At 39.1% G+C, this 72,089-nt stretch overlaps 3 protein-coding genes and 1 pseudogene across 12 annotated transcripts in view; 3 read left to right on the top strand and 1 right to left on the bottom strand.

The window, feature by feature from the left end:
- Positions 1-11,713: 11,713 nt before the first annotated feature.
- Positions 11,714-17,239, top strand: LOC110699917. 2 transcript variants are annotated; one of them, XR_002507020.1, is made up of 5 exons: positions 11,714-12,023; positions 12,386-16,253; positions 16,405-16,498; positions 16,607-16,663; positions 16,985-17,239. XR_002507020.1 is itself a non-coding variant. In XM_021877414.1 (5 exons), the coding sequence occupies exons 2-5, from the start codon at positions 16,160-16,162 to the stop codon at positions 17,123-17,125; spliced, it is 390 nt and encodes a 129-aa protein (XP_021733106.1). In that variant the 5' UTR covers positions 11,730-12,023; positions 12,386-16,159; the 3' UTR covers positions 17,126-17,239. The 2 variants fall into 2 exon arrangements, 1 of the variants encoding a protein (XP_021733106.1); XM_021877414.1 differs by having other exon boundaries at positions 11,730-12,023; positions 16,401-16,498.
- Positions 17,240-24,682: 7,443 nt separating this feature from the next.
- On the top strand, positions 24,683-30,351 carry LOC110699916 (protein trichome birefringence-like 41). The gene is made up of 5 exons (XM_021877413.1): positions 24,683-25,161; positions 27,935-28,106; positions 28,986-29,161; positions 29,274-29,432; positions 29,906-30,351. Exons 1-5 carry the CDS (start codon positions 24,896-24,898, stop codon positions 30,192-30,194), a joined length of 1,062 nt encoding a protein of 353 aa, XP_021733105.1. The 5' UTR covers positions 24,683-24,895; the 3' UTR covers positions 30,195-30,351.
- An 18,109-nt stretch (positions 30,352-48,460) lies between these two features.
- Positions 48,461-53,415, top strand: LOC110699970 (annotated as a pseudogene).
- Positions 53,416-69,657: 16,242 nt separating this feature from the next.
- The window catches only part of LOC110699915 (syntaxin-32-like), a 7,015-nt gene continuing 4,583 nt past the window's right edge, over positions 69,658-72,089 (bottom strand). For 4 of the 9 annotated variants that reach the window (XR_002507013.1, XR_002507018.1, XR_002507012.1 and 1 more), the window contains one exon: positions 69,658-71,932. Coding sequence is in view for 1 of the 9 variants with exons in the window: in XM_021877411.1 (XP_021733103.1) it covers positions 71,141-71,174; positions 71,361-71,381; positions 71,735-71,932 (253 nt within the window). In the remaining 8 variants the exon portion in view is untranslated. The remainder of the gene's footprint in view (positions 71,933-72,089) is intronic. The other 5 variants (XM_021877411.1, XR_002507016.1, XR_002507015.1 and 2 more) reach the window with 5 other exon arrangements.

The following is a 72,089-nucleotide window of genomic DNA, read 5'->3' as shown; positions in this document are numbered from 1 at the left end:
AAGGCCTTACACCTCACTGTGGTGTGTAGGCAGATGAATGTCCCTATGAGCCTGGTTGATAATGGCTCTGCAATCAATTGTGCCCACTCCGTACTGCAAAGAAGTTGGGCATAAAGAATGAAGAACTAACTCCCTCCACTCAAGAGATTCACGCTTATGATAATACTCGTCGTCAAGCCGTGGGTACTATCATACTGAACATAACTACTGGGGCCATTGAACGTCGCACTAAGTTTCAGGTAATAGACATTAAGGCCTCCTTCAATTTGTTGTTAGGACGCCCTTGGCTTCATGAGCTAAAGGCGATTCCATCATCGCTGCACCAAAAAGTGAAAGCCATAGTTGGAGGGGTTCTAATTACCACTGATGCCTCTCCTATGCGCATTCAAGTTATCGACACTCCTATCGTCCATGTTGAACATGACGAAGAAGACGAAGATCTTTGGGGGTTTTCACTCGATGATGTTCTCGTGATTGAAGAAGAGGAAAAGTGTCATCTCGGCTTCGATCTCTATTCAAGCACCAATATTAATGCCATTCTGAAGAAGCAAGGGCATTTCCCTGGAATGACCCTCGGACTCAAAAAGAAAATGGCCGAACCTTGGGGTCATCCTGGTGCACTCAAGAAGGATACTTTTGGCTTGGGATTCAAGCCAACAAAAGAAGATGTGAAACAATCTCTCTTGAAGATGAAGGCTCGCAATAACGCTCGAATCACAAAGATGGAAATGGCCATGGATCCATATCCATTCACCCTCAATGGCTTGTATATCAAAGAAGGGGAAGACTTCCCATGCTATGAATTCCCTGAGCCATTCGTCCACAATGGGAAGCGTGAACCAGGATTCGAGATGTTCCTCGATTGTGACTTTGTTGAAGAAGACGAAGAGCTCTTCACAACTGAGAAACCAGCTAGACCGAAATCCGATGATCTAGGCATCAACCTGCTTTTTGGAATGGAGAAGAATGAGTCTAAGCCAGTTTGCATTGATAATTCCGAGCTCGTTCAAGCTGTTGTAGCAAACAAGGATTTTGACCCCTCCGAGTTAATCGTCCAAGCTGATAATGATTCAAGGGGATGGCGCAAGACATTGAGGATCACTACACCAAGCGGAGAGAAGTTGGAAATAACCGCTGGCGAAGGCCCTATGTTTGATGAGTCGGAGTCGTCTAGGTCCGAGTCCGAGTCTAAGTCTGTAGACGAGTCCTTAGAGTTTGAGGCCGACCCTCTTTCTGCTATAGAGTCCAATCCTGAGTCTCTTGTTGAGTCATCTCTTTCTAGTCCCGATGAGGTCGCAGCTGACCTTGCCCCACTTGATGTATTAGCCAATGAATTCAATAAATTGAGTACCTTTGCTTACGATGAGTGTCATTCCCCTAACCCTGATCGATATTGCTTTGCTAATGATAAAAATGACAAAGAAATAATAAAAGAAATGGAAGAACACGAAAATAAAACAGTAGTTATTGAAGATACAGAAACAATTAACATTTCCAATGATACGACTGTTAAACAAGTAAAAATTTGATTAACACTAAGTCAAGATGAACGCAAAGAGCTAATTAACTTGCTTAGTAAATTTGTTGATGTATTTGCTTGGTCATACCAAGATATTCCGGAATTGACAGGGATATAGCTCAGCATACGATACCACTCATTCCAGGTATAAAGCCTGTCAAACAAAAGCTGCGCCGTATGAAACCGGATGTGGCTCTCAAAATCAAAGAAGAAATCAGAAAGCAGTTGGCCGCAGGTTTCATCAGAGTATCCAAGTATCCAGAATGGATAGCAAATGTGGTTCCAGTTCCAAAGAAGGATGGAAGGGTCAGAATGTGTGTTGATTACAGGGATCTCAATAAAGCAAGCCCAAAAGATGGGTTCCCTCTACCTCACATTAACATTCTGGTCGATAACACAGCAAACCATGCACTCCTATCATTCATGGACGGTTACGCTGGATATAATCAAGTATTGATGGCTGAAGAAGATATGGAGAAAACCACATTCATCACACAATGGGGTATATATTGCTATACGGTAATGTCATTCGGGTTAAAAAACGCGGGTGCCACCTACTAAAGAGCAGCTACAGCATTGTTACACGACATGATGCACAAAGAGTGGAGGTCTATGTCGATGATATGATCGTTAAGTCATATCATTGCACTTCGCAAGTTCTTTGAAAGACTCCGCAAGTACAACATGAGATTAAATCCAGCAAAGTGTGCATTCGGAGTCACGTCAGGAAAATTACTTGGATATGTGATCAGTTCTCGAGGGATTGAAATAGATCCCACAAAAGTAAAGGCGATCATGGCCATGCCACCGCCCAAGAATGAGAAGGAGATTCGAGGTTTCATTGGAAGGTTGCAATATATAAGTAGGTTCATATCAAAGCTCACAGCGATATGTGAACCTATATTCAAGAAGCTTAAGAAAAATGTCCCAGTCACATGGGATGACGATTGCCAAAAAGCTTTCGACAAAATCAAAGAGTACCTGGCAAACCCACCCGTGCTAGCGCCAGCAATACCTGACTTTCCTCTTCGACTCTACCTTACGGTCACAAGAGAAATGATGGGGGAAATGCTAGCACAAGAGATTGAAATCAAGGAGAATGTAATCTACTACTTGAGTAAGAAGCTTCAAGGATATGAGACACGATACACACCACTTGAAAAATTGTGTCTCGCACTTGTATGGGCCGTACAAAAACTAAGACATTACATGCTCACTCATACAGTGCATGTCGTGTCCAAGATGGATCCTCTCAAATACTTGTTCAAAAAAGCAACACTCAATGGAAGATTATCAAGTTGGATAGTCAATCTTGCTCAGTTTGACTTGAAATTTGTACCACAAAAATCCATCAAAGGTTCTACAGTTTCTGACTTCTTAGCAGACTTTCCGCTAGAAGAAGTTGAGAAATAAGAAGATGAGTACGATTTCCCTGACAAAGATTTACTCATGACCGAAGATGATAGTTGGACGCTCTATTTCAATGGAGCTTCAAACCAAAAAGGATGTGGTGTAGGAGTCTTGCTTGTATCACCCAATGAAGAGCACATCCCAATTTCCATGAAGCTCGACTTTGATGTCACCAACAATGCCGCAGAATATGAAGCATGTATTTTGGGATTAGAAACAGCTGTCGCCTTGGGAATTAAGAAACTCAGAATCTACGGTGATTCTTCACTAATCATTAACCAAATCTCCAAGAGATGGAAAGTGAGAAGTGAAAGTCTCGCTATGTATCAAGCTCATTTAGAAACTCTCACGGAGCAACTAGATGAAGTGGAACATACGTATTTGCCGAGAGAAGAAAACCAATTCGCCGACGCACTAGCTAAATTAGCATCAATGGTGCGAATTCCAACGGATACAACCAGAATGTCGTTGACCATAGAAAGAAGATATGAGCTGGCTTATGTTCACGCACTCGACGATGAACAAGAACCACAAGAAGAAGATGGAGAGCCATGGTATACAGATATCCTTAACTATGTGACAAGAGGAGAATATCCTCCCAATACTGATAAAATGGCACGCCGTGCTTTGAGACTCCTGGCCTCACAGTATGTGCTCATCAGGGGAGAACTCCACAAGAGGACTGCAATGGGGAGAAATCTCTTATGCATAGCCAAGAAAGAAGCACACATAACCATGGAAAACCTCCATGCCGGTATACGTGGAACGCACATGAATGCAAAGATGTTAGTCCAAAAGATTCAACGACAAGGTTATTATTGGACTACTATGGAGAGACATTGTCACGAATACGTCAAGAAATGTATGAAGTGTCAAGTCTATGCAAATTTACAGCATGTTCCACCTTCGCTTCTCTACACATTTACTTCTCCATGGCCTTTCTCCACATGGGGCATCGACATCATTGGAAAAATAACACCACCAGGACAAGGGGGCACGAATTCATCCTCGTAGCGATCGACTATTTCACCAAATGGGTCGAAGCTGCCTCATATGCTAAGCTGACGGCGAAACACGTAGCTCAATTCATTGAGAAAAATATCATATGCCGCTATGGGGTACCACATGAGATGATCAGCGATAATGGAACGCATTTCCAAGCCGAATGCGCAGAATTATTACAGAAATATCATATCAAATATCACAGATCATCACCTTACAGACCACAAACAAATGGTGCGGTCGAATCGGCCAGCAAAAATGTGAAAACTATCATCGAAAAGATGACAAAAAATTACAAGGATTGGCCAAGTAAGCTACATTTCGCCCTTTGGGGATATCGAACCTCTGTTCGTACATCAACGGGGGCTACCCCTTTCTCTTTGGTCTATGGAGTTGAAGCTGTACAACCAATTAAACTCAAAATCCCTTCTCTTCGAATCGCATTGGAAAGCTAACTAGATGAAGTCGACTGGATTAGAGCAAGATATGATGAACTGATCTTATTTGATGAAAAACATTTGGCAGCTTTGCATCATGTCCAAACCTACCAACAACGTATGGCGCGAAATTTTAATAAAAAAAGTCAAGACTAGGAACATCAAAGAGGGTGACCTGGTGCTTAAGGCACTTCGCAAAAATGTGTTAGATCCAAGAGGAAAATTCAGACCAAATTAGTCAGGCCCGTACATTGTTAAAGCCATCTTCTCTGGCGGAGCGGCGCAATTGGTAGACATGGACGGTAACGGTTTCCACAATTTAACCATCTTGGATCAACTCAAGAAATTCTATGCCTAGTCGCATGGGTTCATGACCCAATAGAGCTACGTTTGGCTTGATTCCTTTTTAAGGATACGTAGGCAACCCCTCAAGGGGGCCCGACCACTTCAAAAAATAAAATCCTCCCTCTGTCGATCAAGTATACGCATCAGTTCAGCATTGCGTCACGACTAAAAAAAAAGGGGGGGGATCTCTGCCGCGACACGGGACATTCCACCGTGTCACGGTACAGTCCACTGTGGCACGGTGGACCTGGAAAAAAAATTGTCGTGACGCGGGAATTTGCAATGTGACACGGTGGAATTTCAGGTTTTTCGATTTTTTTAGTGACGCATTCTTTGCGAATTCATTATTTGTTCGAGGTTTTTATTTTCATTCTTCCATTACCGTGACCTATTTTTTTTTTAAGGCTAAAATAAATATGCTATTATTATTGAAATAAATGTGATAATACAATTATTGGCATCATACGCCTTATTTTAAATAAAAAATTATAAATCATAAAAGCAAAGCAATACTGATCTAATCCCTCTTCACTTTAGGAACCTCATTCTCTTTGTCAATTAGGTCGGCCTTCACCATTAATGTGTCTTTTGTAGCCCAAACCGTCACACCCCTAGTCGAACTTTCACCCCTTTCACCTTTCTTATTATTCTTCGGTTGTTTCTCTCTATAGACCATCTTCTCTTTACCCTTCCCTTTCACATAATTTTTCCTTTTCGGCATTATAGGAGTCTTAAACTCAATCCCTTGTGTTCTTGGACCTAGACAATCTTTAGGAGGTGCTTTCTTATTTCCAAGACGACCCTTCACATCAGACTTGCGTGATCCGAATCGTTCTCTCCTACTTCTAGGGTTCAACCATGCCTTGTATGCACTTGATAAAGGAGGAGGAGCTTGGTCACTTGCAGAAACGATCCACAAAGGTCTTCCAATCCAGTAAGTCTCGTACTTGTGAACGTTACTTTCATGCAACGATACTTCACAAGGACTATCGTTATAGCGTGGAACTACTTGTTCAAGTCCATACTGCCGCATCAGTCGAGAAGGACAATAAAAAGTCAGTTTTGAGATACTAGGAACACGGCAATATGGAGTATCATTCGTACCAACCATCCTAGTAAGCCTCCACCAAGGCACCACCCAACGAATAGAAAATTCCCTCTTTGCAAAGAAATTTTTCCAGTCTTCATACGACATGTTCGCAGAGTAATTCTTTTTCCTGCGGACTAGGTCGTTAGGGCCATATTTTTCAACATCATCGGGGACTTCGAATAGTTCTAAACGCTCCATCAACCAAATCTGCAAAAAAAAAAAAAAAAAAAAAAAAAGTGCAGATTCCCGTGTCACGGCAGACACCCACCGTGAAACAGTGCCTGTTTTGTGTCATGGGGGCTAATCGGAACGTATTTTTACCTGCAGCAGTACTAGAGAGCCCTTCCTGATGGCTTTCCGGTCAGATTTTGCTTCGTCAAGGCCACGAAATGTTTCTCCAAGGCACGTAGGCATAGGAGATCTCCCAGATTCGACATGTTCAAGCTCAGGCGCTAGACAAGCATGTCCTACCCTACCGTTTGCGAATAAAAACTTGCTAAACATGCAAAAAATATATGCCCTTCAACGATACACATGATACGACTCAGAGATAGGGCGATTAAAATATAAATTTGCAAGTTTTTCTAAGTCTACCTCATTACCATACACAATTCTATTTAAATCTGGATCTGTTAGATTCAGATGGCGTTCAAAATCTTGGTAATAATATTCACGTAGGGTAGGCATGGCAATAAGATTTCTAGCAGGAAATCCAAAGATTGCACCAAATTCCTCCGGCAGGGGACAGACTTCATCGTAATCAAATTTGAAACAATGTGTTTCTGGACTCCAATAGTCTAATGCTGCCCTAAGAAAATCATGTTCAATCGCCACATGCCTCAGGGCTAGTAAACCCCTGACATGAAACAACTCTAACTCTCTTTTGTCAGCATTGGTCAAAGCATAAGACAAGTCGCGCAATGTATTATCAAAATTCTGAGACATTATTATTGAAATATGAAATTCTAATTATTTTGTGTTTCGTAATTATGCATATCATGAATATAATGGTCCTATTTTATAGCAAAAGCGCTCGGAACTACTCAGAAATTATCTTTTCGTACGCGTAAACCGCACGTTGTAGAATACGCGCACCGTGACACGGGGAATCCCACCGTGTCACGGGAATTTTTGCCGCGACACGGCAGTTTTTGCCGTGACACGGTGTGCAGTGCCGTGTCGCGGCACCCCATGCGTTTTCTTTTTTATCTTTTCCCTTACCTATCCGGATTTTTTTAGTATTTTATCTTCACCGTTTATTTTTCAGTTTTCTGGGAGTTTCATTCCTAATAAAATTCTCAACTTTTTTTTTATTTATTTATTTTTATTTATTTTTATCATTTCTTTTTTTCATTATTTATTTTGATTCATTACTTTAGTATTTCATCCTTTTTATTTCTATCTTCTCTTTTTTCATTTATATATTTACTTGTTTATTCTATTTATTTTTTTCTTGTTTTTTTATTTCTCTTTCTTTTGGGGAAGGTCGGTACCCTCCACTTACTCCACTTACGTTTTTGTCGCGTCATTAATAAATACATGATCACACGCAATAAGTCTTAAGCACACACTAACACACATTAATAAATGCATAAACTGCGAATAATATACAAAATGAGTCATAGTAAATAAACAACGTCAAGTGTCATCACAATATGTACGAATAAAGACCCTCGGTCAAAAGTCTACAGAACTAGAAGAGTTAGGGTCAGTATCATCTCCACCCTGTGAATACGGGAACGGTGAGCCAAAGAGTCCCGCCATCATCCGAGTACGGGGAGTAGTGTCCCTACTAGTTCCTGTGACTCCAGCAGCAGTCAAACTCAAGGCAGGACCCGTCCAACTAGAAAACGGTGTAGACTGACTCAAAGACACGGGAATCGTCGGTGGAGGCATCGTCCCATACATCGGAACTGAGAACAAGCCCGACACCGGTGGAGGAATCCCAGACGATGGAGCTGAAAATAAACCAGGATCCACGGGAGTCAAAACAGGCCTAAACTCGGGCTGTGAAGGCTGTGAAAACGACTGCCGCTGCCCCTGACTCTGACCCTGGAAGCGCTGGGAAGACTGAGGCTGCCACTGAGCCTCCTGAAATGGCTGAGTAATCTGAGGCTCTCGCTGAGACTGAGAATGCCGATGAACCGCAGGAGATCGTCTACCACAACCAAGCTCCTCCTCGTCCGAGCCTCTATGCCTCGAGCGCGAGCGGGACCTCCGTTGCTCCTGAAAGATACAAAATCAAAAGGGGTCAACAAATGAAAAATAAAATAAATGGTAGAAGTGGAAAAAATGAGCATACCTCAAGAACATTGCTAGAACTACTCCGACAACTCGCACCACGCCGAAGCTTGATGATGCAGTACTTTAGAGCGTTATCCAGCTTCATGAATCCCATCATCTCCGGGCGGTTAGGCTGACAACAAAACAAGGAAAAATCAGTAACAAGCGGTGTTAAAAGGATGAATAATTCATTAAAAACTTACCGGCTCAAAAACCTCGGGCAGAGACTCCTACGCCTGTATGTAACCCTCTGGCGCGTTAGCAATGTGGTCCTCGGTAATACCAATCGGCCCTGGGTAGCGAACAGACTGAGGCAAAATCTCGATCCTCCCCACAGGGCGAACAGTCGTCTGAAAATATGATTGAATAATTAAGTTATTCGACTATTTAAACAGAGACTAGTAGAAAAATCCTCAAAAGAAATCATACCTCAAGAAGGCGGGGTGGAGGAGCCAGAGAGGGAAGCAAGTCCTGCGCGTAATCACCCTCCATGTGCACAAGCTCATGCCAGGGAAAAGTGTAGCGCTCTCCCCTGTTTATCAACTCCCTAAGCAAGCGCGAGTCCAGCATCGACTCCGGTGGAGATGAGGGCACCACAAAGCGATCACCGCTATGCTGATGAACGGCACGCTCCCCCAGATACCAGACAAAGCGTCTGGTACCAACCAAAATGGTGCGGTGCGCTGAAAGACACAAGGCCTCAGGAAGATCAGTCATCCCGGCCCAAGGACGATACTGAACATCAATGGCAACCTGAAAACCATAAAAAGTTGGCATGAAACACCGGAAATAACGTCAAAGAGAAAATAACAGGTAACAAAACTAATTCTTACCCCAACAGAAGAGGTGCCTCGGCTTAGCAGCCCACGCAGCGCAGGAACAGACTCCACCCGTGACTCTCCTCGGTCACGCCAGCTGGCCCCGACAGGGAAATCATGAACCGCTCAACGACGCCTTCTAGGAGCCAAGCCTGGGAAGTACTCGTAGAACCATAGCTGCAATGAAAATTAATCTTTGAGCACATGAGTCGAACAAATTAAAATAAAACAAGAAGAGGAAAAGATCATCACCTCTACGACTCTCCACAGACCGTAGACAGTGATGGGAGACTCGTCGTTCAGCTGCCGACAGCCATAACGTAACGACAAGAGAAGGTCGGCGTATCCGAGGCTGGCCTAGCTATAGGATCCTATCTCACTGATCCCGACTAAAGAGGGGAGGTAGCAAAGGAGTGCGCGTGAACTCCTATCAGGAGAAAGAGTCATGGAGATCAGAATCAGAATAAAGATCCGCACTCGCTGCTCAACCGATGTCTCCTCCATGTCGAAACACGAGCTAGAACTAAAGCCAACTCCGATCGCCCGCTCCTAGGACCACCTCGAGACACTGGCCGGGTCCTGATATGCTGAACAATCGGACCTAACAAATCGGCTGCCTCAGCTGCTCCCCAAGAAAGATCAGACATCTGAGCTACAGCCCGGTCAGTGAAGCGCAGCCCGCTAATCATGCTGAAGTCTAGAGGGGTCACTGTCATCTCCCCCCAAGCAAAATGAAAGGTGTTGGTAGTATCCCAGAAATACTCCAACAATGCGCGAACAACCGTCGCACCGCAACCCCGGGGGCTGCGAAACCCTCGACCGCCGAATAAAAATCCACTAAACCAGCCGATTCCCATAAGGCGTTCGTAGCAGGATCTCTCGTGGTAATCTGGTGGAGTTGAGGAATCAAATCTCCGGCTCCAGAATCGTAGTGGCGAAGCGTGCCGTCAACTATGCCGGCAAGTGGGCGATGAGAAACGTGGTTCTCATGACAGAAAATCAACTGGTCTGGAGTCCACGTAGGTGGAACCCACCTACCTCTACTCGTAGAAGCCCGAGGCTCGGAATCTAAGACATCGTCGTCCATACCCTCGGGAATAGTGGGAGTGTCCTCCCGAAAAGCCTGACACCGGCCATGGGTGGAAATATCACGATCCTGTCGCCTAGGCATGCTATTATAAAAATAAAGGTCTAAATGCTTAGCATCATTACCTAAGACATTTAATTCGAGTTGTATTTTAATAAAAAATCTAAATGCTTAGCATCACTTCCTAAGTTATTTAGTTGTTTATCGCATTATTCGCTAAATTTTTACCTCATGGCTAAAAATTGGCAAAATAATGGAATTATTTATAGTATTTAGTTTCTCCATGACAAACTAATACTATAGTTCTCCTAGTCGCATGATACTATGTTCTCCATGACGATATAGTACATACATGAAATATGTTTCGAAATCAATGAATCAACACATCATGACATATTTTACAAGATCTACCACCAATATTTCACCATTTCAAGTGCAAAGAAGTAACATGAACAACAAGAACATTATTTCACAACAAGTAGTACCAAAAATGGTGATTTTGCTCAATTCTTCACCAAATCATGCAATTTTTGTCTCAAATCGCTCACAAACACGCATGCATACATATAAAAGTAAATTCATAGCAAGAATTTCAACATAAACCACAAAATCAAAAAAATCCCCAAATTGATTTTTAAGGGTTTTTTCATGAAATTACTCATTTGAAGCAAATTCGAGGCAAAATCGAGGGAAACTTACATAGATCCTTGTAGAGAATCGAAAATGAGGAAAGTAGCAAAAAATTAGAGCAAAATTGGTGAAGATTTGAGCTCCAAAAGCTCGAAAAACCGCGAAGATTAGTGCAGCCGCCGTGACACGGTCAAGCTACGCCGCGGCTCGGTGGAAGGGTAACGTGTCACGGGGATTAAGTCAAGGCGTGAAAGGTAGAACTCTTTGAGGGTTTGGCCCCAAATCAACTCTACTTCATTTAATTTAATTTAATTGTTGTTTTATTATTTCCTTGAAGTTACTAACTCGTTTATTATTTTGTAGTTGCAAACAAACAGAATCAAAGTAAGAATTATGTTCCTCTTATTTCTATTACTTTTCTAACGATTTTATATTGTTGGAATTATTGCTAAATTGTTTCCAATATTAATGTTTATTCTATTATTATTTTGATCACCATATTGCATGTTAAAGGGAATATGTAATTGAAAATCACGCCTAATAAGATAATTTGGGCAACCGGTTTAGGTTCCTTTTTAATCTTATTGTTTAATCAAGTGGTCACAAATATTTTAGAATTATATGTTGCATTAATATTAAACCAATTTAGCTTAATAATAGTTTGGAGCGAATTGAATATTTTGTTTGTATGCCTTTGAGATCACAGGAATGTTTTTCACTATAAGAATCGAGTAGAGGCCAATACGGGCGAATGTGACTCCATGACTCATTTCGTACCATCATCCCCGATCCTCTTTTCGTGGTTCCGAACTATATGGAGTTAGTAATCTCATGGATTATGAATGGGGTGTAACCTTCACGGGTCAATCGTTGTTGCCTTCGTTGTCCCTTTATCGTGGTTGCCTTTTATGATCCGTGAACGGTTTACAAGTTCCTTAAAAACTTGTTGGCGGCTCCCTACTTTCCTTGTCCCTAATCGTAATGTTTATTCCCACTTTCTATGAGTATCAAGCATATTCACACATGCTTTTAACGTATGCACACTTCAAACGACGCCTACAACTACATTTCATCCATCCCAATTTTTTTTATCCTAAACAAACACCCTCTAAAAGTGAATCAAAACTCTAAAACAACCTCAGAACTCTGTTTGCCTAACACCCCTTTGGTTTTCTTGTTTTTCCTCCCGTGCTATATACTTGTATATTGAGATAGAAAAGCTTAGCTTGTGCCATTCAAGAGGCCGCCCTATCATCTTGGCGCTGCGACCAGCTTAGCTTGCGCTTTAGCACCCCTACACTGCCTTCGTGTCACCATTGCAATCGCATCATAATTAGGTTTTATTTTCCTAAAAACCAGCAATCGAGATTGTCAACGCCAACGCCCTTTTCCTCCTTTGTCGGTATTGTTCTCCTTCTCCTCTGTGCATAGCATTTTTAACCGATTGGCTATTAATTTAATCCCTAATACATTGATTGTTAGTTATGTTTCTTTTATTTGGTATTACTTCTTCAATTTGATGTTTTAATTAAATTTGAATAAAAAAAATAGAGTATCCAATTCAATTTGCAGGTTTTGTGCTCATTAATCTATCAAAAGTGATGTATTAACTAATGGTGATCTTTATCGACGTTTCTTCTTTTATCTTTGATTTCGTATTATCTGAATTTTTCTTTTTTTTTTTCTTTTTTTTTTTTTTTTTTGGTTATTGTTTTGTTCCTCATATTTCTGATTATCCTTTATTTCTATTATGTACTTGTGCAGCTCTACTAATTGAAATCCAAATGGCCTCGGAAGAAGTAACCGGTGGTGATGCTGATGTTAGTGGTGTCAGTGTCAAGTTTGAGCATCTTAAGTTGGAGGGAGAGGGAGCTACACTCTACGATGAGGTGCAGACTTTTGATCACAAAGCTATGTTAGAAAAGTTACAAGGTCTCCTGCAAAGTATGGAAGAAAATTGGTTCGCTCATCTCCCATTTAGAGGCAAAATGAATTCTGAATTTAATGAGGTGAATAAGTATTATGCTTATTGTGAATTCAAAGAGGATAGAAACCTTCGTACTTCAAGTGTCACTTTTTTGAAAAGTCTAACCGACCTTCCTATTTCGAAACTTAAAGCAATAGTACAGGGAAAACCTACCTCGTTAACCCCCATTCGTTCCCTCTATTATAATTTGTCAAACAGCCATAGTTTTAAAAAGAAAAAAGGGGAAGTAACCATGGCTAAAGTTTCGTCTTATATTGATGATTTATGCTGTCATTTTCTTTGCACCCGACAATCATTAGGTGTTAAAGCGTCAGACTCTGCGTCAGACTCAAATTCAATTTTTGTTGGAAATATTGTTGTCATTAGAAGTGATATTGATTCAAATGGAGATATTGAGGACGATGCTAGTATATTGAATCAACCGTATAGAATCAATTTCTCCAATATCAAATCTATTAAAATCGCCAGAGAACATCCAAAATTTATTCTTATTGTAGAAAAGATGACTGTTTTTGAAGATTTACTCTCACAAAGGTTCCACCGCCAGTTTCCATGTGTCGTCATAACCGGTGAGGGTGAACCAAGCTTAGATTGCAGGATGTTTGTTAGAATGGTGTGGGAAACCTAACAAGTGCCTGTTTTAGCTCTCGTTGATTGTAATCCTGCTGGTTTTGAGATCTTTAAGACATATAAATATGGATCATTTAACATGGCATTCATGAGTCAGAACTTGGTAGTCCCTACGGTTAAGCTGATTGGATTACTTAGGTCAGATTTAAATGAGTGTAACATATCTGATTCTGACATGATATCAACAAATGACAAAGATATATCTAAAGCAGTGCAACTATCAAAGGAATCTTGGATAAACCATGAGCCTGCCATTTCACAAGATGTGCAGTCTATCTTGAATGATAAGAAGAAGGCTGATATTGAAATATTATCCTCGAAAAATGGTCCAGATTTTTTGGTAGATACTTACCTTAAACAGAAGATACAGAAGATACTAGATTTGAAGACCGACTAAGAAGGACCTATGAGTGTCGAAGTGGGACTGGGCGTGGTTAAGTGTTGCTTCCCTACCCGTGTGACTATTTGTCAATGTTCCTGTTTTTCCAAGCAAGAGGTCAAACGTGAGGGATTTGGGCGCTCAATCAGAAGAAGTTGCTTTGTGAGATTTCTATGCACTTGCTGCATCTCTTTTCTTCTATGTTACTACTTTAACCTTGTTTTTGGGTCGAGAGCCTGATCTTCAAGGAATTCTTTGCTCCAGTTCGCAAATCCTCATACAACAGAATAAGTGTATTCTAGAAGGAAACAATTATGTACCCAGCGATAAACTAAATGCTCCCACTGAGAGAGCTATTGGTTTTTACAATCAAGAGGTGGCTTCCGCTAATTTGGGAGTGCTGAGATCGTCTGCTCATAATTTCTTGTTAGTTTTATTCAATGCTTTCCTGGTCTCCACAAATGATCCTGGTGGAAGCTTGCTGATACAATTCGATGTTCTTTTTCATGCTATCATAAGTTTCTATCTGTTATATAGTGTTAGCCGTGTCTGCTTGCTGATTCGGGTAGAGTGACTTCATTTTTGTTTGTCATAGTTCATGTCGGTTGTTTTTCTTTATTACATAATTATTCAATATCAACCCTGTTGAATGTTGCAGGTATATGTTTATGATTTTTTTTTCTTGCTCCAGTTTATTTGTTTTTTTTTTTTTTTTTTTTTTTTTTTTTTTTTTTTTTTTTTTTTTTTTTGCATTGTCAGGCTATTTAGACAAAACGTTCTGTACTGTCAAGTTGTTGGTCTACATAGATTGATTGATTTTGTTTCAGTTATAATTCAATGCTCAGCCATAATTAGGTATGATGGGCTTTGTGAGCACAGGAAGCCCCAGCCTTAATACCTTTGTATCTTTCCCAAAATGAGTGTATAATTTCCCATCTTTTCCTCCACCATCAATCACCATCTCTTATTTTAGATTCCACCACCCCTAGTCAATACCCTTGATTTCCTTAACAATCTATATAATTAACTCAAATGTGCACTAAGGCAATAGGGATCATGTTGTGCCTTTTTGTACCCCATTGCGTTGAAGCGCACTTGATAGAAATAAAACATTCGTTGGCAAAAAAAAGTTGTGCTCCTCATTGCGCCTAGGTGAGCTTCACTGAAATCACCTCGCCTAGAGAAAAAAGGTGTTTGACTCCTAGCGCCTAGGGGCGTGCCTATTTATATATTGTCCACTAAAAAATGTAGCAAGATTTGTTATGCTTTGGAACTGTATTAAGAGGGTGTCCTGCCTCACGTACTAGTGAATTTGTGTTTCTGTGATGTTCAGTAAAAGCGTTGTTGGACCTTTATGTATATGAAGCATCTATTAGAATTTCATTTGATCCCTTTATCTTGTGGATTTGGGATGCTTGAAGACATTTTCTGTCTCCCTTAGGGTTTATATATGTCTCTCTCCTCTCCATTCCCCTTCCCTGCTTGAAATATTCATTCTGCCTCAATGACTGACTACATGACAATGTTATAGGGGATCAAACTTTAAGGAGGATATCTGAGTGAATGTGTATGTTTCTGAGAATTTCTTAGTTTTACAATGTTTGGTTGTGAGAAGGTATGGAGGTGTAAATCTAAGCCAATGTGGGAAAATCTTTTAGTTGCCCTTTTTTTTTTTTGAATGGTTTTTCCTTCAAAAGTGTTGGAATAACTATGGAAAACTAAGCAAATCAATACCATAGCTGAAGGATACTCAATTTTCCACAGTTTTCCATGATAACAAACCAAACAAGTTAACATTGAAGATTTCCATGTATTCCTCTGGTTTTACTGTTGCACAGATTTCCATAGGTTTACTTCTCTATTTTTCCATTAAATTGGGTCCCGAACACATTGTTATTATTGAGGTATACTGAGTTGCATTTCAGTATTGTGTTAAAACAGTGATAATTTAATTTTGTAGGCAAACTTAGAATACAGATCCTAGATGTTTTCATCAGTATGGGGATAAATCTAATAAAAGTTGGTATAAATGTTGGGAAGTGGGAAATTTTGGTATTGGATTAATTTTTCCTGGCTGTCCTTGTCAAATTAACTGTCTGCTATGGCCCTATGGGTTGCTGGCTGCTTCACTTAACTCTGCCGGTGGCTAAACTGATGAGTGATAGTTCACTTATTATATTTTTAACTTGTTTAGAAAAACATATTAATCTGCTATATACTGCTGCTATTCTCCCCATGGGTTCATATGTTTTCTAAGGATAGTGATGCCTTCTTTTGATGTAATTGGAACCTAGAATCCTCTTCTTCAAGTTAGAATTTCTTTCTTGGGCCAATAATAATTGATTTGTGGTACAAACTATAGTCCAGTCTTGGTATACCAAATTATATATGCAAGTATCCGTTGCTCTTTAATTTGTTTGCTGATAATTTTTTTAAATGCTTCTCCGAACTTACATCAGCTCTAGTTTGATTCTAGTCTACAATAGGTGAATTTGCATCAATAGCGGGTGAAGATACTGTCTCAAATTTACTTAGGAAAGAAATGAAACAACTTTTGAAGTTCACTGACGATGGCAATAAAAGAGATGAAATGGAGATCGACTTTTATCCGGTGATAATTCATTTTCTTTCAAGAGGTGTGTTACTTGTCTTTTCTGTTAGTAGTATGTCTTTTGTGTTAAAGCCAAAAGGTGAATTTTCCATGTTTGCTCCTACCAATGTGTTAGGTTTACGGTTTCTTCTATGTTTATAATGATAATTCCTCATTTTTTCTTTTTACATAGGCAGAGCTCAGCATTTTGATCTGGCTGTTTCACTTTTGCCTGGTTTGGGTCCTCAGGATACTGATATCTTGTTTTCTTCCATAATTCCAGCACTGGAGGTTTTTGATTCACCAATATATATGATCATCTCATTATATTCACTGTAGTTTTCTTTGAGCTATGGTTGTGAGGTATGTCTGATGCATCTTTGATATAATGAGCTGCAGGATGTCGATGGCTTGATCCAAAAGAAGGCGTACAAGGTTCTTTCAATGATTCTCAAGGTGAATTTAACCTCTTTACAGATTTAATTTATTCAATCCGCCACAACAATATTATGGATTTTATGCTTCAAAAATGAAAAGTGCCCATTAATTAGCGTTTTGAAATGGGTCTATCATTGGCTAAGAGGTATATGATGGTTTTTAGCATTTGTTTCTGATTAGTAGGGAGATAATTTATTTCTTCTTCTATTTACTATGGTTACGGTTGAAGTAAGCAGAGTTTGTAATGGTTTAGAACGAAAGTTCAGTTCTTTGCGCAATATAATGATCTTTTTCTAGTCATTTTTGTTAACTATTCATTTGACTTGGGTTTGCTGGTAGAATTCGGATGGGTTTATTTCAAGGAAGATTGAAGAAGTTCTCAAGTTGATGAGTGAAGTGCGGTCTAAATGTCATTTCTCAGCCAAACGTCATAGGCTTGACTGTTTGTATTTTGTTATTGTCCATGTGATCAAGGTTTGATTTGTTTTACTTAAACTCTACATGCTAGCTATATGTATTCCCTCCATCCTCGAAATACTTCACATTTTCCTTGATCAGTTGTCCAAATTTTATAATACTACAATTTGGGTTGAAGATGACAATCCCATAATACTTAATAATTAATATGTATTCTTTCCATCACATAAATCCTTTTTCTCTTTCCTAAGAAACTTTGGAGTTGGATGGAGTAAATTGGCAGAAAATGTGCAAAAACGTTCTTCCTTATGGTACTCGCATATAGCCAGATATTGGCCTCTGTACATCAGTACATGATTGCATAATTCTTTTGAAATTATAGTACTATTAAATAGTACTATTTTTATTGTTCATTCATAGGAGTATTATATTCTTTGTATAAGAAATGGAGATGGGGCACAAATAATAAGTGCATGAAAAACTAAGAATTATCTTTTTTCAAAAATAAAATGTTTTTTCTTCCTGTAAAAAAAAATATGTATACAAAAAAAAAAAAGTGCAAAAAAAATGCACATGAATGGGGCATAAATATTTATAGAAAATATGGGGTCTTTAAGGAAAGGAAAATCGGAGCAACACCTTCCTTGCGTTGCTGAATTGCCCGAGTCACGTTCACTGCATCACATTCAAGCTTCACCTTTGAATAACCCCATCTGTGCGCTAATTCAAGCCCATAGGCTGCACCAGCTGCTTCAGCTATTTCAGGAGCCCATCTGCAGCAGATTTTCTTCACACCAGCTAGCAGAACTGTCTCAGCATCGTCTCTGATCACCACACCCATACTTACCCCCTCCTCACCTATAACATTAATTTTTACCTGGACATTTGGTGGACGGACCCACGTTGCTACTGTTGGTGCAATGTTACCCCGAGAGCTGCCCCCAACCTTTGTGAAAGTGGGGTTCGTGGGAGAGAGAAATTATAAATTAATGGTGGGTCCTTTCCAAATATAGTAGCGTTGTAACTAATATGAAACGGCCGAAAATGAAAAGTGTTGTAACTAATGTGAAACGGCTAAAAATGAAAAGTGTTGTAACTAATGTGAAACGGAAGGAGTAATTCACTAAACTTAGCTTGGATAAAGAACTTGTTTTATCCATTTTCATTTCAGTAAAAAAAAAAGTTCAGTTTAGCAAAATAAGTTCAGTTCAATCAGTAAAAATAATTTCAGCTCATAAAAATCAGTAAACTTAAAGAAGAAATATAAAAGATATTAGGTAAAAATAATTTTAGTTCAGTAAAATTAATTTTTGTTCAGTAAATTAATTTCAGTTCAATAAAAATAATTTCAGTTCAGCAAATATAATTTTTGTTCAGTAAAAATAATTTCAATTCAATAAAAAAAGGTGAAGTGAACAGGGCCTAAATCACTAGATTAGACTCGTGCGTTGCACGATTTAATTAATTTTCATTATTATGCAAGAAATAAATTTTTATCGTTTGTGTAAAAAAGACAGGTAATTTTTTTTATTAGAAAAATGTATAGTGTAGGTTTACAAAAATAAAATAAATGATGACGTCAAACATAGATAAAATGGAGGGAAAATTTGTAATGTTAGAATGACACGTAGAATAATTTGAGAGTTGATGATGTCAGCAATGTTTTGTTTTAGTAATAGATTGCCTGCCAAAATAAAAACACTTTGGGGGAAAACATCCATAAAATCATGTTCAGAACTACCCCGAGTAACCCATCTCGAGTAATACTTTATTTTATTTATATACAAATAAAACAAGCGTTCAATTAAAATTTTACTTGCCTTCATTCATTGTTTCTTTTTCAATTTCATGCATATTATCAACTAAAGTAAAAAAATAAAGATATTGTAGGTATTCATATGATTTAAACATACAATTGATACAACCTCAAATACTATGGATATAAAGTGACCACGAGCATTACTCAGGCCCAAATACTGTGGATTTCTAAAACTTCATGCAATCAAAAATTGAATCAAGTTGCTTGCTTATGATAACTACTTATTATCTTTATGAAATGAAATGAGAACAACTTACGTATTGGTGGGTGGGGAATATGGAGATAAGGGGACTAATTCCATGTGAACCAATTAACTTAGGATTTGGACAACCTATGTGATTTAGCTACTATCCAAATCAATCAATGTTTATTTGACAATTGATAAACATGAACTTACGCATTAACTGAATTGCTTAATTAATTAGTCTCTTTTGATATGTCTATTATTATTATTATTATTATTATTATTATTATTATTATTATTATTATTATTATTATTATTATTATTATTATTATTATTATTTATTATTTATTTATTTCTATATATATTTATTTTTTTTATTTTTTTAATGAAACAAGTCTTTTTATTGATTTGAATGTTTAGAACCAAGTGAAAATGAAAGATTTGTGTAATTATGAATGAAAATTTCGTTTACCCTCATTCATTGGTGCAAGGCTTCAAGCTATGTTTTTGGCTTTCAGTGCAGACACAAAAGTTCTTAATAGTTCCTTTATACTACCTCCAGTCCAAATTACTCGCAACTTTGGGGTATTATTTGTGAGATATAAAATATTCCAAAGTTGCAAGTAATTTGGACCGGAGGTAGTATAATAGAGATAATGACCATAAACCGTTAGGAAAAAATGTTGGATTAATAGCTTTAAAAGCCTTCATAAGTACATATAGCCTATATTTCCAACAGAAAATATATGAATTTTTTTGTTAATAATTATTTGTGACTTTTTTTTTCACAAAGTATTGCTCCCTCCATTATTCTTATTTTATTTCCCTATCCAACTCCAAAGACTATTCGATATACATCTTAAAACATGTATAATTCTAATTTTAAATACGTAAAAATTATAGTAATATAACATAAAATTTTTATAGTAGATTTTGAAACGAATCTAACAAGATTTCATAAAATCAAATCAATTTTATTTATTTATTTTTTTTTTATGAAATTTACATTGTCAAGATTTGAAAATTCTATATGGTTATTTATTTATTTATTTTATTTAACCATAGTTTCTACTTTCTAGTGATATATTAGTAAAGGAAAGGAAAGGAGATGATTTGGTATGATATTAGTAGAAAGAGAAAGCTAATTCTAAGCTTGACAAGTATTTAATTTCTTTCTTTCTCTCAAATTGACCCAATACATTTTTTAAGATGAGGATTTCAATCCCATAACTCAATGTTAAGCTACTTTGTGTTTAGTTTGTTTATTTTCAATTCTGTGGAGTTAGGTTCGTGTTTTAGTACGGTTTGTGGTTTCCTTACCTTATTGGTTCTCTGTCAAAAGTTTAATAAGTTGGTTGTTCTTCGATGCTCTTGTCGTTGTTTTATTTGTGGCTGGTTGGGTTTTATTGTAGGAATTTATAGGTACTACGCAGCGGAAATAACATGAATCATATTCAATCAAGTACCAATCCCAAGATCACATGCATAACACACAAGACACATAATCATACCTTTGACGCGTGAATTCCACGAAGCTATTCGACAGGCAAATCAGGGAGAGAATAGATCCCCAAGCTTTGCTCCTCTGCATAGTCCACGAGATTCGAACGAGCCGTCCACCAATACTAGATTGGTCGAGTGATTGAGGAAAACCGCGATCACCACCTTTATGGACAACCAACCACCGCACGAACCACGAACCACCATCGGCGTGAGGAGGAGGAGAGAGCCGTGAGAGAGAGGACTTTGAGAGGGGTTGGGTTTCGTGTTTGCTAATTAGGGTTTGATCAATCTGATTAGTTAATTGCTTACATGCAAACCTAGGCACCTAGTCTATTTATAATCTCATCATAATTAGACTAGGGCACGAAGCCCAAAACCACTTCTAATCCTCCATATGGCCGGCCACCTAGAGTGATGAGGCCCATGATGGGCCTCGTCCTCTAATGTTTGATCTAGCCCTTTTGTGTGACCTTATAGGATCCGTCCAATTGGGCTTTGACCAAAGATCGTTAGTACCTCTAGCTATGGAAAAATGACGACCCAAATGTATGAACTTATTATCTCCGTAATTTGATCCATTTATATATCTAGTAATTGCACACGACGAAGACATAACTCCTTCATTTATCATGTGGTGTAACATGGTTTTAGGAGAGCTAGGAATATGTGTTAACCTCCTCTTACAGTGTCTTGGTGCTCGGGTTCAGGTATTTGTGGGAACTACTATTTTTTGTGGTTTGTATAGGTTCTTAGGATTGGTCTTGGCTTGTTGTCTGTATGTTGTTAACTCTTTTGATCTCTACGGTCAAGAGAGTATTCAAAGGTTATCCTTTGGTAACCTCTATTTCAGCTTAGCAATGGATTTTCAATTTATTACTTTGAAAAACCTATACCTTAACCATGCTCTTCAATATGGGAGCTCCCTTAAGTTTCTTTTGGGGGTTTTTAATATGGTAATGGTCTTTTTCTTAGAGAAGAGGCCAAATGTACTACGGTTAAGGCTGAGTACCAAGTCACCTTTTAAAGTGTTTTCAAGCCTGGGTCCTCCCCCTACCCCTGTTGCCTAATGTTAAGAACTATTGGTGTCTTTTTGAGCCCATGTTATTGTTAACAACCAACAACTATGTGTTCTATGCTCTTTCGTCCATTCTCCAACATCAACGGTATATGGTATTAAAAAATAACAATGATAACATTGGGTATCTCCTAAAGCATATGCGAAGGCAAACACTTGGTTTTTCAAGGAGCAAGCCCCAGTTTATAAACAAATATGTTTGTCGAATGATATTTTTGTAAATAAATGCATTGAAAATTGTATTTTCTTATTAAAAAATATATAATTTAACTGTTCTTGGGCCACAATGACAAGTTGGACAGATTTTTAGAAATAACGATGTTAATTCACCGTTTGTTACTTTTCATCTTCTTACTCCCACCTTTTCTCAAATCTTCCACTGGAAGACTCACCATAACCATCATATGGTCCATCACCATCACACCAACCACCATTGGAAACCCATCAAAGCCACCACCATATGTCCGCCTTGCGCCGATCAAACCTACAAAAGTCTTCCTCTCCGTCCTCTTCATCCCGTCTTCTTCATCCCGTAGTCCTCCTCTTCTTCATCAACAATGGCTGCTTTGCGACAAAACAAAAAGACACCTTACTACAAAAAAGTGTAATTTAGGTTCATATAAACCCCTTAGGGAAAACCTTTCATTTGCAGCGCATTTTAAACTACCGTAGGTGGTGGTGCCATGGAGGAAGAAGTGGTTTCTGGGTTTGGGACTTTAGGCTTCACATTTGCACCATTGAAATTGAAAGTTGAAGGAGGAGAGAGAAAACAACAAAAGGTTGAAGGAGGAGAGAGAAAATAACAGTTAGCAAAAAGTTAGATATAATTTACCTATACACCCCTTGATAAACAATTTTTTGTTTATCAAGGTATATATATATATATATATATATATATATATATATATATATATATATATATATATCCTCTTCAAACATAATGTTTTGTTTTCAAATTTTTAAACACAAAGTCTTATATGTGGCTAGCCACATGGTGTGACCACTTCACATAATCACATATAATGCAATTAAATAAATAATAGGAGGTTACGGTGATGAGCAAATGAGGTTAGTTACCTTAACGTATGTAGGCTATTTAAATGGGAAAAGGGGTTACTCTCTTAAATTAGTGGAAATATTCTTTCATTTTTTAAAACGAAACAATATGGATTACTCGAATAAACAAATGGGGCATTACTTATTTTTAAATTATTTGATTTCACTCGTATAATGAATTAAAGTTACTTTTATGGATAATATGAAGTTACTCTTATAAAAAAAAAAGTAAGGTTAACTATACATACAAATGAAGATTACTCTTATAAATCAATGTGACCACACCGTGTGGCTAACCACATGCAAGACTTAATACTTTGAATTTATGAGAATCATATTCCACCTAACATAGTATTATCTAACCTTTTTTTTTTGGTGAAAATATTATCTAACCTTATAATAAGATTTGGAATGTATTATTATTATTTTTATCTTTAAAATAATATATGTGCATATATATAAACAATCTTTTCATTCCAATTCAATAAATTAAAAATGATTCTCCATCTAATAAATTATATTATCTCCGTTTCTAATAATTCAACTCACTTTGCATTTGTGCGATCTCAAATGACCATCTTTTACCATGAATATCTTCAGCTATGTATAAGTGAAAATTATAATGAGTTATTTTATTTTGACTCCATGAATAGTAAGTGAGTCAAACTTTCGGAAAGGGAGGTAGTACATTAATTTATTTTATTTAAAATTGTTAAAACTTAGGTTTTATAAGATAAAAAAGAAAAAAAAAAAAATTATAATATTGCCTTCCCTTTGAAGCTAAGTTTACAAAAATTGTAAACCTTGAGCGCACCATTTACTTCTTATTCTGTAAACACAAACTTTTTAACGAACTTGCATGATTGCATGTACCAAATTATTATGGGACCTAGAATATGAATCTAGCTTGTCACTCCATAAAATTATTAAAGTTTCAACTTTCAATTAATCCAAGAATCTTAGCTATTATCAATCACCCCATTATTGTTGTTAACGAAAACATGAAAAGGATCTCATAGAAAAAAAGAATCTGTTACTTTTACCACTACATTATTATTGCTTACAAGACTGGTATATATATACTTTTTTTTTTATTATTATTATTAACTTGATACTTTTTCTATTTTCACACTTGTCAATGCATGTTTTTTTTTTAGGAAATCAATGCATGTTTTTGACACTTACTAACTTCAATTTTCAACATTGTAAAATTATAAAAAGTGGATATTAATAAAATATACATATAGACGATTCAAACAAGATCGCACATGATTTAATTTTATTATATCTATAAATCACAAAAGCGAGTCAAAGTTTAGTTTGTTAATAGTATAAAAGCCAAACGGTGTCAACTAAAAAATATGAGGAAGTAAAATAGTATAATAATGACAATCAAAACAAAATTAATACGAAGTAATTCTTAATAAAATGACATTTATATGTATAAATGATATTATTAATTCTAGCCTGTTCACAAGATTTCTTAAAAAAAATAGGCTTTTGTGTGCGACTGATCATATCATGCGACCGCTTATAAAAAGAGTCATATAACACTTATCAAGTAACCTCTATATTTTTGACAAACTAACACATGTAACATTGACGACTAAGTAACCCATATAACACTAACGAAGTAACACCTAGTGGCCCACATCGTGTCAACCACATATAAGAATTTGGGATAAAAAAAAATTAGCAATATAATATCACATTTTATAACGATAGATATATATATCACAATATCACATCTCCATCAATATCTTTGCTTTGATACGTTAATCTTTCAAAAAAGGAAGGAAATCAAATGAAATCATGATGTGAAAGCAAAACAAATCTCTTACATCAAACTAATTAGCTATATATATATATATATATATATATATATATATATATATATATATATATATATATATATATATATATATATATATATATATATATATATATATATATATATATATATATATATATGCATGCATGTATTTTTCATTTTATAAGCTAATTATCTAACCTCACAAAAAGGTAACAAAAATAATACTCCTTCATTTTTATAGCTCTTATCTAACATATAGATGTTACGCATATATTTATATATACAAGTAGCATAAATTTTGTTTTAGCAAACCATATTATCTATCACACATTATTTTTCGTCTCGACTCTCTCGAGTTGTGAGACAATCATTGTTCAAACAAAATGGTACGTCGGAGGTGTACTTGGATTGTTATTCTTCCCGTTATTGTGTTGCTTACGGTTCTATCAGTCACGATTACAGAATCGATGGCGGCTGATGATGGTTGCAACAGATTTGAGGGGAGTTGGGTGTCGGATCCGAGTTACCCGTTATACGATTCGTCGGTATGTCCATTTTTGCGTAAACAATTTGATTGCCAAAAGAATGGAAGGCCAGATAAGTCTTACCTTGGCTATAGATGGCAGCCTACTGGATGTAATCTTACCAGGTAACGAACTCTATCTCAATATTATTGAATGTGTTACAAGATAATTATTTTTAAATATTACTCCGTATTGAATGTGTTACTACAAGATTCTTTGTGTTAGAGAAATTTATGAGAATATACACACAACATTCTCTTAATACTTGTATGTTCTTATGTTCCATAAATACTTTGCTTGTTTTTCACAAATTTATTGTTAGACATATCTTTCATAATAATATAATTAAAGTAATAATTAAAAATGTAATCATTAATAATACTATCTTTGTTTCTTACTATTCCGATATTTTTAATAAAGAGTATTTTTCCCTTATTGCAAATAATAAGAAGGAAAATTTATAAATAATAATCCCAACTTTGCTCCATTTTCTTTTAATAATCTCAATTTCGGATTATTTTGGAATAATCCCAACTTTGGGGGCTGTTTATTTTCTTCAATCCCAATTACCGTTTACCTGTTGAACAAGTTAAATTCTTTTTTTTTTTAAATGCCACATGTCAAGAGCCAATTAGCCAAAAAAAAAAAAACTAAAACAAAAAAAAAATTATAAACAAATCAGAAACCCATCCCAGCTCAGCCCCACCCCTTCCCTGACCACCCCAGCCCCAGCCCCACCCCTTCCCTGACCACCCCAGCCCCACCGCCACCGGAACCCTAGCCACCCTAACAATCCTCTCCCGCACCGGAAAACACACTCCCCTCCTCCTGCTGGCCAGCCGCCACTCCTCCTATCCCGTAGCCCCTCCCCCTTCCCCGTTGAACCACCTCCACCAATTCCCGTAACCCCCTTCCCTCAAAACACCAATGTTTTTTAAAAAAATTTAAAATTTGTTTGGATTATTCTGAAATGGGCTAAAGTTGGGACTTTTGCGGGCTGCTGTGATGTTGTTAACGGTAAGGAAGAGATGGAGTAGTTGTTGGTGATGTTCGACTTTGGGGGTGTTGTTGTAGTATGGTGATGGCGGTGACGGTTTACTTGGTGTTTGTGTGGGGAATGGGAGGGGGTTTCGGGGAGGCAGAATAGTGGTTTAGAGGGAATGGGGAGGGGCGGTGCCAGGGGTGGGGGAGGGGTGTCAGGCCGACGAGGTAGGGGGTTGGGATGGGCCGTAGAGATGTGGGTTATGGTGGTCATTTGGAGGAAAGGGGATGAGCTGGGATTTTTTTTATTTTTATAAATAATTTTTATTTTTTATTTTTTGGACCAATCAGGGTCAAGTTACCTCATATAATAAGTCATTGACTTTTGTTGACCGGTTTGGGATTGAAGAAAATAAATAACCCCCAAAGTTGGGATTATTCCAGAATAATCCAAAATTGGGATTATTATTTACAAATTTTCCTAATAAGAAATGAGATACTATTTTACAGGTTATACATACTCTATTAGTTTTTACTGATTACGATTTGACTAATTTTCTCTCACGCAAAATTTTAAACTTAAACAACAAATAAAAACAGAGAAAATACTATATTTCGATAATTTTTAAGAGCAGATAATTTGAAAATAATTTACACCACTCAATTAACTAACATGAATCACATGATATTGTTTACCCGTGAGCCGTGACCCTTGAACATATTATTGACCTCATGTTAATCATGAATAATACTACGTATATAGAATAATAAATATCTAGCAATATTCCTCGACAATTTGATTATACAAAGTATATGTTAATATTCGCTCTTAGACAAATAAATTATGAAATACTCATAGACAATTAAATTATACAAATTATTATATTCCTATATCCTTAAAACTCAATAATAAATAAATATCAATCTCTAATATATATCATGTGAGATTTAATTAACATGAATTACTATTGACTCTAACATCGGATAGACATAGCATATTTGTTGTAAGATTACCGTAGGATAATAACCAAATTAAACAAGAATGCGCACAAAAAACCATTGTGTATTAATTACTAATTAGAACATTATTATTTGAGATTATCATAAATAATTTAATTCAGACGATTAAAAATTAAAGGTTTACATATTTTGTATTTCATTACATCCCTGGTTAAATAAGAAAACTTTGTCATTTATCCTATTTTTCAAATTGGATAAGAAAGTGTATGTAATCTCATTGTAGTTGGATACATTTTTCACTCAACTAGCTGAAGCTAATGTCGTTTGGTACTCATATACCATTAGTTGGCACTCTAGCTTGGACACTTGGTAGGTAAGCTATAGACAACATATAAGAAAAATATATCACGCTTTATTTAATTTTTTTTGCTTTAATTTCCGTTTTTATATATAGTAATTGGAGCCGTATAAGAATATAACAACAATAATAATAATGCTCATGAGTGTGAGGGATTACTCAAATGGTAAAAGCTTCTCTAGGAGATTCTGAAATCGATTGTCACCCCTATCTTTGTGGCTATCTAAACACCAAAAAAAAAAGAACGAGCTACCTAAACTTGAGGAAGATGATCTAAGCTCTACTAGTTTTTCTTTCAAAACAATTGGTTGGTGACTCAGTGATAAAAATAAAATATATCATTTTGTACTTTTTTCCCACTTTTTCTTTAAGATAAATAGTTTAGTTATAGTGATTTTTATACAAACATGGGTACAAGTTACTCTCGTAGGTATATTTCGATTGTTCAAATAATTATTGCTCATTTATTCATCAAATGATTAATAATTAAAATTAATTGCATTCAGGTGAATATAATAATTTTCAAGCTACTTGCAAAGTATGAAATTGATTTATTAGTTCAATTTAATTGTCCCCCTTTTTCTTAACTTAAAATACAGGTATGATGTAAATGATTTTTTCACAAAATTTAGTGGAAAGAAAATATTGTTTGTGGGGGATTCACTAAGCCTAAATCAATGGCAATCTCTTACTTGCATGCTTCATGCGGGCAATCCAAACGCTACATACAACTTGACGCAACAACAACCCATGTATTCCTTTCAATTTCCTGTAAGTCACTTGATTAGCTTTTTTATTAACCATTCAATCTATTGCACTATCAAATGTTAACTAATTTATGGTGACTAAATTACAATAATTTTTATAACCAAATATTAATTGATCTTGGGATCGATTCTCATCATCTGCCCTTGTGGCTCTCTAACACCCCCAAAAAAATAGGCAATTTTATAAACTTGGTTGCTCGTTACGTTGGGTGAATGAGACAAGGGTGGTATCTAGAGCCCCCAATGATAAGGCACTATTGGGTTTATTGGCTAAGTGTTGAATGTAGACATGTGGTTGTAATGGGGACGATAGTGACGGGGTTGCTAATGACTTGACATGTTGGGTAGAATAAAATGTTGGATTTGGTTGTAATTGGTGGTTAATTTACTTAAACAAATTAGGAGGGAAAGAGACCTATGTTCCTATTGAGTATTGATCTAGAAAGAAAAAAAAAAGTTTCATAACATACAAAGTGTACGTGTCATGAGACATCTTCACATTCACTAAATTTTATAGTGTTTAAACACATGACCAGTGGTAATTAAGTTAGAAGTTTTAACCATCTAAGCCAATTTACTTATGTTTTTACATTTAACTAAAATTAATTACATCTAATTTTCATTAGAGGTGCTTATTTTGGTTTATTTTTTCTTCCTATATTGTTTACTAATGTTTATTATGCACTTTATGTATTTAGAAACTTATACATTATAATATGAAAATTTAAAGTAATAACCCGGGACATTACTTGGACCACACACTAGTTGATTGAGTTAAATATGTGTAAGTTTAAGTATTTAATTTTAAAAATTTAGGAAAAATAAAAAGACAATTTTCTCTTCTAGATATGACTAAATTTAAATAAATTTTTTGGAATTGCAGGAGTATAATCTCACAATTAATATGCAATGGCATCAATTCCTAGTGGACATAGATGTGGAACCAACAGGCAAAATTTTAAAGCTTGAGTCTATCAAGGGTGGTGATGCATGGACTGATTTTGACTTGCTCATCTTTGATAGTTGGCATTGGTGGTTTTATGTTCCACCCCAGCAACCGTATTTCTCAATCTATTTATATATTTTTTTGTATATTTCAAGTATCTATTACTACTTTTAATTTCTCAAAAAAAAAAAAAAGTTGTTAATATATATTGGAATACATTTGTAGATGGGATTTGATACAATTAGGAAATGAAACAAAGAAGGATATGAATCGAATAGAGGCATTCAAGATTGCGCTAGGAACTTGGGCAAAATGGGTTGATTCTGCGCTTGATCATAGTAGAACCAAAGTTTTTTATCAAGGCATCTCAGTGTCGCACTATCAGTAAGATAATACTTTATCCTTCACCGTTATAACTATATTATGCTTCAATTAGAAACTGTACTACATGCATATTGTTTGCAACGATTAGACATTTTTCCTCTCCACTTTATGTCAAATCGTTGCAAATAATATGTAACGGATGTAGTAAATAGGTAGAATAGTAGATTTAGAAAAACAAAGTACTCGTAGCTATACATACAAAATTGTACTACGTAATCATAGATGACATAAACTGAATTTGTATTCTTCTTATCATCTTATCTGACCACTTAACTAATTACTTTAATCATATAGTTCGTCAAATTACAAACGATATGTTATTACTCCATGTGTATGTTACATGTACCAATACAATAACCTCTTTTTTTTTTTTTAACTAAAACAACATACAAAAGACAATTACTAAATATTTTCCAACTTTGATTTTATATTCTAACACATCCTAAATGACATAATTCCCATGAAATTGGCAGTGGCATTGATTTTGGGAAACCAACGGCACAAGGTTGTTATAAGGAGACACAACCAATACTTGGATCAAAAAGCCCAGCACCACCAAGCCCAGGAATCGGTATAGTGAATAACATATTGGGCCAAATGAATAACCCAGCTTTCTTTTTGGACGTCTCACTGTTGACCCAATTAAGGCCCGATGCACATCCACAGAAATATGGTGCCTCAAAAACTAGCGGAGATTGCACACATTGGTGTCTTGCTGGTGTTCCTGATACTTGGAATTTACTCCTTTATGCTTCTTTATAGTTTTTTAGGCCTTTATTTTTCATTTTTTATGATTAATTAAGGTATACACAATTAAAGTCTCATTCTTGATAGACTAAGTTGTTCAAATACACATTTATTTTTAATGAAATGTTTAAGAAATAAAAAGTTTAAATTGTCCTCCTTCCTTATGATACTCGCAGATAGCCAAATATAGGTCTTTGTACATTATAATTGCATTATTCCTTTGACTTTATAGATTTATATTACTGTTATTATTGTTTATAATGTTTTATAAACAATAAAAACAGTAATATAAATCAATATTAATCGGGGCTTCCTCTATTGTACTATTTTCTATGTACTCCCTCCGCCCACGATTATCTGCACCAAATGTATTTTTTGCGGATTCCTAAGCAAAACTTTTAGTGTAGTTTAATTAAGTTTGAGTGGGTTTAATTAAATAGTAAAAAATGAGAGAAATAGGAGACACAAAGTGGTCCCATACTCCCATATGTTTAAGTATGATAGTGGGTTAAAGTAAGTGGGAAAGAGGAGAGAGAAAGTGGTCCCACATGTTTAATTAAAAAATGTTAAACAAAATTAAAACAAAAAAGTAAGGGTAAGATGGGCTTTTTACACTTTAAATTTTACTAAAAGAGGAAAGAAAAAAATTAGTTGCACATAATAGAGAGCACCCATTTATGACAAATGTTGCAGATAATTGTGGGCGGAGGGAGTATAAGAAATGTGCGAAAATTCTACAGTAAGTGACGCGTACCGCTATGTACCACTAAAGCAACGTACCGCAATGTACCACTAATAAATTTTGATTTGGGTATTTTATACCCGTCCAGGTGGCCCAATCAGAAAGCGCCACGTGTCCTCCATATAGGTGCCATTTGGACCCATGGAATGATGACACGTGGAGGGCGGATTCTTCTCTGTCCTACACGGATTGAAGATCCAGCAGGGACCATTCAGGTGGAGACACGTGTCACTCGAAAGGTGCCTTAGAATCCTTTTGGGCTCAATGACACGTGTCACTCAGGCATTGGCCCTGGGATGGCGGCCTTCAAAGGCCCAAATCCCGAGGCGCCGCAAAACGGCGTGACCTAATTCCTAGGTCACCAGGTCCTAGGAGGGGCACACTTTTCAAAAGGACCCTATAAATAGGGATATTCTGGCATTTATGACAAGAGAAAGAATTTTGACACGCAATACGAGACAATACGTCACTTATCACACTTTACCTGAGCTTGGAATCCGAGCAGATAACTTTATTTTCGCACGTTTTATTACCGAACGCTTGCTAACTTAATCTTCGGAGGCGGACCCCCGACAATCCGGCGGTCCGTTTGCTTTGCAGGTACAGGCGTCCTTAGTTGAATCCAGTTTCAGTGTTGTAACTCTCCCTAGGGACAAAAACCCCCGAAACATTTGGCACCGTCTGTGGGGAGAGTACCTCTGAAATGGCTTCACAAGTACCTGTACCGAACCCAGAGGCCGAACGGCCTCCAGAAGACATATTGGTGCAAACGGATCATGACTCAGGTGACGACGCTGACGTCAAAACCTATGTGGATCCAAATGGATCCCTCATCTCTAAACGCATCCGCAGTAAGGAGAGGCGGGAGCGTCACAATGACTAGGCAGGGCCAAGCAAAACTGCTGGTCAGCCAAAGAAGCCCTCGGGGCGGCCGGTTGATCCTTCCCAGGCGGCAGGATCAACTCCCGTCACTCGGGATGAACTAATGACACTCCTGAGAAGCCTTAGGGGGGAAATCAAGCAACTCGCCTCAAAGAAGTCGCCTGCTCCTAGAAAGGAGCAGTCGGCCAAGAAGCCAGCCCAAGCTGGCAAACAGAAGTCGGTCAGGGACCGTCAGCCAACTCCTCATCCTGCCCCTAAGGAGAAGGCCCGGCCCCAATTTGACCTTACTCGGCTCCGTTTCCCAGAAACGAGCGCAAGAAAACCCATCCGGCACATACAGCCGGACGGTAGCAAGAAAACGTTCTCTGACGCTCGGCAATACATTGAGGAGAGGAGAACCCAGCAATCAGAGTCGGCTTCAACGTCGACTTATCATGATAGCTTTTGGAATACCTTTGTGAGGTGTTCCCAGTCGGTACATGAGACCCCAGCAAGCAGCCAACGAGTTCAGTCTGGGCCTCATGTGATTCAGTCCGCCCAGTACATGGCACAGCCACTGTAGCAGGCGCCAGTTGTACCTTACATGCAACCTGCCCTCTTTGGAGGACAGGCGGCATACGGCTATCAGCCGATGGACTGACAGCTTAGGCTGCAACACCTTGGAGATAAACCCTCTGCTTTCTCCAGGGAAATAACTGAAGCCGTACAGCCGGCTAAAGTTAAAAACGTTCTGGTTGGAGCCTATGACGGGACCTCCAACCCAGAAGACCACTTGCTAGCGTACACCCACCTCATGTATTTACAGGGGTTGGATGATGCCGCATGGTGTCGTTGCTTTCCAGCAACCCTGAAGGGCATAGCCCAGCAGTGGTTTGGCAATCTGCCGGCTGGTTGCATAAATAGCTTCAAGACGCTTGAGTTCTTGTTTGCTTCAAACTTCTCTATGAACATCCCTGCCAAAAAGACAAGTCTTGACTTGGGCAATGTACAACAGGGGGATAGAGAAGGCTTGCGTTCCTACGTCAGGCGGTTCAATCTGGTCCGAATCCAGATTCATGGGCTGTCTGATGAGGTCGCTTTCACAGACTTTTTTAAGGGTCTGAAGGACGGGTCTACTTTTAAGTACGAACTCGTCCACAAACAAATGTTTACTCTGCAAGGAGCCTTGCGAGAGGCGGAAGCCTACATACAGGCGACCGAACTCTGCTCCTCCAATAAGCAGTCGGACCATAAGAAGTCCGACCGACAGAAAGAGAGTCGGCCTGCTCAGCCGGCTCCTAAGCCAGAAGAGAGCAAAAAGAAAAAGCAAGTCTGGGCCATTGATAACTCTGATCAACCGGCCAAGAAGAAGAAAAAGGAGTGGAAACCGTACGTCCCAAGGTACGAATTCCACAAGGACTGATGCTCCATCCTCTTAGAAATTAAGGATCGGCTGACTCTTGAAAAGCCGACTCCTATGAAAGGTTCCGCTGAAAATCGGAACAAAAACAAGCATTGCCATTTCCATGAGGATGTTGGCCATGACACGAACGACTGCTTTGGTCTCAAGCGGGAGCTCGACCGTCTGGCCGACAAAGGACAGCTGAAGTCCTATGTGAAGTCCAAAGTGACTTCAAAAGCAAATCTGGGGCAGTCCAAGAAAAAGACTCCCCAGCCTGCTGTGAGTGCCGAAACTGATGAAGAACCAGTGTACACCATAGCAGGCGGATTTGCCGGTGGTGGCCCGACCATTCGGGGTACCAACGACCATCTGAGAAAGATGGTCAACTCTGTTGAGGAGGGGGATGCAGCAAGCGCATCCACCTTCCCTAAAGTTGTCATCACCGAGCAGGACAGAGGCAAAGTCCGTCAGCCGCATGATGACCCTGTTGTCATTGAGTGCAAGGTCACCAACCAGCTGGTTGGCCGAATTCTGATTGACACAGGTAGCTCCTCTGACCTCATCAGCCTCAAATGCTTATCCAATCTCAAGTACAAACCAGATAGCATGATGGAGGTCACCCGCACCCTTGTTGGGTTTGGGGGAGGACTTGTGCACCCAATCGGACGAATTGACCTACTTGTCCGCCTGGGAAGCAGGGGAGACGGTCGGCACATGACCATCCGTTTCCTAGTGGTTGAAGAGCTCACGGCTTACAACCTCATCTTTGGCCGTCCCACTCTTAATGAGTGTAAGGCTGCCATCATCCCTGCTCTCATGCTACTCAAGTATGAGAAGGATGATGGAACAGTTGGCTCCCTTAATGGGGACCAAAAGACGGCTCGAGAGTGTTACCTCTCGGACGTCAAGCCTGCGGCCGCAGCATCCGGCCGGGGCAAGCAAATGATCGACCTCGACGATGTCGAGGAAGAACAGTCGGCCCACCAGCCGGAAAGAAAAGAAAGACTGATCAGCTGGTGGTGGTCAAAAAAGAAAAGCAATAGCAATCATTGACCGGGGAACGGTCGGATGATCTTCGTCCCTAGCCTGCTGGTGAACACATTGATATCCCTCTGGATGACAGCCATCCAGAGCGGACTGTTAAGGTGGGGACGATTGCCTTTGCAAAGCTAGGTGAAAGCCTTCACCAGCTGCTGAGGGAATTCAAAGACATCTTTTCCTTTGAAGTGGAGGAGATGCCAGGCATCAGCTCGAATCTCGCTGTCCACAAACTCGCCGTGGATCCTAAAAAGAAGCCCATCCGGCAAAAGAAAAGAAACCACGACGAAGAAAGAAGTCAGGCGGCAGCTGCCGAAGTAAAAAAGCTGTTAGATGCCAAGTTCATTCGGCCGTGCAATTTCCCTAAGTGGGTAGCTAACGTTGTGTTAGTAAAAAAGCCGAATGGAACTTGGCGGATGTGTGTTGACTACACAGACCTCAACAAGGCATGTCCAAAGGATAGCTATCCATTTCCTAAGATCGACAGTCTGGTCGACTCAACAGCCGGACATGCCCTGATGAGTTTCATGGACGCCTATTCAGGTTTCCATCAGATCCCCCTGTGGAAAAAAGATCAAGAAAAGACGGCATTCGTCACTGATCAGGGGTTGTTCTGTTATACGGTGATGCCGTTTGGTTTGAAGAATGCGTCTGCTACCTTCCAACGAATGATTAATACGGTCTTCATTAATCAAATCAGAAGGAATGTAGAGGCGTACATTGATGACATGATAGTCAAATCCAAACAACAGGCGGATCACCTTGCTGATCTCCGAGAAACATTCGCCACACTCAGGCGGCACAAGGTCATGCTTAACCCAAAAAAGTGTGTCTTTGGTGTTGAGTCTGGGAAGTTTCTCGGATTTTTGATTGACCAAAGGGGAATAGAGGCCAACCCTGAGAAAATACAGGCGGTGATCGACATGCAGTCGCCCCGTACTGTGAAGGAAGTGCAAAAACTAACAGGTTGGGGAGATTCCTCAGTCGGTCAGGCGACAAGTGCCTCTACTTTTTCCAAGCAATCAAAAAGAAGACAAACTTTGAATGGGGAGATGATGCAGAGGCGGCCTTTCAAAAGTTGAAAACTCATTTGCACTCTTTGCCGAGGCTTGTCAACCCTTTGCCCAAAGAGAAGCTCTTCATGTACTTAGCCGTCTCTGATCATGCCCTCAGTGCCGTTCTCTTAGCTGAAAGAGACGGCATCCAGCTCCCGATGTATTTCATTAGCCATGTTCTGAGAAACGCAGAGCTTCGGTACCCCATGGTTGAGAAATTCGGCCTTGCCCTTTACATGGCCATCTAGAAGCGTAAACCCTACTTCTTGGCGCATGCGGTAGAGGTCTATACTGATCAACCGATCAAACGGCCACTCACAACCTTGGAGTCTTCTGGACGAATGCTCAAATGGGAGATTGAAATGCAAGGACTAGAAATCACTAACGAACCAAGGAAGGCAATAAAGGGACAAGCATTCGCTGACTTTATTGTCGAAATGACAAGGCCGGTTGTTCCGGACAATACAGACCAGGTTTGGAAAGTGTATGTGGATGGGAGCTCCACTGTGAACGGATGTGGTGCAGAGATTATCTGTCAGTCTCCTGAAGGGGATAAGTACGAATACGCACTACGGTTCAAGTTCCAGGTCTCTAACAATGAGGCCGAGTATGAGGCCCTGCTGGCCGGCATCCGGTACTGCAAGGCGGCAGGGGCAAAGAAGATAGCCACCTGCTCTGATTCTCAACTGGTCGTACTCCAGGTTAATGGAACGTACGAGGCCACTCATCCGGCCATGATAAAATATTTGCAGGCGGTCAAGAATGAAGTTGGGTCACTTGAAGAATTTCATCTAACTCAAGTGCCCAGGTCTTCAAACAATCAGGCGGATGCTCTGTCCAAACTGGCATCATCCGCCTCCTGTGAAACGCCTCGGTCAGTTTTCTGGGAGGTCATGGAAAAAAGAAGTATATCTGAGGAAGACCCCATTGGAATTCTTGACCGAAGCTCAACCTGGATGGACAGCATCCGGGCCTATCTTGCAGACGGCACGCTCCCTGACTCACCACAGGAGGCGACTGTTCTGAAAAAACGAGCAGCTAACTTCGAGTTGCGACAAGGAGAACTCTTCAGGGCTGGCTTTTTAAAACCCCTGTTGAAGTGTGTTACCCCTGAGAAGGGTAAGGAAGTCCTCGAAGAGTTTCATTCTGGATTCTGCGCCTCCCGTATAGGCAGAAGATCCCTCGCGGCCAAGGCCAGGCGGCTTTACTCCTGGCCAACTCTGGAGTCGGATGCCATGGAAATGGTGAAAAAATGTGACAAGTGCCAAAAATTTGGCAAGCTCATCCATCGCCCGGCTACAGACCTGACGGCCATCCACAGTCCAATACCTTTTGCCAAATGGGGCATGGATATTCTGGGGCCATATACAACTGCACCAGGCGCCAAGCGCTATATATTGGTGGCTGTGGATTACTTTACCAAGTGGGTAGAGGCGGAGGCAGTCAAAAACATCAAGACTAAAGACGTCATTTCCTTCATCTGGAGGAACATAATCACTCGTTTCGGGGTGCCCATGTCTATGGTTTTTGACAATGGTCCTCAATTTGAGACGCCTCAACTCAAGACTTGGCTGGGAGACCAGGGGGTCTCAAGCTTCTTTGCATCAGTCGGCCGGCCGCAAGCAAACGGCCAGGTCGAAGCCTTCAATAAGTTAATCTCAGACGGGATTAAAAAGAAAATTGAGCGGGCTGGTGGCCTTTGGGCGGATGAATTACCACACGTCCTCTGGTCCATCAGAACGACTGCTAAAGGGGCAACTGGAGAAACCCCATTCCTTATGGTGTATGGAGCAGAAGTTGTTCTGCCCATTGAGCACTATGAGCTGACTCTTCGAATCATGCTGTATGATGAAGAGGCGAACTGGGAGGCCATGCGCCTAGCATTGGACTCACTTCCAGAGCGCAAGGGCAATGCTGCCTTGCGACATGAGATATATCGTCTGAGAATGACTCGGGCTTACAACAAAAGAGTACACAAGAGTCCTCTCAAAGTGGGGGACATTGTGCTATGGAAAATGGAGGCAGTCGGTAGGGCGAATGAGCAGGGAAAGCTAACCCCAAATTGGGAAGGCCCCTACCGAATCTATGAGGAAGTAAGAGACGACACCTACCGCCTGAAAGACCCAGACGGCAGGCAACTGCCTAGAACTTGAAATGTAGAAAACTTGAAAAAGTACTACTTCTAGGTACGAATGTAAAGACCTCAATTTTGTAATCTCAAGTTTTATTAATGAGAATATGCCTTCATTTCCCAACTTGTCTTTTTATTTAAGTTTCTTAGTGTCGCCTGTACAAAATACAGACGGCCAATGCGTTTGGAAAGCGTCTGTACCAACAGCAGACGCCCCAATCCTTCTAAAGGAGCCGATTTCTTTAGAACAATTGTTCCTACAAATTCACTAAGTTAATATTGACACTTAACAAATATTTACTCAACCATTTAAGAGGCCTAAGGCCAGATAAAATAATGATGAGGCCGATTGCCGGATATTAATAAACAAAAAGAGACCGAATGGTCACAATCTGCTCCAACATGAGTATGACCATCTGCTCCAACATGAGTTAGATAACCGGCGACGTCCATTCGGGCGAATTCGTCGAGGAGAAGCATCTCCTATTTGGGTGGCACATTGCTCTACAAATATAACAAGCGGCCCTACCGAATGCTAAGACAGCATTCGTAGTCATTTGTTTTAATCGATAGTGAAATCTAAAAGGCCTGAATTTTCTAACTGTTCTAGCACAGCTCGAAAATGGTCACTGTTTCATAAGTAGAGGCTAATGAGGCATTAAGCCGGATGCGCCTGTTTTTGCCCAGGGGCAAAGCAGGCAGAACATTCTTGTTAATATACGAGTTAAGTTAACTACTTAAGCACCTAATGAGGCTTTTGGCCGGATGACGCCTGTTCTTTGCTTTTGGGGCAAGACAGGCGGATAATTCTTTTTAAAGAACATTTGCTAAGTTATAAACTTATCTTATCTCAAAGAGGCCTATGGCCGGATGCGCATGTTTTTAGCTCACGGGGAAAAACAGGAGGAAGTTTTCCTCTAGCAAAATTTGCTAAGTTGAAAATTTGAGTTTTGTTCGAGCCAATGGCCGAATGAAATTTAAGTTGCCTATTCTAGATGGACGTCTGCCGAGTGGTTTGGGGCAATCACCATAGTGATTGATTGACTTAGAAACCATGCATACTCCTCTAAGTATCAATAATTTCTAAGTCAATCAAATCCAATAAACCGAAACCACTCGACATCCGTCCAGGGGAAAGAACATTCGCATGGTATACAGGCTATAATACTTAGCCAAAAACATGCAATGGAAAATTCAAAAATACAAAGGACAACAATATGAATAACTTCAGCCAAAAACCGAATGATTTAAATTTAAAAGACCAATCGCCATCAGACGACTGGTTAAGATTTTTTTCAGGCAAAGCCAGAGAAATTGTTAGAATACTCGACCCCTTGGTCGGTAAAGATACATCCATACTCGGCACGCAGGCCGGACAAGTAAAGTACATGGCCATTCGGCCGCAGAAAATATAAAAAAGCTTAAGTGATCAGGGGAGAGCCTCTTCATTGGCAGCCGGCCTGTTGTCCTTCGGCTGCTCTTCATCATTTTTCTCTTGCTCCTCCTCCTGATCCTCCTCCTCGCCACCAGAGGACGACTCCCCAGAAGAGTCGGACCCAGAGCTTTCCTCGCCCGCAGCAGCATTCTCAGCCTCTTCAATAAGGCGAGCGTCGAATGCTTTGCTGGCTTCATCAAACTTGGATTTCCAAGTCTGATAGTCCGAGTGCGGCTGCAAAGCCGCCCAAGTGTCCCGCATGATGGCATCATAGTCGCTCATCATTTGCTTAACTAGAGCCTCTTTCTCTTGTTCAGCCACGGACTCAAACTTGGTCTTCAGCTGATGCTCCTAGTTGCTGAGGCGCTGCTCCAGGCGGCCCACCTTCTACTTGGCTCTCTCGGCCTCTTCTTTGGCATCCTGAAGAGACTCGAGCTTCTCCTTAAGATTTGTAATTTCTTTCTTAAGGGAAGTGATGTGCAGGCGGGTCGAGTCCAGGTCCTTCTTCACCTGCATGTTGGCTTCCGCCTGCGAATACATCATATCAAGCGTCAGAAACTCAATTTGAGCAATATCAAATTGAGCTCGATCCAAGGCGGACTCGGCCCGAGCTTTAGCAGCTGTTACCTCTTTGGACTTCTCCTTGAGGGGTTGCCTGAGCCCTTGGACGCGCAGCATGGCCTGCAAAAAGAGTCGAATGGTTAAAACCAGGCGGATAAAGACTTGAGCAAAAAAAAAAAAAAAAAAAAAAAAAGAATTGAGTTGCTTAAGTCAAGACTCATACCTCGCAGAGGTTCCCCAAGATGCCATCCAAGTCTAGGGTGCCGACTCCTCTAACAGACGCCTTGTCGTCAGGATCAACCGCCCTCGGCATGGACTTGGCCATCTGGATTACAGTCGGCCTCTGCACAGGAACTAAGAAGGAAAGAAAGTTAGAAAAATAACACAAGTATATCAAAATGGAAGAACAATAAAGATGAATGGTTTTTACCGTCGTCCTTCGGTTCCTCCTCTTTCCCCAGACTCCTCCTCTCTCCTGCTGAGCCGACAGCAGCGGTGGGTTGCTTGAAGCCACCCTTTGATGCCCTCTGGGCATCCGGTTCGCTGATCTCCTTTTCAGCTTCGAGAGAAGAGGCGTCTGGGCCCTTCTTGGGCTTGTAAGCAATGTGCTTCCGGCCGCCCCTGCCGGATGCGCTCACATCACCCGCCCTTGTCTTTTGGACCTTAGGGTCGGATGATTTTGAAGGAGATTTGGAAGGTGCACCCTACATCAACACAAGATAAAAACAAGTTAGAAATCATTCGGACAAATCTAACATTGGTCAGAAATGGCAAGTATAACGAGTTCTCACCTTGGGGGTGCCGCCTGTCTTCTGTTCATCCACCTTGGTATGGGTGGTTGCCTCTGCCTTATTTAGGACATTCGATCTGTATCGAGCAGCATATACAGCCGGCTTCCTTGTGGCCGAGAGCTTCTCCATTGCCTTGTCTGCAAAAAAGAACAAGTGTTAGCACCATCAAACAAGTACTGGAAAGCAAAAGTAAATTGCATATAAAACAGATGGCCGACTACCTCTCGGCATTTCAGAACTTAGCCCACAGGCGGCTAAGAATGTTCCTTCTTCAAACCATTTGTACAAAGGGAGATATCATTGAGGGGTGACCTCCTTGTCCCCCTCATCATTCGTCCACACAGACACGGTAAACAACCCCGCGTCCATGATCTCCTCCTTTGCCCGCCTGGGAATAGGCGGCAATGCACTCCTGCCTGCTAGGAGAGGTGGATTCTTATTCCACCTGTTATACTTTTGGTTCAGGCGGCAGTCGGCAGACTTGACTATGTAAAACTTAGTCCTCTAGTCTTTCCACTTGTTCTCTTTGCCAACAGCCATCATGTACCCCTTGCAAGTGGTCAAGGTGTACCAGCCCTTACCGTCCCTAGCAGGCGCCCTGCTCAGATAGTGCATGTGGGCGAACGCTTCAAAGCTCGCCTTCACCTGCAACATCTCATAGGCGGCAACGTACCCCAGAATATTAATCCAGGAGTTGGGTACAAGTTGCCAGATACCCAGTTGGTATTCGTCCAAGATCCTCTCCACGACCGGATGGAGAGGGAAGCGGAGGCCAGCTTGGAAGGCCGCTTCATAGCAGCTGAATGCTCTGTCCTGATAGCTGGCCAGGCTCGGCCAGGTTATGGTGTCGCCCTCGTTAGGGACCGACAAAGTGTAGCCATAGCCTAGGACGACCTTGCGCCTAAAATTGGCAAGGCCGGATGCCATGGAGCTCCGCCTGCCGGACGGAACATGATGATAATAGGGGGCTCTCTCCAAGCGCCTGGAAGCGCTCGGCTCGGCCCAGCTTTCCCCCTTATCCACTGCCAGGGACTCTCTGGCAGAATCCATTTTTGATCTAGCCTCCTCTGAAATTATGGAGGCGTTCTGTGAAGAAGATGACGAGGCCAACTCGTCATCAGAGCTAGGGGACCGCCGACTGGTGCCAGCGGGGTCCTCCCCTAGACTCTCTTCCGGCGCCTGTCCAGAAGGCCCGGGTTGATATTCTTCATCCGCCTCCCCCAGGATTCCATCACTGGGAGTTCCACTAGATGTGGGCGAATGGTAATAGGTGGGGGTAGGAGGAAGATAAGAAGGGTTGTCAGGATGTTCCGACAGCTCACTCCGAGGCACTCTTATTAAGCCGTCTGAATAAACAGTCGACCCATCCGAATGATAGAAAACTCCATCGGAGCTACACTGCCTTGTTGTTCTTTTGGTTTTGGCCATAGTGTCCTGCACAGACACGGAAACGGCCGGATTCGGAGAAGTTCGCAAAGCAGGGTCTTTGGCCAAGCATTCGGCACTGCTAGTTCTAGATTCAGCCGTCCCCGATGACCGGCTGATCACTATCCTACGCCGTGCCGCATGCAATTGGGGAGCCATTTTTTCGAAAACAAAGAAAAAATGAAGAGTAAAAGAAAAAAAAAAAAAACAGGCGTTACCTTTAGAAGAAGGGAGAAAGACGCTTGGTTGACTAAAGAACGGTCGGACTGTTGGCGAGTGTCGGATGCTTGAAAAACGCTTAGGGAATTTTGAGATTTTTTAAGTCAAAAAGTCTAAGATTCTCCAAAGATTCGCAAAGGTGTGAATCCAAGGGGGGGTCAAACCTCATTATTTATAGGGGGTAAAACCCTAATTTTTTCCCTCAAGTAGTTTTTGAATCTGACCACTCAGATGCTGATACCTGTCACAGGAGTCACGTGCAATGCACGTGACCCCTGTGAGGGGCAAATGATTTGGGTATTTTATACCCGGCTAGGTGGCCCAATCAGAAAGCGCCACGTGTCCTCCATATATGTGCCATTTGGACCCATGGAATGATGACACGTGGAGGGCGGATTCTTCTCTGTCCTACACGGACTGAAGATCCAGCAGGGACCATTCAGGGTGAGACGTGTCACTCGAAAGGTGCCTTAGAATCCTTTTGGGCTCAATGACACGTGTCACTCAGGCATTGGCCCTGGGATGGCGGCCTTCAAAGGCCCAAATCCCGAGGTGCCGCAAAACGGCGTGACCTAATTCCTAGGTCACCAGATCCTAGGAGGGGCACACTTTTCAAAAGGACCCTATAAATAGGGATATTCTGGCATTTATGACAAGAGAGAGAATTTTACACGCAATACGAGACAATACGTCACTTATCACACTTTACCTGAGCTTGGAATCCGAGCAGATAACTTTATTTCCGCACGTTTTATTACCGAACGCTTGCTTACTTAATCTTCGGAGGCGGACCCCCGACCATCCGGCGGTCCGTTTGCTTTGCAGGTACATGCGTCCTCAGTTGAATCCAGTTTCAGTGTTGTAACTCTCCCAAGGGACAAAAACCCCCGAAACAAATTTAATAAAATATATTATTTATTTTTTGCATTTTTTAAACACAAGTTGACTTTAGCTAAGATGGTGATGAATTGCATTATCACTTTGATTAGCAGTTCAAGGATCAAATCTTTGTGATCACCATCTTTTTTTTCTTTCTCATATTTTTAAATTTTTATTTATTTATTTCACATCATACAACCTCTATAGATTACTCGTAGGACTACTTTATATATAAAAAACACTTATCAATTTTGGATCCTTCTCAATTTATTAGTTTTATTTTTTTTCCCTCTAGACTACATTCAAAAAGAAATATCAAATACTTGTTTGATTTATTTGACATCATACACTCTATTTAGATTATTTGTAGAACTACTTTATATACAAAAATACATATCAATTTTGAATCTTTATCAATTTATTAGATCCACCAAAGTTATAATTACTCATTCTTGTAAACTTAATTTTATTAATTCTACTAGATTAGGTCCCGTGTCATACACGGTTATCTTAATTACTTCATATATTAATTCTACAAAACAAACTGAGCTAGATACAAATAAGATGTTTATGGACAGCACTAGAAGCTAGGCTATTCTACGCATACAGTAGCAATTTCTTGACAAATAAACTGATTTCGAAACATAAATAATACGAAGTTTAAATCTTTGTTTTCAAATTATATAAATCTATCTCAAATTTCATTATAATTATCAATTTATCATAGAACTAGAAATAAACACTAAAACATAAAATTTTAACTTTGATGTCAGGTCAATCATCATAAACTAAAATTAATAAAAAAAAAAATACGATGTACTGTGCAAAATGTAGTCGATCATTTAGCAAGATTTCTACCTCTTGCTACACAAAATATAAGATGCTAGGTATAATAAAGTGGCAGTTGTGTTTTTAACATCATCTCCTTCACCATTAATTATATACACTACTGTAATTAATTAAATCAGGGTTTGCAGAAATTGAATTAACATTAACAATACAAAAAAAAAAGAAAAAAAAAGAGGAGAATCACGAGGGAGAAGAAGAAGATAACCTAACAAATGCGTGTTGATCGAGAATTCGAGATTAAGGTTACGTTTTTCTTTTTAAAATAAAATTAGGGTTACATTTCAGGTTAATAAAAAGACAGATTGATATTGAAAAAAACTAATAAATTACATCAATTGAATCTTTAAATTATAGATGTGGAATAAAGTTGTCCCCAAATTACAATTTACTTCAAGCTTTAATTGTGATGAATGAAAATAAGCGAAGGAGAAAAAAATTGAAGAACGTGAAAATAAAATAATCAGAGTTAAGTGTTTTTTAATTATAATTTACCTATATATATAATTTAGCAATGCATAGCAATGCATAACGTTTATAGTACATAGCGGTATTTGTCATGTACTGTAGACTCTCCCAAGAAATGTGAGTGGGACACAAATCCTAAGTGCATGAAAAAAATGTACATGCACATGAGTTGAGGCGTAAACATTTAAAGAAATATGGGCTATTTTTGGTAGTTGAGTGAATAAAAAAAAAATACGAAGACAATTTGGTCTTTTCATAGTGTCCAAAAAATGGAAACAATAAATTGGGACACCTAAAATGAAAAATGGGAAAAATGATATGGGGCACCCAAAATGAAAAAATGAGAAAAACACTATGAGACGAGTGGAGTAACATATTTGTGCAAGTAAGGTTATATTGGAAGAAAGAAATAACACAATATAAATAGATCCTTAGCGGCCAAACAAGAAAGTGTTGCAACCAATTATTATAACGTGGACGTAAAAGAAAAGTATTACGGAAGGAGTTTAGAAATTAACTAGGTTAGAGCTTGTGCCATACAAGCTGTCAATTTGGGTATTCAAGTCGGGTTCGGGCCGCGTCGAGTCAAATTAGGTTTTTAAGTTGAATTAGGATCAGGTTATATCGGGTTAATTTAGCCTCAGATCAAGTTAATTCAGGTTCAGGTCGGGTCAATTTTAGTTTAGATTATCCGGGTCGTTTACCTTTTTGGGTGTAGGTCGGGTTTGATTTGAGTCAAATTCAGATCGGGTTCAATTTCAGGTTCAGGTTGTGTTGAGTCGCAAAGTCGGGTTTGGGTTAATAGATGGTACATTTAGGATCGGGCTAGGGTTGGGTCAATAATAATGGTTTGATCAGATAATCTTAAAGTTAGATCATTCTTGGTTTTGGTTCAAATTCAATTCGAATATATCATGTGGTGAAGCTGAACAAAGGTATATAAGCTGAACAAATTGTACCAATATTTTGTTAAGGATTGAGGATTTGAAGAATTGTACAAGCTGAAAGAATGGTGTGTAAAATTTTATTAAACCTTTCATGACTCGAGTCAATAACAGGTTGTATGTGTTGGGTTATAACCGTTTTCAGGCTCTAACTAGTTCGGGTTCAGATTGTTATCAGGTCGGATTAAAATCGGTTGACGGTTACTGTTAGATTGGGTGCAGGTTCGGGTTTAAGACATTAAGTTTTGGATTAAATCGGTAATCGATTAACATCAGGTCGGGTTGCAAGTCACTAGTTTCACCCCATTGTTCGGGTACTGATCAAGTTCAGATCATTGCCGGTTCAGGTTGGGTTCTCGGGTCGGGTCAGCTTTTGACAGCTATACGTGCCATATATGCACGGTGATCATTATAGATTATTAATAGATAATTATTATAATCATAAATTAGTCGAGGAATAATAAAAGTATGTGATATGTTAAATTTTAATTGTAGCTTCTTATACACAATCAAAAATTAAAGTACGCAAAAAAATCCGAGCAATATTTTTTTATTGTAAAACAAATCACGAAATATTTTTAAGAATATAATTTTTGGTTTATAGTTGTCCGATTTTCTGTTTTAGAAAAATTATTTGTGAAATCTTTTTATTTTAAATATACTACATTAATATGGAATATATACAACAAATAATATTATTTTTGAAATTGATTTGTTTCCTTAATTAATAATTTTTTTATATTAAAAAATAATAATAGTTAAGGACACACTAGAAGATGATACGTGTCATTGCCGGTGTGTCTTTTAATATATATGATTGAATTGATTGATTTTTTAGACAATGCAGCGAGAGTAATATACTACCTCCGGTTCAATTTAGTTGCAACAATTTCCATTTTGGGGTGGTTCAAATTACTTGCAACAATTTTTTTTTTCTTCTTATTTGGTAATTTTTGGCCTGTAAAATGACATATATGCCCTTACTTTTTCTCTTAAACACTCTTATTAAATTACAAGTTTGATTTCATTAAATTAAACCCCAAGCTTAATTAATTAAACTCTCACCCCTTTAATTTTCTCTCTCCTCCTCCAACCCCCTTTTCATGGTGGCTTTGTGGTGTTAAGAGCGGTGGGGGTGGTAGATCAGCGGCGTGGGTTTGGTTTTGTGGGTGGGTTTCGTGGTGTCTGATCGTCGGGTTTCGTGGGTAGGTTTCGTTGGTTTGGTGGGTTGGTGGTGCTAGGTTTCATGGTTGAAGATCGGCGACGTGTGGGTTTCGTGGTTGAAGATCGGCGACGTGTGGGTTTCGTGGGTGTTGGATTCGTGGGTTACTGGGTGCATGAGGGGCGGTGGTGGTGGGTGGCTGGGTTCGTGGGTTGCTGAGTGCGTGAGGTGGTGGTGGGCTGGCGGGTTCCTGGGTTCGTGTGGTGGTTGGGTTCAGGGGTTGCTGAGTACGTGAGGTGGTGGTGGGCTGACGGCTTGATGGGTGCGTGGGGTGGTGGTGGTGCGTCGACGGTGCTGGGTATGGTACTGGGTGGTGGTGGTTGGTTTGGGTGATGATTGATTGGTGGTGTTGGTGGTGGTGGGTTTCTTAATTTAATTAAGGTTAAATTTGTTTTTTTTTGTTGAATTAATAGTTAAGCATATACCCTAATTTGCACATAATCAAGTTTTCAATCTTTTGTCTTGGTTTCCGCAAACATGTCCTTTGTTGCGACTAAAATGAACCGGAGGTAGTATTTATAGATGAATTAATTTTGATAATTTAAAAATCAATAAAATAAAATTTATTTATTTTATAAACTAAATAAAATCCGAACAAATATTTGGTCATTTAATTTAAATAATATTGAATATATAAAAGATCTTTTTTAAAATAGGTTTTTATATATTACAAACAAAAACTCTTACTATATAAGTATATATCAATCATTCCCGTCAAAAAAAATAAGTATATATCAATCATTGCATATCATTGATATACACAAAATCATACATCTACAATATAAATCAAAACTAGCATATATCATATAAATTGGATCAAATAATATTCAAATGGGATAAAATCATGATCGTTGTAGATGATTTTTGATATTATGGATGAATACTCTCTTTCACATTCATGTTTGTGACAGTGGAGTCTTTTGATTTATTGTAGTTTTGAAATCAAATAATATTTGATGCAATTGATTTTTGAAATATCAATAATATCAAAACTCTATATAAGTATATATCATCATTCCCGTAAAAAAAAGTATATATCAATCATTGCATATCATTGATATACACAAAATCATACATCTACAATATAAATCAAAACTAGCATATATCATATAAATTGGATAAAATAATATTCAAATTGGATAAAATCATGATCGTTGTAGATGATTTTTGATATTATGGATGAATACTCTCTTCCACATTCATGTTTAAGATATTGGAGTCTTTTGATTTATTGTAGTTTTGAAATCAAATACGGAGTAATATTTGATGCAATTGATTGATTTGTAGCTGTAAAATAAAATAAAATAAATAAATAAATAAGCAAATTTATTGCTTAAGTATTGGATATAGATTAAGGAAAACAATATACATAACTAGCTCTTAGGGAAACATGTAGATTGTAAAGAGCTAAACATAGAAAATACAAATTAATATAATATATATAACGACAATGATTTGCATGTGATTTTGACATTCATTTTTAAATTAATACCAAATTAATAATGATAATGATTATTTGGAACCCTTATTATTGCTACATATGAGTATATCATTAGTACCCATAAATTAATTAAAAATTGTGCATAGCCAATTTTAATAAGACTATAGAAATGTCTAGAAAATACTAAACAACTTGAATTACTCCTCGTAAGATCCTGTTCACTTTACCTTAAATAATTTTAGTTCTGTAAAAATAAATTCAATTCAATAAAAATAATTTCAATCCAACCCGTCAAAAAAAAAATTATAATAATAATTTCAATCTAGTAAAATTCAGTGACTTTAAAGAAGAATTATAATAATAAAAAAAAATCAGTAAAAATAATTTCAATTCAGCAAAAATGATTTCAATTCGGTAAAATTAATTTCAATTTCGTAAAAATATTTTCAGCTTAACAAAAATAAGGTGAAGTGAATGAGACCTTATTCATGAACATTAACAAATGCAATCGAGTGCATGTATCTTAACATACATGAAGAATCTCATAATTTGAACCAATATTTCAAGCACATCTTAATCAATCTTTGATTTCAAATACTAATCTCCTAGAAAAGAAGCAAATTAAACGAAAAATTATGCATGATAATACTTTTGGTAACAAAATATTCTTTCAATTTTTTAAAATGGAAGTAATATATCAGCTTTTGCAAAATTTGCATATATATATATATATATATATACATATCAAACATTATGTAGTGACAAATATAATTGTTCAAATTTTTCTGAAAAAAAATAATATAATTGTTCAAATTGATACAATGGTGTTTAGGAGGCGTCTTTCGATTGTTTCCATGGTTGTGGTGTTGCTATTATCAATTTCGATTTATGAATCAATGGCAGATGATAGTTGTAACAGATTCGAAGGGAGTTGGGTTTACGATCCTAGTTACCCTCTATACGATTCTTCGTTATGTCCATTCTTGAGCAAGCAATTTGATTGCCAGAAGAATGGTAGTCCTGATAAATTCTATCTTGGTTATAAATGGCAGCCTACTGGATGTAATCTTAATCGGTGGGTCCTAAGACCCCTAACTGTATGTCTGTATGTACTAATAAGTACGTTCTTTCCGTTTGTATTGTGTTATTCTATTCTCTTTTCTTTTCTTTTTTGAAAAAAAAATTAACAATATTTTTAGAGATTACTTTGAACGGTATTATTTTCAATTACTTAGGCTTCTTTCACTTTACCTTATTTTTCCTGAACTGAAATTATTTTTGCTAAATTTAAATTATTTTTAATGAATTGAAATTTTTAATAAACAGAAATTATTTTTGCTGAACTGAAATTATTTTTACTAAAGTAAATTTAATTTTTACTGAGCATAAATTGTTTTGGAAAAATGGAAAAGAAAAATCCAACCTTTGCAGTTTTTCCTCCTAAAAATCCAACCTTTATTTTATTCCTCAAAAATCCAACCTTTATACCCCACCTTCTCCTATAGATCCATTTGACCTCTAACCTGTTAAAATGGTTAAAAAGTTTTTTTTTTTTTATTTTATTTTTTATTTTTAATCCTTTCACTCCTTTTTCTCTCTCCTATCTCCTACAAACTGAAACAACAAAACCACCACGCACATCCGTCGCCACCACCACCTTTGCCACCACTTACCCCACCCTACCCAAACCCAGAACCGAAACCCTTCTCCCACTCCTACTTCTGCTCGAAACCACAAGCCCAGACTCAATTAAACCTTCGATTTGCTTTGATTGTGGGGCTGCCACCACCGATTTGCTTCGATTAAACCACAGCAGCCGTTAATTGTTGTTGTTGTTGGCGAGTTGATGTTGTTGGTGAAGAGAAATTGGTGGGCTGAAGTTTGTGGTTGTGTTGCTGGTGTCGTGTGGTGGCGAGCAAGGTGGATGTGGATTGGTGATTGGTGGGAACTTTGCAGCGTGAGGTTGGAGTTGGAGGGTGGTGCGGTTGTGATTGCGGGATTGCTAAAACGGAGATTGGAAATGGAGGTAGGGGCGGCTTGGTGGTGGGAGGAGTGTAGTGGGTTTTCCGGTGGAGAGGAGATTGGGGTTGATGGGTTCTGGTGGCAGGTGGCTGGTGGGCGGTGGGGATGTGGTGGTCAGGGAAGAGGGTGGGCGGGTTTCTGATTTTTTTTTGTTTTGTTTTTTTTTTTAAATTTTTTTGTTTAATTTATTTTTTTAATAATTAAAAAATGTTTTGCCCTATTAATAGTTGACACGTGGCATATAACTTATAAAAACAGGTCATCAACAAGTAATGAATCTATAGGAGAATGTGGGGTATAAAGGTTGGATTTTTAAGGAATAAAATGAAGGTTGGATTTTTAGGAGGAAAAAGTGCAAAGGTTGGATTTTTCTTTTCCATTTTTCCTTCTTCTTTTAAGGTAAAGTGAACAGGGCCATTTTTTAATGCATAAATATTGGAGAAAATAAGTTTCATACAGAATGAAATAAAATATCCTATGATTTGAATGTGATCAAAATTTGATCATATGTAATGAATGTGGGAAAAAAATTGGATCAGAGAGGTGTATTAGAGATATAGGTATATTAATTAACCTAATAAACAATAGAAATGACCTAAAACAAATGTAGAGAAATTTTTTTTTCAATAAATTTTATATGTGGATGGCCACATCGTATGATCAAGTTATATAGGTTATTGAGTTAGTATTACAATGGTTACTTGATCATTGTTATAAGCGTTACTTGGTGACTATTACAAGAGTTACTCGGTCATTGTTGTATGTAGGAGTTATTCTGTTATTTTACAAGCGGTCATATGGTATGATAGAAAATCTTACGTCGACCTAGTCCACAATAACATTATTGTGGACCTAAGGTTTATACACACGTAACTAGCAGTCTGACATTATATTCAACATAGTGACCCCTAATTTTAATATAGTAACCTTATTTTTTAACATAGTAATCTTTTTTAAAACTTGTGTGACCTTTAATGTTATTATGAATTTAAAGTACGACATTTATTGAATAGTGACCTAATTTTAACATAGTGATTATTATTATTCATATTGAACATTATATTAAAATTTTCATTAAAAAAATTAACCTCTTATAACTTTTATAATGTCACACTAACTTTTATTTCAAACCTGGCTAATAACTTTTTTTTTTTTTTGAAACAAATCAATTCATTAATAAAAAGTCATCCGCCATCTACAAATGAAATCTAAATTAACAAATACATAAAATTGAATCAAATTAGGTTTTCCTTCATCAGAGCTACGATCGTTGAAAAGATCTTGCACTGTGGTACATCTCTCGCACACATCGCTGGAATATACAACCTTTTCGGAGAGACGGTCTAACGATTTGTTGTAGCCGTAAGGATGATTCTCATCTGATTCGCCTGAACACATTTGAAAATTTGACAACCGTTGCGATCCTGAACAAATCTTTACCAAAGAACTGACAATAGGGCAAAAGATGATTACTTTTTTGATGAACCCTAACACACAAACAAACCCTAAACAAAAACAAACAACTAAACTAACGAAAACAATCACGCACAAAACAATCATATTATATTTATTTTAATATAACAGTCTTTTGTTTTTTTTTTTATTAAAACAATCATATTGTCTATGGTCCACAATAAATTATTGTGAACTAGGTTCATTTAAGAATTTGTAATGGTATGATCAGCCGCGCACAAAACACGATAAAAAGACATGCGACATTTACAAATGAAATTTAATAAGTACAATAATTATTGTGTATACCCTTATTTTAAAGTTGGTGTAAACAAATGACCAATTAATCACGCACTTTTTTCTGAATTGATTATTACTTACAAATTGCAGGTTAGATGTAAATGAATTTTTTACTACCTCCATTATATATTAGTTGCAACTTTGGGTATTATTTGTGAGAGATAAAATATTCCAAAGTTGCAACTAATATGTAACGGAGATAGTACAAGATTTCAAGGAAAGAAAATATTGTTTGTGGGAGATTCACTAAGCGTGAATCAATGGCAATCCCTAACCTGCATGCTTTATGCGGGCAGTCGTAAACCTATTCCTAATCACGACTTGGCGGAGCAAAGCCAGCAATCTCCCTTGTACACTTTTCAATTTCCTGTAAGTCACTTTCCATGCAATATATCCATTACTCCGTATTAAAATCGTTCTTAAATTAATAAAAAAAAAAAAAAAAAAAAAAAACCAAAATTACATCAATGAAATAGTACTCCATATGGATTTTTAAATTTTTTTTATTTTTAAATATCTTTAGATTTGTATTTTACGCAATTTTCAATGTACAATTTAAAGTTTTTCACCATTAGCAAAATAAATTTAATATTTTATAACATACTCCGTATATATTTGTAAAACTTAAAAAAATGTCGATATTATAAAACTATGTATGTAGACAATATAGACGAATTTATATACAATGAGAATTTAACTTTTTTTTATATATGAATTAAAAAAAGCGGTAAATTTTTTTTAAGTTTTACTAAATTAATAGTAAATGAAAAGATTAAAAAAAATGTAGAGAGTAACAAGATTATATGACTATTAAGAAAGACTTATTTAGTCATTTACACTTGAACATTTTCCTGACTTATTTACAAATTATACTTGTATATGCAATTGTAGGAGCATAATCTCACAATTGATATGCAATGGCATCAATATTTAGTCGACATAGATGTTGAAACAATAGGCAGGGTTTTGATGCTTGAATCCATCAAGAGCAGTAGTCATGTATGGAAGGATTATGACTTGCTTGTCTTTGATAGTTGGCATTGGTGGTTTCACGACAGTCCCAATCAACCGTATGTCTCACTCAACTTATATACTTTCGGAATAAATACTCCTACCACCTTAATTTAAGGTGTTTGACGTTTTTTATTTTTCAATTCGCTTCTCGTTGGCAGCCTCTTATTTAAAAGTTAAGAGGTATACACACTCTCAAATTCAATACAAAAATACCACATATTCTCCCATCCATGCATATACTTTCTTTATTAAAATAACAATTGATAATCACACTCCAAAACTCCGCCAATATGCCCTAATTAATCGAGTACACACTAAATTAAGGCGGATGGAGTACTAATTAATGCCTTATAATTTTATTTATTTAATGTTGTTCGTCTATGTATGAGTGAATTTATAGATGGGATTTCATCCAGTTGGGAAATGAAACAAAGAAGGATATGAATCGTACATATGCATTCGAGATTGCTCTTAAAACTTGGGCTAATTGGGTTGATTCCGAGGTTGATCATACCAGAACCAAAGTTTTTTATCAAGGCATCTCACCAAATCACTTACGGTAAGATAATTTAATTACTACTCGTATTTTTCTTATCCTTCAGGAACACTTTTTTTTTCTAAATAATAATATTTTTCCATGGAAATGGCAGTTGAAGTGATTTTGGAAAACCAGCAACACAAAACTGTGTAAACGAGCAAAGACCCGTAAATGGATCAAAAAGCCTTAGCAACACCAAGCCCAGGAATTGAAATAGTGAAGAACATATTGGGCCAAATGAAGAATCCACCTTTCTTTTTGGACATTTCATTGTTGTCCGAATTAAGGCCTGATGCACATCCTCAAAAATATGGTGACTCAAAAACTGGTCCAGATTGCACACATTGGTGTCTTGCTGGTCTTCCTGATTCTTGGAATTTACTCCTTTATGCTTCTTTATAATTTTGTAAGCCTTTTTTTCTATAAAAAAAATACAATTTATTAATGGACACACAAGAATAATGAATCAAATTTATTTTTTTCTTTATATGTGAAATTAATGGTACCTCCCATTAGAAATATTTTTTGTATTGACGATGTTGAAGTATGTCCTATCAATATCATTGATCTTTATATAGGAAGAAATAAGAGACCTTAATAATTTTTAATTACGGTTCATATTCGTCCTCTATGATTTTAGAAAAAAATAATTCAATCTTCCATTATGAAAAACGTAAAATATAATATTTACTGCTATCATGTATAACAGTCGTGTATTGTATGGATCAAAATGCTATATTTTCAGAATTACGACAAATCCTAGCGTATCGTCCTTTAATAAATTTCTGCAGTTTGTTTGTTTAAAACTTTAAACATATGTAAAGAAAAAAATAATTAAAATGCTAGGGTTTTTTTTTTAAATGTAATTAAAATGTTAGTTGAGTTAAAAGAGTGTGGGCAAAATGTTACTTTTTTTGTTAATTGTTTTTGAAAGAACATACATTTATTCATTTTTAACAACTTAATTAAATTATTATAATTAAATTTTGAAATATGGAATATTTTTTATATATTTGTTTAGATCTGAAGAGATTTGTTGAACAAATTAGTACGTTACTTTAGACAAAGACAAACCAATTTCCCATTTACCAAATTATATTCATCCCTATTTATTGCTCACATGTAGATCAATCCACATACATATCTAACCAATTCATAACACTCAAATTTAATTAATCTCATTAGCTTGTCGTTTTTGCTCCAGTTAAATTAACTTAATAATCATTGAATCAAATGAGATACAATCCCAAATTTTATTTCAAACACACACACTAATAATTAACTTAAATCAACTGGATAGTTGTTTTGTTGATGCTTATTTTATACCATTAGTGATTAGGGGATTTTTATCCTCCAATCACCGTCTGACAAGTGGACCAACCAGGTTCCGCCACGTGTCCTTCACGTAGGCCAATAGGAGCCTGCCACGTGTCAATCACAGATACGTCCTCTGCGGACCAATTGAGACACGCCATGTGTCCGCCCATGCCAAATGGGAAAACCGGCCACCAAGGCCCAATCCTGTTTAGAGGCCCGGTCAGCCCTAGGTTTACCCTAAACCTAGAGAGTGGCACGCTTCTCAAGACTATAAATACTCCTCTTAATCCTCATTAAGAGGAGGACAGAAGAAGGAGAATCAGAGAGAGAAAAAAGTGACAGAACACTAATCACTCACGGATTATACATTAAACACTCTCACCTAGAGAGACCTCATTACTTTAATTTCCGTAATCATTACTCCTTAATCAGGTACTAACTTGACCGTTGGAGGCGGAGCTCTCAGGAGTCTCCGTTATTTTGCAGGTACAGGCGTCCGGTTCCAGTCTCGGAATTGTAACTCTCCCGCAGGACATCAGAAAACCCCGAAACATTTGGCGCCGTCTGTGGGGAGAGTACTTCTGAGATGGCATCCAAGTCTGTACCGACTCCTGAAGAGAGGCGTCCCCTAAGCGACCCTCAAGTTCAGTCGGACCATGACACTGACAGTGAATTTGAAGTGGAAACTCATACAGCTCCAGACGGGACCCTAAGGGCCCGACGTACCCATCATACCGAAAGGAGGGAACGGGAGCATCTTCAAACAGGAAGCGAGCCAGCAGGCGCCCAGCCTGCTCGGCAACAGCCGACTGATGGGTCTGCTCCCATCACAAGGAACGAACTCATGACCCTCATGAGGGGATTCAAGGGAGAGATTCAAGAATTGATCAACAAACAGCCGCCTGCTTTAGTCAGAGAACAGTCGGCCAAAAAACCTTCCACTTCACTGAAGAGGAAGCCAGTTCAAGGGCGAGAGGCGACTCCTCATCCTAAATCCAAGAAGCGGGAGTCGCTTGCTCTTGATTTCACAAAATTCCGTCATCCGATGGGAAATAGGAAACCTGTTCGTCACATTCAGGCGGACGGGTCGAAGAAAACATACACAGACGCTCGTCTGCTGTTAGAACAGAAGAAGAGTGATCGACTGTCAGAGTCGGCCTCTACTTCAAATTTTCAAGAAAGTTTACAAAATACCTCCATGAGGCATACACAGTCGTACCATGAGAGTCAGTCAGGCGGTACCTCCCGTCAGTCCGGCTTTCATAGTGCCCAAGCGGTACCAAATTTACCATTTGTGCCGCAACAACAGTATTTTATGCAGCCACCTCCATTTGGTGGACCTGCAGCAAAAAACGTCCAACCTATGGACTGGCAGCTACGGTTGCTTAGACTTGGTGAACAGCCGTCGGCCTTCTCCAAGGAAATTACTGAAGCTGCTCAGCCGGCCAAAGTAAAAAATGTACTAGTAGGCGCCTATGACGGCACTACTAACCCAGAAGACCACCTGATGGCATTCACAAACCTGATGTACCTTCAAGGGTTGGATGATCCCACTTGGTGCAAGTGTTTCCCAGCGACTCTCAAGGGAATCGCACAGCAATGGTTCGGCAACCTGCCGACTGGTTGTGTAAACAGCTTCAGGACGCTTGCTTACTTGTTTGCCTCCAACTTCGCCATGAACATCCCTGCAAAGAAAACGACCCTTGATTTGGGAACAGTTCAGCAGGGTGAGAAGGAGGGGCTTCGTTCTTACATCAGGCGGTTCAACCTGATGAGAATACAGATTCAAGGGTTATCGGATGAGGTAGCCTATACTGACTTTTTTAGAGGTCTTAAAGACGGGTCTACCTTCAAATTTGACTTAGTTCGAAAAAGGGTGGCGACTCTTCAAGAGGCCTTGATTGAAGCAGAAGCCTATATACAGGCGACTGATCTGTGTACGATAAAACAGTCGGACGGGAAAAGGTTCGACAAAAGAGAAGGACGACAGAAACAGTCGTCTCACAAAGAGGAGAAAAGAAAAGAGGTCTGGGCGGCCGATTCCTCTAAACAGCCGGCCCAGAAGAAGAAAAAAGAATTCAAACCATACTCCCCAAAGTATGTGTTTAACAAGGATAACCAGTTTATCCTACAAGAAATAAAGGGACGGTTTTCAATTGAGAAGCCGGTCCCCATGAAGGGTTCTGCAAACAACCGGAACCAAGACAAAGTCTGTGCTTATCATGATGACGTTGGTCATCACACCAATGACTGCATCAGTCTCATGCGGTACCTAGACCGCTTGGCTGAGCAAGGTGATCTTGACACTTATGTCAAGAAATCTACGGGGAACACTTCCTCAAAAAAGCAGTCGGCCAAAAAGAATCAACAGGCCGACAGTTCCGATACAGATGATGCAGTCGTCTACACCATTGCAGGCGGCTTCTCAGGAGGCGGCCCCACTATTAGGGGCAACAAAGATAATATAAGGCGGTTAGATGTAAATTCCGTTCACCAAGAACGGCCGTCCAAATATACGTTTCCTGAGATTGTCATTACTGAAGAGGATCTAGGAGGGGTAAGGGGGCCGCATGATGACCCTCTTGTTATTGAATGTAAAGTGGCCAACCAGAGAGTTGGCCGAATCCTCATAGATACCGGGAGCTCCTCAGATCTCATCAGCAGCAAATGTCTGTCAAAACTGAAATATCAGACGGACTGCATACATCAAGCCTCCCACCCTTTAATAGGGTTTGGAGGAGGAGTCGTCCACCCACTGGGACGAGTAGATTTACCTATTCGCCTAGGCGAAAAAGGGGAAGGACGACACATGGTAGTCCGGTTCCTAGTAGTAGAGGAACTCTCGGCCTACAACATGATCCTGGGTCGACCAACCCTGAATAATTCCAAGGCTGTTATAATCCCGTCTCTTATGCTGCTTAAGTTTGAGAGGGATAATGGAACAGTCGGCTCCCTAAGGGGAGATCAGAGGATGACCCGAGAATGCTATCTCTCGGATGTCAAGCCCACTGTTATGGCCACTGGGTCAAGTGGAGAAAAAACAGACCTTGACAATGTCAAGGAGAGTGCGCCTGTTCAAGAAACAGGCGACAAAAAGAGAAAGGCGTCACAGTCAGAGTCCGCAAGAAAAGCAAGAAAATAGCAATCATTGGCAGAGGAGCGGCCGGATGAGTTCCGCCCTCAGCCGGCTGGTGAGCATGCGGACCTGATCTTAGACGATTCACGTCCTGACCGAACAGTCAAAGTTGGGACGACTGCTCTGAGAAACCTTGGTGACGACTTTCACAACTTATTAAAAGAATACAAGGACATCTTTGCATTTGAAGTCCATGAAATGCCAGGCATTAGTCCTGATCTGGCAGTACATAAACTCGCTGTGGATCCGAAAAAGAAGCCGGTACGGCAAAAGAAGCGGAACCATGGCGAAGAAAGAAGTCAGGCGGCAGCCGCCGAAGTTAAAAAATTACTTGATGCAGGATTCATTCGGCAATGTTACTTCCCAGACTGGGTTGCAAATGTGGTGCTTGTTAAAAAGCCGAATGGTACCTGGCGAATGTGTGTAGACTACACAGACTTGAATAAGGCGTGCCCCAAAGACAGTTACCCTCTGCCTAAAATTGATAGCCTGGTCGACTCAACAGCCGGCCATGCGTTGATGAGCTTTATGGACGCCTACTCTGGTTTCCATCAAATTCCTTTGTGGAAGAAAGATCAGGAGAAGACGGCCTTCGTCACTGATCAGGGGTTATACTGTTACACGGTCATGCCGTTTGGTCTTAAAAATGCCCCAGCCACCTTTCAACGTATGATAAACACTGTGTTCTTTGATCAACTTGGGAGAAATGTCGAAGCATATATTGATGATATGATTGTCAAGTCTAAACTACAGACAGATCATCTGTCGGACCTCCGAGAAACTTTCGCCACACTCAGGCGGCACCATGTCATGCTCAATCCCAAGAAATGTGTATTTGGAGTTGAGTCTGGGAAATTTCTCGGATTCCTTATCAATCAGAGAGGAATAGAGGCGAACCCTGAGAAGGTACAGGCGGTCATCGACATGCAGTCGCCCCGTACCGTCCGAGAGGTTCAGAAATTAACAGGTTGTCTGGCTGCCTTGGGGAGATTCCTAAGCCGATCAGGCGACAAATGCCTATACTTTTTCCAGGCAATTAAGAAAAAGGCAAGGTTTGAATGGGGGCCGGATGCTGAGACCGCCTTCCAGAAATTAAAAGTTCATTTGCATTCCTTGCCGAGGCTGGTCAGCCCTTTGCCCAAAGAAGTACTTTACATGTATTTGGCCGTCTCTGATCATGCGTTAAGCGCTGTGCTCCTTGCTGAAAGGGACGGCTGTCAGCTCCCGGTCTACTTTGTCAGTCATGTACTGAAAAATGCCGAGTTGAGGTATCCCCTAGTGGAGAAATTTGGTCTTGCACTCTTTATGGCTGTTAAAAAATTGAAGCCCTACTTTTTGGCACATGCAGTCGTCGTGTATACAGACCAACCTATCAAGCGGCCCCTTACCGTCATGGAGTCGTCAGGACGAATGATCAAATGGGCCATAGAAATTCAAAGCCTCGAAGTTACTTTCGAGCCTAGAAAAGCAGTGAAGGGGCAAGCCTTTGCTGACTTTATTGTAGAGATGATTCGTCCTCCTGACTCTCAAGTTCCAGACCAAGTCTGGAAGGTATATGTGGACGGAAGCTCTACTTCAAATGGTTGTGGAGCAGGCGTCGTATGTCAATCTCCAGAGGGCGACAGGTTCGAGTATGCTCTACGCTTCAGTTTTCAGGCTTCAAACAATGAGGCAGAATATGAAGCTTTACTAGCCGGGATCCGCATGTGCAAGGCGGCAGGGGCAAGAAAAATAGACGCCTGTTCTGATTCACAATTGATAGTGAGTCAGTACAATGGCGAATACGAAGCAACTCATCCGGCCATGATCAAATATTTACAGGCGGTCCGACAAGCAGTCGGCTCCCTTGAGGATTTCCATCTAATCCAAGTGCCGAGATCAGAAAACAACCAGGCAGATGCACTGTCAAAATTAGCATCATCCGCCTCCTCCGATACTCCACGAACTGTTTTTTGGGAAGTAATGGAGAAGAGAAGCATCGAGGAAAACCCTATTGGAATCCTAGACAGAAGCTCAACCTGGATGGATTCAATCAGGGCATATCTTACAAACGGTACGCTGCCGGATGATCCTCAACAGGCGGCAGCACTGAAAAGACGAGCCACCAATTTTGAAATTATAAAGGGGGAACTTCACAAAAGGGGGTACCTACAACCTTTCTTAAAGTGCGTTACTCCAGAAAAGGGACGAGAGATACTAGACGATCTCCACTCTGGTTACTGTGCTTCACATATAGGTGGAAGGACGCTTGCTCAAAGGGCAAGGCGCCAGGGCTACTTCTGGCCTACCTTAGAAGCTGATGCAATGGAGATGGTGAAAAAATGTGACAAGTGCCAAAGGTTTGGCAAATTAATTCACCGTCCGGCTACTGACCTCACTACCATTCATAGCCCACTACCGTTTGCAAAGTGGGGCATGGACATTCTGGGTCCATATACGCCTGCTACAGGCGGCAGAAGGTATATACTTGTTGCCGTTGACTACTTCACTAAATGGGTAGAGGCGGAGGCTGTAAAGGGAATCAAGACGAAAGATGTAATTTCATTCATTTGGAAAAACGTCATCACTCGGTTCGGGGTTCCCATGTCTATGGTTTTTGATAATGGTCCCCAATTTGAGACGCCTGTTCTCAAAAGCTGGTTGGGTGACCAAGGAATTGCAAACTACTTTGCTTCTGTCGGCCGTCCACAAGCAAACGGCCAGGTAGAAGCCTTTAATAAAATCATCTCAGACGGTCTCAAGAAAAAGATTGAACGAGCAGGCGGCCTATGGGCGGATGAACTACCACATGTTCTCTGGGCCATTAGGACGACTGAAAAAGGGGCGACTGGAGAAACTCCATTCCTCCTAACTTATGGTGCGGAAGCTGTTCTTCCAATAGAACACTACGAGCCGACTCTTCGAGTAATGCTATATGACGAAGAGGCAAACTGGGAAGCCATGCGCCTGGCGTTAGACTCACTCCCTGAAAAGAGGGGCAATGCTGTTTTGCGCCATGAGATCTATCGCCTGAGAATGACTAGATCATACAACAGAAAAGTGTACAGGCGTCCACTCAAAGTAGGGGACTTTGTACTTAGAAAAATGGAAGCAGTTGGTAGGGCTAATGAGTCTGGCAAACTAACTCCCAACTGGGAAGGACCCTACCGAATCTATGAGGAAGTCAGGGACGGTACCTACCGTCTGGAAACACCAGACGGACAACCGTTGCCTCGAACTTGGAATGTAGATAATCTTAAAAAATATTTCTTCTGAATGATGTAAAGTAAAGAACTACTTAATAAAGTTCGCACTTACTATTCAATTTTGTATTACGAGGGGCATGCCGTCTGTACCTTTACAGTCGGCTACTCTCCATTGAGTTTTTCACTCTATCTTCAGAGGGGCATGCCGTCTGTTCCTTTACAGTCGGCTACCCTCCATTGAGTATTTTACTCACAATACTTGGCTAAAAAGGTTAGGGCCTGGCCGACCCTGTGCCTAACAGGCGGCTACCCTTCTTTTACTTAGCACCTACGTTCACCAAGAACTTACCAAGGCCACAGGCCGAGTGATTAGACCAGGCGCCAAGCCAACTGATCAATTTATAAAACTAATACGACCTGTCCCAACATCATAGCAGGCGTCCGACGGCATCCCTCCGGATGAAATTCGTCGCAGAGAGCAGCTCCCTTTTGGGTGGAACATTGTTCTATAAACTAATTACACGGCACCTATACGACTGTCCCCAAGGGCAACCACGTAGCCGTTTTTGAGACAAGGATAACTCTATCACTAACCAAACCAGTGGTAGCAGTTGACATCTGAGTCAGATAACCGCCTGTATTACTTGGGATAAATGCAGGGGGTACCTATTGAGTTAATAGCCAACAAACATTGGCGAATCAAGGGGTCTAGCCGGCCTACGCCGCCTGGTACCTCTACTTCTCAAACAAAAGTGGCGGCGACTGAGTAACTCCAACGTTAACTCATAGTCACTCCTTCAAACTTGGTATGGAACCTAAAAGGTTGGAGTCGTCCGCCTGTTTAAACAAACAGGGGCACTCAAACCCCTATTCCTACCTGGTAACCTATTGAGTTAATAGCCAATAAACATTGGCAAATCAAGGGGATCAGCCGGCTTCCGCCGCCTGGTACCTCTACTACTCAATCTAGATTGTGACGAAGACTAAGTAACTCTTATGTTAACGTAATAGTCACTCAAACTTAGTATGGAGCCTAAAAGGTATGAGTCGTCCGCCTGTTTTTAACAAACAGGGGCTCTCAACCACTACTCTTGCTGGGTTAACAAATTATGGGTTAACAAATTACGAGTTAAAAGCCAACATTGGCAATAAAGGGAAACAACCGGTACACGCCGCTTGTTATCCTACTTAATTCCTTTGCGACTAACACTCTTTTTACTTGGTCAGACCGATTAAATAAATGGCCGACTGATCGCCCAGCTTGGAAACAGACAACCAGTCGTCCAGGGGCATAGGCGGACCATCCGTACTTATCTACAATCGGCCATGCAAAACAGTCGATATAGTGTACAATGCAATATCAAAAATTCAACACTTAGACAAATTTCAAGCAAAGAATGATTTCATTAATAGATAAAAATATTCAGAACCCCGGCCCCCTGGCCGGGTAATTACAAAAGCAAACGGCACGCAGGCCGTGGAAAAAATACTTAAAGCTTAAGAAGGGGGCAGTTCAGTATCAGCAGCTGCCGCCTGGTCAGCACTCTTCTTGCTGGACTCGGCTTTAGCTGCACCCTCTTTTGATGCCTTACCCCCAAGTGGCACAAGCGCCACAACCGGCTCTTCCTCCTCCAACGCACCTTCCAATGCCTCTTCTTCAGCAGCCGCCAGGATCTGTTGATTATATGTTTCCGAACACTGGCGGTACGTTCTTTCCCAGGAGGCAAAGTCGGCACTGGGGAACAGTCGTTCCCAGGTCATGCGCTGGATTTGAGCGGAGTCTTCCACCATCTCCCGGACGAGCTCTTTCTTCTCTTGCTCGGCCTTTTCCGAGAGCTCTTGGGTAAGACTCTTCTCTTGGTTCACCAGGCGTTCTTTTACGTTGGCCAAAGATTTCTCCATGGTTTCGTAAGAGTGCATTTTTTGGCGAAGAGGCTTCAGCTCGGCCTTAAGGTTTGTGACGGTCGCCTCCAGCTCGTCAACCTTCTTTTGGGCCGCCTCTAACTGAGCCCGAACAGCGGCGGTAGCCTGCGCCTGATAATAAAGAAGATCAATGGTCAGTACTTCATTTTGGGCAATTTGAAACATTGCCTTATCACAGCTGGAGGCGGCCATAGCTTTTGCGGCCTTTACCTCTTTGTTTTTCCGATCAATCGGCTTGCGAAGGCTGTTGACTCGGAGCAGGGCCTAAGTACAAAGAAAAACAGGCGTCAGCTTCCAAGAAAAAAAAAAAAAAGATAACAGGCGTCCTGGAACTCAAAAACTCAAGTATACCTCAGCAAGGATCCCTGAAATCCCATCAAGGTCAAGGGTGCCGGCACCCCTGACCGCCTCCCTGTCAGATGGAGGAACTACTTTAACCATGGACTTGGCTACCTCAACCAAGTCAAGCCCCTGAGGGCCGGCTGCATTAAGCGAAAGGAAAAACAAGTTAGACCTAGTCAAGAAGGAAGCAAGAGTGAGTTTTTACAAGTGAGGGTCCATACTACTAGGCGGCCCCGCCGGGGTTTTTGAAGAAGTGGCCGGCTGCTTCTCAGCCGCCACCGTTTTCCTGGAAGACCCAGGAGAGCTTGCAACAGTCGTCCTCCAGGCCTTGGGGTCCGGCTGTTGCGAGGAAGAAGCCCTCGGAGTGCCAGACTGAAAACAAAAAGAGTTAGTATATGCATAAGACAACTAAAAGAGGAAGAGTTTTCGAAGCTTACCAAGGGTGCCCCCTTGTTGGGGGAGTCGGCATAAGACTGTTTCATGAGCGAGGCCCGCAACATGGCCGCCGCAGTCTTGGATGCTGTTATTTTACTCATGGCGTCAGCTGCAAAAAATAAACAGCAAAGTTAGTAAAAATCTCAAGTAAACAAGGCTTGAAAAAACAAAGTATTTGACAGGCCGGCTACCTCTAGAGCACCGACTGCTGAGGCCACGGGCGGCCAAAAAGTACTCATCATAGAGCCACTTAAAGCTCGGGACGCAGTTTAGGGGTACTTGCTCTCGTACCCCTGAAGTAGAGTTCACCCTAGTCTCTACTTTGAAGAGTCCTTTGTCTAGGATCTCTTTTTTAGCCTTTGGGGGAACAGGCGGCATGCTGCGACCGCCTGCGAGAAGAGGCGGATCCCTATTCCACTTGTTAAAACGTTGGTTCAGCTCCGTGTCTGAACCCTCAATGATAAGGAAGGTGTTCCGCCAATCCTTCCATTTGTTCGCTTTACCTCTCGTCATGAGGTAACCCCTATGGCTCGTTAATTGATACCAGCCGGTACCTCCCGACTTAGGGGTCCGGCTGAGATAGTTCATGTGGGCGAAAGCCTCAAAGCTTGGCTCCACCCCGTACATTTCGCACCCGGCCACATAGCCGAGTACGTTTACCCAAGAGTTGGGGGCTAACTGCCATAACCCCAAATCATACCCATCTAAAATCCGCTGAACAGCCGGATGTAATGGGAAGCGCAGTCCAGCTTTGATGGCCGCCACATAGCAGCCAAAGCAGCCGTCATCATAGCTGGTACCAGCCGGCCAGACGACAGTGTCTTCTGGATCCGGCACGAACAGTAAAAATTCCGGGCCCATTCTGTGGTTGGCAATAAAGCTCGCCACGTTGTCTTGCATGGTTGCGATCCGGCCCCGGGGCACCTTGCAGTAGTAGGGGGCGTTTTCCTCTCTGTAAGAGGCGGACGGCTCCGCCCAATGGTCCCCCTTCTCAACTGCGTGAGAAAGTCTCGCCTCTTGTAGGCGGCTATGTTTTTCTTCTGAGCCTGGAGAACTGTGGCCAGAAGAGCTGGACTCGGACTCGTCCTCTGATGAGTCCGAAGAGGACGACTCCTCCCCTCTCCCAGAGGGGCCCGCCTCCTCTCCCTTAGAAGGGGCAGGAGGAAAATTAGACATGTCGACGGTAAAATGGGAAGGGACCACCTTGGCCCCTCTCTCAGAACTGTCGGCTTGGCAGTCGCCTCGTTTCAATTCTACATCTGGCGCCTGGTCAGATGTTTCACTAAGGAGCACTCTTTGGGAGGAGCCGTCCGATTTTGATATCATAGCAGTCTGTTTCGTTCTGGCCATCACGTTCTGCATAGACACAGATATAGTCGGACTTCGTATAAAGGGCAAAGATGGGTCCAGAAAAGGGCAGGCGGCACTCCTAGTCCTAGATTCAGCCGTCCCCGGTGACCGGCTGATCACTAACTTAGGTCGTGTCGTGTGCTTCCGTGGTGCCATTTCAAAAAAAAAATAAAAAGAAAAATTAAGAGTAAGAGAACTGAGTTACCTGAACGAGTGACGGTCGATGAAGTTCTGGAAATCCGGGTCAGTCGGCTTGTCAGAACAGGCGGTAGGCAGAAAATGTCCGAAATGTCAGAGCAAGTTCAGGGGTCCGAATGTTCTCGCAAAGTTCTCAAATGTGAAAATGACCGAAGTCAGCACTTCCTTATATAGGCGAAGTGAGAAGGCGAAGGGTCGCTTCCAAATTCAAAATGTGGGCGGGAAAATCTCTCGGCCGTTTGCAAGGTGACACCTGTAGCAGGCCGTCGCCTCTCACCATGCGACACCTGTCACAGGCGACACGTGACCAGTCACGTGCCACCTGTGAGGGGCAAATGATTAGGGGATTTTTATCCTCCAATCACCGTCTGACAAGTGGACCAACCAGGTTCCGCCACGTGTCCTTCACGTAGGCCAATAGGAGCCTGCCACGTGTCAATCACAGATACGTCCTCTGCGGACCAATTGAGACACGCCATGTGTCCGCCCATGCCAAATGGGAAAACCGGCCACCAAGGCCCAATCCTGTTTAGAGGCCCGGTCAGCCCTAGGTTTACCCTAAACCTAGAGAGTGGCACGCTTCTCAAGACTATAAATACTCCTCTTAATCCTCATTAAGAGGAGGACAGAAGAAGGAGAATCAGAGAGAGAAAAAAGTGACAGAACACTAATCACTCACGGATTATACATTAAACACTCTCACCTAGAGAGACCTCATTACTTTAATTTCCGTAATCATTACTCCTTAATCAGGTACTAACTTGACCGTTGGAGGCGGAGCTCTCAGGAGTCTCCGTTATTTTGCAGGTACAGGCGTCCGGTTCTAGTCTCGGAATTGTAACTCTCCCGCAGGACATCAGAAAACCCCGAAACAATTAGTACTTTAAAATCAAGTGTCATTGATACGTATATTACCCGGGGACATTTTTTTTAACAAGTACCATTAGTACTTTAAAATTAAGTGTCGTTGATACTTATATTAATTGGGAACATTTTTGTTTTGACAAGTACCATTAGTACTTTAAAATCAACTAAGTAAACTATTTTATACCATTAATACTTTATACGAGTAATCAGTTAAGATAGTCGTTAATACTTTAAAATCAACTAAGATAGTTGATATCTCGACATCTATTAAATCAAAGTCGCTCACACATATCTTCTCCTTTATTATAAACTAGGGTGTTTTGCCCGCGCTTTGCGCGCGTTGCTAGTTGGAACTTTAGTGTGTAATTCTTGTCTTGAGGTGTGGCAATGTGGGGGTTTTTTTTTTTTTTTTTTTTTCAAGGAGGTAATGAGTTTGAAAAGAAATTCATGTGTTGGGTGCTTGTTACATATGTGTATATAGTATTGTTGATCATGGGTAAATTCAGCATAACCTTGTTCATAAGCGCGCGTGCTAGCTGGAGTTTTAGTTTGTAAATGTTTTCTCAGTTTTTTACTGATGTGAGATTTTTTTTTTTTTAAGTTAATATTTTTGTAAATATGTGTATACGAATGAGAATTATAGAGAATTGTATTTGTTATTGTAAATGAATATAGTATGAGGACATTACTAGTTTTTTTTTTTTTTTTTTTTTTGGACGGGAGAGGACATTACTTAGCCTTGTTTTGATAAGAAGTAAAGTTGTTTTTTTATATATATAGTTGTCATTTGTAGTGAGAGGCCAAAAAACGAATTTGGTCCTTTAGAAAAAAAAAGTGTGTTTATAATATCTTGCGTGATTTCTAGGAAGCTCCCATGCCTCACAATGAGCGTCTTAAAAATATAGTTGTAAGTACTTAGGTCCTCCATCAGGAGGTATTAAATTAGGCAAGTAATGATAAATTTGCCCAATTATCATGCCATTCTGCTAAGATAATTGGCCGATTATCTGAAGTGATTTCTTAAGTGGTCTCTTGATTTTCTTATGTGATCTTAATTTTCTTAAGTGATCTTTCTTTTTTAGTGTATTCTTCTTTTTTGAAAACTTTCTTAAGTGGTACTCTCTCTTGTTCTAGCATTTAGTAACTCTTTTTCCTAAGCTAATTTCTTTTTTAAGTGATCAAGCATCTAGCATTTAGTAACTCTTTTTCCTAAGCTAATTTCTTTTTTAAGTGATCTTTCTTAAGTTGTCTTTTCTTTTTTATGTTAAGTGACCTTTATTAAGTGGTCTATCTCAATGATCTTTCGTAAGTGGCCTCTCTCTCTCTCTTTTTTTTTTTGACGGAATAAGTGGCCTCTCTCTCTCTTTTATTTTGACGGAATAAGTGGCCTCTCTCTCTCTCTAGTCTATTAATAGGTTGTTTCTTAAGCAATAATTTTCTTGATTTTCTTAAGTCGTTAGTTAGTTTTACTTCTTATAAAACAATGGTTTCAACAATTGTTTACTGTAATTGATTTAAGTTTATCCATGCTATGGAAATTCTGAATTGATCGGACAAAATATGATTTGGAATATAACAAATGTAATCTATTTGGGTTTGACGTCGACTAATATTAAGTTGACATGATTTTAAATTGGTTTGTGTCTAACTTGATATGAATTTACTTAGACTATGATAGGCTCGTGGTATTAAATATTTGAAAAATGTTACTTGTTTTAAGAATGGTTTTGTAAATAATAAAAAGGAACACCTTAAACGGTTTCTTTCTTTCTTACCCTCTCCTAAGCTAATTGCCGTAAGATTCTCTCCTAAACTAATTTTCCTAATTGCCCTAAATTTCTCCCCTAAGCTAATTGTGTGCCTTGATTTTCTTAAGTTATCATTCTTTTCTTCAGTATCATTCTTCTTCTACTTGAGTGATTTTTCATCTTAAGTGATATTCATAAGTGGTCTCTCTATCTTTTTTGCATTTTAGTAACTTTTTACTTTTTTAAGTGATATTTCTTAAGTTGTCTTTCATTTTTTATGTTAAGGGACCTTTCTTAAGTGGTCTATCTCAATAATATTAAATAAGTGGTCTCTCTCTCTCTTTCTAGTGTATTAATAGGCTGCTTCATAAGCTAATGCCCTGATTCTCTCTCTCTCTCTCTCTCTCTCTCTCTCTCTCTCTCTCTCTCTCTCTCTCTCTCTCTCTCTCTCTCTTTAGAAAGCCTTTTCCTAAGCTAATTGTTTTTTTCTAAGCTAATTGCCCTAATTTTTGTAAATGATCTTTCCTAAGTGACCTCTCTCTTTCTCTCTCACTTCTAAGCTAATATCCTTTAGTTTTTGTATGTGATCATTCTTAATTCGTCTCTCACCTCTCTAAAGCCAATTGACCAGTTTTCATAAATGATTTTTCTAAAGTGGCTTCTTTCTCTTTTTCTCTCTTAAGATAATTGGCTTGATTTTTCTGAAGTGAATTTTTGAGTCGCCTTTTTTTTTCTCTCGCATTTTAGTAAGCCTTTTTCTTAAGCTAACTGCTTTTTTATAAGCTACTCGTCCTAACTTTCTTAGGTGATGGCTCTTTCTTAATTAAGTTGTCTCTCTCACTCATGGTTTCTTTCTTTCCCTCTACTAAGCTAATTGCCCTAAGTTTCTCTCCTAAACTAATTTTCCTTAATTGCCCTAAATTTCTCTCCTAAACAAATTGTGTGTCCTGATTGTCTTAAGTTATCATTCTTTTTCTTTAGTAATCTTAGCTTAATTTCTTCTTCTTCTTGAGTGATTTTTCTTCTTAAGTGATATTTTTTAAGTGGTCTCTTTTTCTTTTTAGCATTTTAGTAACTTTTTTCTTTTTTTAAGTGATCTTTCTTAAGTTGTCTTTCCTTTTTTATGTTAAGGGACCTTTCTTAAGTGGTCTATCTCAATAATCTTAAATTAATGGCCTCTCTTTCTTTCTAATGTATTAATAGGCTGCTTCATAAGCTAATTACCCTGATTCTCTCTCTCTCTCTCTCCCTCTCTCTCTCTTCTCTCTCACACACACACACACACATTTTAGAAAGCCTTTTCCTAAGTTAATTGCCCTAATTTTTGTAAATGATCTTTCCTAAGTGACCCCTCTCTTTCTCTCTCACTTCTAAGCTAATATCCTTTAGTTTTTGTATGTGATCATTCTTAATTCGTTTCTCACCTCTCCAAAGCCAACTGACCATTTTTCATAAATGATTTTTCTAAAGTGGCTTCTTTCTCTTTTTCTCTCTTAAGATAATTCTCTTGATTTTCTTAAGTGAATTTTTTAGTAGTCTCTTTTTCTCTCACATTTTAGTAATCCCTTTTCTTAAGCTAAAGGCGTTTTTATAAGCTACTCGTCCTAACTTTCTTAGTGATGGATCTTTCTTAATTAAGTTGTCTCTCATGGTTCTTTCTTTCCCTCTCCTAAGCTATTGCCTTAAGTTTCTCTCCTAAACTAATTTTCTTTAATTGCCCTAAGTTTCTCTCCTAAAACTAATTGCGTGCCCTGATCGTCTTAACTATCCATTACAGTTGACATTAATAGGATAATGTAATAAATATTATTGTTTAATAATAAAAACAATTTAGTCTAGAAATTGATTAAAATAATACGAAGAATATATAAAAATTAATATAGACTATTAACAACATTTGAGAAGTGATGTAATGTTATACATATGTTTAAAAAAAAATTAGAAATTAATGAGAATATAAATTAAAACATTACAGAGAATGGAAGATTTTGGTTGCCAATGTCTGAAAGTCACTCAAGTAAGTTCACTTAAATAATGTTATACATATGTTTCAAAAAAAAAAATGTTATACATACATCTTATATGTTTACATCAGCTTAAATTTTAATTGATACTTCTTCAAAAATATAAAAAAAAAGTTAAAATTGATACAAACAATCCTAACAATCAATGGAACTTTCACTCAAGCAAAAAAACAGTAAGTGATTTTGACGAATTTGACCATTTCAAGCTAGTTCTATATGCCCTTTTTTTTTGGCATCCTCAAACAGATGATTAGTATAGCATTCTAGAAAGGTGCTACAATACCAGAAGGTGCAGAATATATTCCTCTAGATCTTCATGGTTATAGCTGGAGAATGACAGCAAATTCATAGCAATCAGCATCCATAGAATGATGTGCTTTCACAAGATTCAATATTACAATACCAAATAGATTAATCTCAATAGGAGATTCATGTACATAATTAACTTCTATTGCTTTTACGTTCATCTAATGTGAGCGCAGGAGGTCTCACTACTTCTGTTTTATTAGGTGCATCTGACGATTCGTGCACAAGAGTTACAGTTACCTCTACTGCCGATCTATTAAGTTCATCTGTTTGATGCTTCATCTGGCTCTGACAGTGCGAAAACTCTTTTGCTTGTCCCTGTCTCAATGACAAGATCACAAATAAAGAAAAACTTTGATTCTACACTCCTATCACACTTCATGCAAGATTGCAACGTCACATATTACCAGGGAAACGGCAGGAGAGACAGCAGACCACTAAGGGCAGGATTTCACAAGTTAGTGATGTAAATAAAAGACATGAAATCTATACCCAGCCATTGGCCATGGACCAAGAATAAATTAAGAGCCATTCACCCTATGTGCACCCACCCTGCCCCATATACCCACCTTCTCAAACCTGTCACCCACCCGGTAAAATCAAGTTATACTCCCTCTACTTACAAATCAACATCTTATATATGCCATATTCATCCCAATTTTATCAAGTGATGTGCGTCTTAAAAAAAAAGGTTTATCTTTCTTTTACACTACAGTCTACACTGTCAATATAATAATTTCCTTTTTACACTATCTATCTAAAGCCTTACCCCTCCATTTTTAAATTTTAAATCTTTGAGCCAAAAACCCTTAGGAGAATTTTATTAGTAAATAGAGTGAGTAGTCAGTACAACTACTCAATATATTTTGCATGAGCCTTAACCTTAAAATCCTTTGAAATCATTTCCTAAGCAATCAAAGAAGTGAATGACATCAAGATCATAGTGATTGAGCTACAACTATGGCTACTAAATATGGCATTCGGTTCACACCTAATATACAAAAATGTAGTCATTGGCTTCCAAAGACGGCTATACAAAAATTTAGACGTACGGTTTAGGTATTAACAGCCAAATTAAGAAATGGTAGCAAAAGAAACTTACAATTTCGAGAGATTCAAACAAAGCAGCCATTGCAGCATTGGTAGTGTTGGCGGGTTTCTTGTTTTTCTGACACAGATTTTGGAGATCCCTTCAACTGAAGCTGTGGAAGTCCACCTTCTTACTGTCATTCAACATCTCAGTAACCTCTTCTTGTGCGTCAAAATCAATGACTTTTTTCCCATCATTGACTTGCTACTCTACCTCCTTCTGGGGTTCACCACTTTGTCCTTTAAATTCAACACTTATTCCCGAAACCACTTCTGAAATTTCCTTAATCTAACCTCCCACACAAGAAGTAGAAACAAAATTTCAAAAATCAAAAACAGGGAATAACATCCAAATTAAAATTCTGAAAAACCATTACCAAGAAGCACACTGTTGTCAATAACGCGAGCATGAACCTCTTGACAACATAACGACGGCAACAAGAAGTATAATTGAAACCAAAATCAAACTCAATACCTGAAAATTGTTGTACTCTCACTACAAAAAAAAAACATAATAACTCCATAAATATTACAATACTTAAGCATTGTAGAGAAGAAAACAAAATATAATTTTGATAATTATAGAGAGGAGTTGGCAATTGGCAACTAAGTAGCAAGATTGTGTTATAACCACATCCCATCAAATTGAAAAGGCAATCAACTTGATAGTTACGGCGTCATTAAATCAAAGTCCAGCAAAAGATGCAATAAACCAATACAAGCAAATATTAAATGCTTTAAATTCTATTAAAAATAACTTGAGAGGCAACTACAAAGACAAGAAAATGAAAAGCACATAGTTGTATCAGTCAAAACAGCCATCTTAAGCTACAGGATGCGATTGCAAACCTTATTGTAATATGTCCTTGTTGTAATACCATTGTTGCCAATGGTGTAAATATATTATTCAATTCGTGAATTGTAGAATCCACATTCTGAAGTGATTCAGCTCTGCTCTGCATACAAGTTTCTTGTAATGGAACCATCTGTTGCTGCTGTTGATTCTGTTGTTGCAACAATGGCTGAGATTCCCTAACAGCTAATTTTCTGCAAAATTAAAGATCAATGAAGTCAACACCTTTACTAAAGGAAACAAATGCCATTATAATTACAAGCTACTAAAAGACATAATTTGCCAACAAAAAATATTATTACTCAAATATATATAATCCCAAGAACGATTTGCTCCTCGTATTCTCACTTT

The sequence above is a fragment of the Chenopodium quinoa genome, unplaced genomic scaffold (assembly GCF_001683475.1).
Source record: "Chenopodium quinoa cultivar QQ74 unplaced genomic scaffold, ASM168347v1, whole genome shotgun sequence".
Taxonomy (NCBI): domain Eukaryota; kingdom Viridiplantae; phylum Streptophyta; class Magnoliopsida; order Caryophyllales; family Amaranthaceae; genus Chenopodium; species Chenopodium quinoa.
The sequence above is the reverse complement of the archived record's forward strand: the minus strand, read 5'-3'. Positions and strand labels throughout refer to the sequence as shown.

Coding starts and splice junctions, on each gene's coding strand:
- LOC110699917 (XM_021877414.1), top strand. CDS start 16,160: ATGAAACAACTTTTGAAGTTCACTGACGATGGCAATAAAAGAGATGAA. Junction 16,254..16,400: donor AATTCATTTTCTTTCAAGAG/GTGTGTTACTTG, acceptor CTTTTTACATAG/GCAGAGCTCAGCATTTTGAT. Junction 16,499..16,606: donor CCATAATTCCAGCACTGGAG/GTTTTTGATTCA, acceptor AATGAGCTGCAG/GATGTCGATGGCTTGATCCA.
- LOC110699916 (XM_021877413.1), top strand. CDS start 24,896: ATGGTACGTCGGAGGTGTACTTGGATTGTTATTCTTCCCGTTATTGTG. Junction 28,107..28,985: donor TGTATTCCTTTCAATTTCCT/GTAAGTCACTTG, acceptor TTGGAATTGCAG/GAGTATAATCTCACAATTAA. Junction 29,433..29,905: donor ATCTCAGTGTCGCACTATCA/GTAAGATAATAC, acceptor TGAAATTGGCAG/TGGCATTGATTTTGGGAAAC.